The sequence below is a fragment of the Nuphar pumila genome, chromosome 5 (genome assembly GCF_984573655.1).
Source record: "Nuphar pumila chromosome 5, dmNupPumi1.hap1.1, whole genome shotgun sequence".
Classification (NCBI taxonomy): Eukaryota; Viridiplantae; Streptophyta; class Magnoliopsida; order Nymphaeales; family Nymphaeaceae; genus Nuphar; species Nuphar pumila.
The window spans coordinates 43,956,222-44,028,310 of NC_143253.1; the positions used below are offsets into that span (position 1 = coordinate 43,956,222).

At 37.6% G+C, this 72,089-nt stretch overlaps 1 protein-coding gene across 1 annotated transcript; it reads right to left on the bottom strand.

The window, feature by feature from the left end:
- Positions 1-8,877: 8,877 nt before the first annotated feature.
- On the bottom strand, positions 8,878-10,554 carry LOC149837472 (UDP-glycosyltransferase 82A1-like). The gene is made up of 2 exons (XM_090007389.1): positions 10,064-10,554; positions 8,878-9,800 (listed from the first exon to the last, which is right to left on the bottom strand). The coding sequence occupies exons 1-2, from the start codon at positions 10,545-10,547 to the stop codon at positions 8,884-8,886; spliced, it is 1,401 nt and encodes a 466-aa protein (XP_089863515.1). The 5' UTR covers positions 10,548-10,554; the 3' UTR covers positions 8,878-8,883.
- Positions 10,555-72,089: the final 61,535 nt, after the last annotated feature.

Genomic DNA, 72,089 nt, shown 5'->3' on the forward strand with positions numbered 1-72,089 from the left:
TTGATATTAAGCATTTTGAGGGACCTCGATTCTGTTTAAACTAACCATTGGTCATAGATTTTGCTCACGGGTGAATGCTTGTATACAGATCATATGATATAATGTATTTTCTTCAACTTGGACTTTACTTATCATCCATAAACTTTCAGATTCTTACACATTCATCATACCCTTAGACTGATGCAGAAGCTTCAAGATGTTTTATGTGGATTTCCATTGACCCAGCTTCTTTATGTTTTTCTGTTAGCCTATTTTGATCTATTTGAAATAGTTGTTCCTGAACTCTCCTGTTAAATCTGAGCCAACATAAAACAATTTATTTTCACAGTCTATTTGATAACTTGATATATGATGCTATTTGGCTTAAATGTGAATTTCCATAAAAGGCTGTTTATTACCCATCAGGAATTAAAGCTCAGATGATCTTGTCAATGCAACCTGATGTAGATTTATGTTCCAGAAGGTCCTAAGGAGCATATGATCATTGTCGGTTTCTCTTCGTAATACTTATGCACGATTATAGCAAGTCTTTGTTGTACACATTGATTATCTCATGACTGATGGTATTCAATGTCTTATATCCGAAGTATTTTAACCTTCTCTGACCTCTTTTATACCTTGAGTATGACCGTCTTTTTGTCTTTGTTAGAAGCTATGGATTAGGGAGATTTAAACACCATCGTTTTGGTCTCCAAAGGATAAACATATGACTTTGGGGGGCAATTGCTTCACACCTGAATGTGATAGCCCTCTTGATACCTTATTGGAGCTTTGTAACTAGCAGTCGGTGAAGCCTTTTTCCAGTGACCCCTAAACCACAAGCGGAATGAGCAAACTTAAAGACTCAAAGCAGCCACTTGAAGGAAGAAACCAGCAACAAGGCAAATATACTGCCTTGAAAGGGTTTCACCCTAGCCTAGTCAAGCCTCTGTCAGAGACGAGGCACCAGATCCTATTCCACAACAAAAACAAAATCCTACCTTGAAAAGGATTTTTTGGTGCTTAGGAATGAGACAGTGAAGCCTGGATCACTGTGGATGCTTATGCTTATGGAGGATCTACCTTGAAACGTTAAATTAGTGATCCCCTACCGCTCACTTCTTGAGGTGCTTTCCCTGCCAACTCTTCTTTGAGTATTGTGGAGACCTTGCCTAACATTAAACAGACTCTTGAAGAAACAGCAAAAGAGTGTATCAGAGATTGGGCCTTAAAGGGATTAACCAAAAAAATTTGAGAGATTGGAAGAAGTTAGTGCCTCAACTGCTTGCTGAAAACCTCAAAACTGGCCTTACTGCATCTGCGTCTTACTGTAGTAGATGCACATATATGTGCACTCCAAGTACACCTGCAGTAGATACAAGTGCTCAAATATGTATCTGAGCAGACATATCAGGAAACTGGTTTGCTATTTCTATGAAAAAAGCAAGAAAATATTGTATTTCCTTTTCTGCCATCAATATGGCTCAATGTTGCCCTTGAATTGGTCAAAATTCAATCATAGGATTGGCAACGTAGCAGCAAGGTTTGTAGAGTTATCACTTAGAGTTGTTCTTCATGGTTGCAATCTAATCCTTAGATTGGTATGTAGTCCTTGTTGATTAGATCTGTACTCTCTGACTTAATAGCCCATAACATTCAGATAATTTATGCATTTGTAATAAGTTTTAGATGAGCTCCGCCTGCGTATAACTGTTTAGTTATACACTGCCGGTCCCAAGCCCGGATAAAGGAGGAGGGTTGCGGTAGGCCAGTGATAGCCAGCATAAAAACTTAGTCACACCCTATGAATATGAACCAATATGAGAATTTCGTTGGGGCGTTCCCTACTGAGCGACGCGCTGTACTCTATAAGCCCGGAGGCAGTGATAAATGGGCAAGGATTGCTAGGTCGTCGACCAGAAGCGACGCGTCACACCTGCGCTCGGGTGTGGTGTCAAATAGGCAAGGGTTCCCTCACTTTGTTGGATGGGTGGGGGTAAAAAAGATAGTTCAAGACCACAAAATTAGGTTAGCCACTTGAAACATAGGGTGTAACGCCCCAAAATTTCAAACTTGCAAACCTTTCAAAAAAACAGACAAGAGACTAAAAAACAATCTCTTCATCTCAGAGATGGTTTACGAAATCAGCGGAAGACTATACTTTTGTTAATTTCAGAAAGGCAAGCTGACAACTTTGGGCGCGTTAGCTAAAGGAACCAAAACGCACAACCCATGCTACTTGCAAACACTTGAAAAAAAAACACTTTCATTTAAGAAGTTCTCCAAATAGTACAAAATTCGGATATCCCAAGGAAAATCCGTTACAAAACCCCAAACAACAGGACGCGAGCTAAGAGCAGGAAGAAGGACGTCTTGGAGCCATCTTGCCATCACGCCATCGCTTGTGGTGTACCTAATCATCACCTGTACCCATAGAATGGGTTAGTTTCGCGAAAAACTAGTAGGTGCACAAGAGAGACTACAAGGAACTGAATTATGTAAATTTAATTCAGTAGGTTACGCAGTTTAAAGCAGATATGCAGTTAAACAGGTAAGCAATGCACACAGATAACTAGTGCAATCAAACAAGTAGTGCAAGCAAACAAGTAGTGCAAGCGAATAAGTAGTGCAAGCGAGTCAATAGTGCAAACGAGTCAGTAGTGCAAACGAGTCAGTAGTGCAAGCAAATCAATAGTGCAAGCAAATCAATAGTGCAAGCGGAGAGTGTTAGAATATATATATATATATATATATATATATATATATATATATATATATAATCTCTTTTGTATTAGTTTGCCTGATAGGGGCATTTTTATCTTTTCACATATAATTATAGTTGTTTTCTAGAAACATCTATATTCTATTTTGTTCTATTTTTTTTAGTTTATTTTCTTTTTTTATCTTTCTTTTCTTTGCCATTAGGGTGTTAGGAAAACCATGAGCAAGAAACAACCAAAAGGAAACAAAAAACAAGAACGATCAAAACAAAACACAAGAAGAACACAGATTTACGTGGAAAAACCTCTCCTCAAATCCGAGAGAGAGTAAAAAACCACATCCGCCCAGAGAGAAATCTTATTACTCTTTTTCAACAGTTACAAGATGGAGAAAGAAAAGCAAGAATATAAACAAGGCAAGGGTGACAACCCTAACCCTAACCAAATCGGGTCTGATCCACTGGAAACCGGGTCCCAAACATAAGTCCAAAAAAATTTCTTGGGGGCGGGGGGGGGGGGGGGGCACCCCCCTATAACCCCCCGCTAGGGGCGGCCCCCCCTAGACCCCTGCCGCCGGGGGGAGGTCTCGGACCCCCTTCCTGCAAGGGCAAAAACAATGAATCAGGCTCCACAACTCATCATAGGGGTCCCACTCATAAAGTCGTTGGGGGCCCCAACAGTCATAAATATCACCATTGGGAGCTCCCCAACGTCTCTGCGAGGGGAGCTCCCAATGGCCTCTCCTCTCTTATGATGTATATAAATAGGGGTGCGTTCCCCCTATTTCTTTCATTGCTTTCCAAGCACCTTTTTAATAATATTTTTATTCTTTTACTTGTTGGTGTTGCCCTTTGAAGGCTTTTTGTATTGTCCCATCCTGGACTTCTTGTTTATGCACTTTTGTGCCTATTGTGCCTTTGTAATTGTCTACTATTGAACTTGTTTGGTGCTTTTGCACCTTATCCTTATAATTCTGCATAATTCATTACAGAAACAACATGAACATGTAGACATACCTTATGTTCGAACTCACAAGAAATTCATTCATCATGCTTGAACACTGCACAGATCACAGCCCTCATATTGGATAAGAACACATGGATGAATGCAATGAGATGCAGTTTTCATGCATATCTATGTAGCCCAATGCCTTCATGATGGAAGAGTTGGGAATTGCATTGAAGCGCTCACATCTGCCACTGTAGCCCATGTACTTGCATATGGATCTGTAGTCCATGCTATAAAGTATAGATGAAGCCCAGATCATTGGCGTTTCATCCATAAGTAACAAATGCATTATTTAATTCACAAGGGCAAGAGTGCATGCACGTGAACTTCTAATGAAATCACCACATCCACGTTTTCTGCATAAGAAAAAGGAAAAACTTCTTGTAGTGTTGCCAGTACTGGTAATAGTCTTGTTGGAATAAAGTAAAGATATATGCAGCAACACTATAAAATATTAACTTAACAATGGAGTAAAATATTGAAAATCTTTAACACAAAGTAAAAACAAAAGGAGAGAGATTACACATCTCGTACAACCTCCAAGACCTCTATTTATAGCTAAAAAGGTAAACCTATAACTGTCACCTCCTCATTAATAGCCACTACTCATGACCCATTTATAACTTATGAATTACATAACTTACTCCTTAAGTTTAAGAACCACAACACAATCGTGGATTCTAAAACGTCTCTAACGCATACCCACTAACCCATGACTTATGGTTACCCATTCACGTAACCCCCTTTTGCATCATATTCTATCACTCCCCCTTGATGCAAAACTTGATACACCTAAAATGGATCTGAATTTCACAAACTTTGAATAGCTAAGTGCTTTTGTAAATCCATCTGCAATTTGGTCATTTGTAGAGCAATATTTCATTGCTACAGCTCCATCTGCAACAGCTTCTCTGATAAAATGATGACGTAACTCAATATGCTTGGTTCGTCCATGGAACACAGGATTCTTTGTCATGGCAATGGTTGCTTGATTGTCACAATAGAGTTCTGTTGCATTCGCTTGTTCTTGATGCAAGTCCGCCAAAATTCTTCTTATCCAAATAGCTTGACATACAGTTGCATTTGCAGCAACATACTCTGCTTCTGAAGATGAAAGTGCCACTGTTGCTTGCTTCTTTGACATCCATGACACGGCTCCTGATCTAAGATTAAAGATGAATCCACTTGTGCTTTTCTTGTCATCTACAAAACCAGCCCAATCACTGTCAGTAAAGCCAATTAATTTAAACTCAGGATTTGATTTGTACCAAATCCCATAATTAGTGGTAGCTCGAATATAACGAAGGATCCGTTTTGCTGCTCCAAGTTGATGTATCGTTGGACACTGCATAAACCTTGAAATTAGGCCAACAGGAAATATGATATCTGGACGAGTCTGTGTAAGATACATTAGCCTTCCAACCAAACTTCTATACAACCGTTCATCAGCCTTCATAGTACTATCATGTACTGATAATTTCTCATTAGTATTCATGGGAGTGGAACACGGCTTGCATGACACCATGTTAAACTTCTCAAGTAAGTCTAAAGCATATTTTTCTTGAGAAATAAAAATACCATCAACACTTTGTTGAACTTGAAGTCCAAGAAAATAGTGTAACAACCCTAAATCTGACATTTCAAATTCATGCATCATGTCCTCTTTAAATTCTTCAAAAAGTGTACTTGACGAGCCTGTATAAATTATGTCATCTACATAAACGCAGACAATAAGAAAGTCAGTACCTGATCCTTTTACATATAAAGTGTGCTCACTCTCACTTCTGTGAAATCCTCTTTGCATTAGATATGAGTCCAATCTCCCATACCAGGCTCGTGGTGCCTGTTTAAGGCCATAAAGCGCCTTTTTCAACCTGTACACCTTCTCTTCCTTCTCTTTAACAATAAATCCTTGAGGCTGGCAAACATATACCTCTTCTTCCAAGAACCCATTCAAAAATGCTGATTTTACATCAAATTGAAAAACTGATCATTTCATATGAGCTGCTAATGCCAAAATAATTCTAACAGTTTCAAAACGTGCAACAGGAGAAAAAGTTTCTGAAAAATCTACTCCAAATTCTTGAGCATACCCCTTAACGACTAACCTTGCTTTATATTTTTGCACGCTCCTATCTGCATTATATTTAACCTTGTAAACCCATTTCACACCAATAGCATTTTGACCTGTGGGTAAATCTACAAGTTCCCAGGTATCATTTTTCTGAATGGCTACCATTTCTTCTTCCATGGATTTTACCCATTCTTGTTTCTCACTAGCATCCTCGTAGCACATAGGTTCTTCAACCAACAAGGCAAAAGTACACGATTCATAAATCTCTTTTATGGATCTTACCTTTTTAGGTGGTGAGTCTATGTCCTCATTATCACCATTGTTTTGAGACATACTTGTTGAAGCTTCCAATGTCTTATCAGATGCAAGGGAAATGACCTCCATTTTTGACTTATCTGCATCTTGATTCCAAGTCCAAGAGCTTAATTCATCAAAAATAACATCACGACGAATGATTAAACTCTTAGATGTTGGATTATATAATCGATACCCTTTTGTTGTGTCACTATAACCAACAAAAATGCATTTTTCACTTTTCTTATCCATCTTGCTACGATCACTATAATCGATCAAGGAATAAGCAACACAACCAAAAATTCTTAAATTACTTATATTTGGCTTCCGCTGCCACCACGCCTCATATGGAGTCATGTTACGCACAACTTTTGTTGGAGATATATTGAGTAAGTATACTGCTGTGTTCACGACTTCAGCCCAAAATTCATTCGGGAGTTGTTTTTCAGTACAGTTTTTCCGCTCAGCTACACCGTTTTGTTCTGGTGTTTTTCTTACTGTTAGCTGCATGCGAATTCCATTTCTTTTGCAAAACTCTTCAAAATCATTAGACAAAAATTCTCCCCCTCTATCTGTGCGTAGACACTTTATGACATGCTCACTATCCTTTTCTGCAAAAGACTTGAACTCTTGAAATTTTTTAAATGCTTCTGATTTTTGAGAGAGAAAAAACACCCAACTCATGCGAGTAAAGTCATCAGTAAGCAATAAAAAATATCTACTATTATTTAAGGATGGAGTATTCATGGGACCACAAAGATCTGCATGAACTAACTCAAGAGGCTTTCTAGCTCTCCATGTCTTTCCGATGGGAAATGATAAACGATGTTGCTTCCCATATATGCACCCTTCACAAATTCCATCATTACACGTTATACTAGGCAATCCCAAAACCATGTTTTTGGTTCTTAGTATTTTTAGCCCATTATAATGTAAATGGCCATATCGTAAATGCCAAAGATGTGATGGCTCATCCTCTTTACCAATTAAGGCAACATCATTCACGTGTGTAAATTCAAGAGGGAACATTCTATTAGGTGCCATCTTGACTCTTATAAGAGGTTCAGTGTCCATTCTCCTTTTTCTCATTTCACATATTCCATCATAAAAGTTAAGTGCATACCCATTCTCAATTAATTGTCCAACACTCAATAAATTGTATGATAAACCAGGTATATAATAAACATCATGAATCATTCTTTTATTACCTGATTTAACATCAACTTCAATAGTTTCCTTGCCTTCACTTTGTACCTCTTTGTTGTTTCCAAGACGAACATCATTCTCATGGACTCATCAATATTGTGAAAAAGTCTTTTTTCACCTGTCATGTGGTTACTACACCCACTATCTAGAAACCACATATTATTAACCTTGGTTTCAAATTGTGCAAGGAAAAGATTACCTTGTTCTTGTTCTTCAGCAACATTAACCTGTTTTTTTTATTTCTCCCAACACCTTGCTTCCACGTGCCCATACTTCTTGCAATAATGACATTGTTTGTCTTTATAATTTGGCCTTTGATTGCTTCCATTGTGCCGACCCATTTCAAATCTTCCACGACCACGACCACGGTCACGATATCCTCCTCTACCTCTTCCTTTTCCTGGATATTTATTCTCTAAGGTACCTTCGCCACTTGTTTGCTTGTTGGAAATTTCTACCTTGGCCTGAAATGCATGTACAATGCTTTTTTCGGTTGACCTGTTCAATCTAGCTTCATGTGCCAAAAGAGAACCCATTAATTCGTTAATCGAATAATTATTCATGTCCTTAGATTCCTCTATAGCTGTGACGACATGATCAAACTTTGGTGGCATGCTTCGTAGGATTTTTTCTACTACCTTTTTATCATCAATTATTTCTCCGAATGTTCTCATTTGATTTACAGTAGTAGACATTCTAGAAAAGAAATCTTGCACAGGCTCATTTTCTTTCATTAGCAGGGTCTCAAAATCTCTACGAAGTGTTTGGAGTTTTACAATAGTTACCTTACTATCTCCATGATAGGCTTCCTTCAAAATAGTCCATGCTTCATTCGACTTGGTGGCTGTCGCAATTCGAGGAAAAATACTTTCAGTCACGGCTTGCTGCAAAACGAGAAGAGCCTTGGCATCTCTCTTACGCAACTCCTTTACTTCACTTGCTGCCTTTTCTGTTGCTTTTGAGCTTCGTGTCTCTACAAAACTATTTTCAACTAGATCCCAAAGATCTTGAGAAATGAAAAACGTCTTCATCTTAATACTCCAAAATTCATAATTTTCTCCATTAAAAATGGGTACCAAGGCATGTGAGAGATTTATAGAGTTCAGATTTGTACCGTTAGACATCGTGAATTACACTACGTAATTACCAACCAACTTGAAGATCCAGCTTCGGCAATGATCTTCGCAATGCTCAAACACACCCAGCTTAATCGAACCTGGGGCTCTGATACCAAACTTGTTGGAATAAAGTAAAGATATATGCAGCAACACTATAAAATATTAACTTAACAATGGAGTAAAATATTGAAAATCTTTAACACAAAGTAAAAACAAAAGGAGAGAGATTACACATCTCGTACAACCTCCAAGACCTCTATTTATAGCTAAAAAGGTAAACCTATAACTGTCACCTCCTCATTAATAGCCACTACTCATGACCCATTTATAACTTATGAATTACATAACTTACTCCTTAAGTTTAAGAACCACAACACAATCGTGGATTCTAAAACGTCTCTAACGCATACCCACTAACCCATGACTTATGGTTACCCATTCACGTAATCCCCTTTTGCATCATATTCTATCAAGTCTGACATTCTCATTGTGTTTTGAATCTTTCTTCCATTAGGCTTTTCCCATTCATCACTGCTTGTGTGAAGGAAATAAGATTTTTCATTGCTGTCAGCTCACCATCAGTTCCAGTCACCCGCTCCCTCAGTGCCGACATATTCTTCTTGAGCTCTTGCCACTGTGACGTCTTCATCATTATCCCTTTTTGTATATCTTCCCTTCCCTCTCCTTCCAATTTGAATCCTACTTTCCAGACTCTTAAAATGAACTCGCAGTTCATGAACTGGTCACCTGATACTGGCCAGCACAGCAGTGGTTTTCCTGCAATTATGGCCTCCACAGTTGAATTCCACCCACAATGTGTTAGGAAGCAACCAACTGCTTCACTTTCTAGAACCTCCCTCTGTGGAGCCCAGTCCACCACCTTTCCCCTGCATCCAACCCTTTCTAAGAACCCAGTTGGCAGCATTGCTTGCCATGTAATTCGTAACACCCAGAGGAATGGCCTAGCTAAGGTTTCCAATGCCATCGCTAACTCAAATACATGTTGTTGGGCTGACAGGCTAACCCAGCTTCCAAATGAGATATAAACCACTGAACCAGTGCTCTGCTTGGCCAACCAACCAATGCAACTATCATCTTCTTCCCACAAACTAGGATTATGCTCAATGTGCCTCGTCAATGGTCCCACAAGGAATAGACGTGGATCTGGGGAAAGCATAGGGCCCACAAGAGAGATTGAGGGTCGTTCTTGTGCTTGATTTTCTTCTGGAAATGAGTTGATTAGGATCCACTGTAGGGAAGTTGAACGTTGCAGTGTAGCTAACCAAAATTTGAACCTGAAAAGGCTGGAAGAAGTATTTCCAACCAACCATGGTAAGTGGGCTGACTTTAGCTTTGGTAGAGAGGGTAAGAAGCTTGCCATCTCTTCTACCAATGGAGCACCTGCATGAAGAAAAAAAGTCAAGTTGGTCTTCAACCTTCAACTTTCTTAGATCAATACAAATTGCACAAATTTCATAATTTCAGCTGTGTTATTAGGTGTTGCATATAACATCTTCAACTTCATGAACTGAAATGTTTATAAATGTTTCATTTTTGGACTTGATCAGGTTATGGATCATGCACAGTAGAAACATTGAAGTTCCTGAACTTGGTCATCATGTTCCATGCAATACAAGACATTCTATACCAGGTTTGAATCATACCGTCAATGGCAGAAATAACGCCCTTGTGGATAAACTCTGGGATAGCCTTGACAATGCTATAGGTGGCACACATGGCTGGCCAAAATCCAGCAACCGGAATTTGGCAACGGTCTGCGACACTGATTGCCCAAGATGCCAGCAAGTCAACAATCACACAGGTGATGCCGCCTTCTCCATGGCCAAAGCTTTGAAGAAGTTGCTCAAGATGCGGAGGCATGACGTTCTCCATGAAATGCGAGATAGTGAAAAAATCACGAGGTTGGTCATCATCCAAGCCATCAGGGATAGACATGAACACAACTCCGTTATCATCATCATCACTAATGTCAGTGCATGATAACTGAGAATGCATGAACTGGGGATTGATGAGAATCGGTTGGAAGCCTAGAAGGTTCAAGGCTGATGCAAGTTGAACCATGGGGGAGACATGGCCTTGTGCGGGGTAAGGTACCAACGCCACCTTTGGCCTTGGTTGAGTCCTCATTGTGCAGACTCCTGTCGATAAGCTTAGCCTTGGTTTCCTTTATATACGACTCACAGCCATGACAGCGTGAAGCTTGGCCTCTCTTCCCACAGCTAAATTCAACACATGGGATATTGCATTTTGGCACGTTTTGTCACATAGCGAACTTGTTACTTTTCAAATACACATGAATATTCCTCAACAGGATAAAGCCAATTTAGAACCCCACTTTGCATCCACTAAAGTAATAACTTTGACCTTGCCTGGATATGTGTTTGGATGACACCAAAAATAAAGGCTTTTGCTGTTTTAGGAAATTCCTGAAAATAGCCGTTTGCTGCTTTATGAAATTCCTGAAAATCTGGGAATTTCCAGATTTCCACTGGAGGCTGTCACATAAACATGGACAAAGAACATACATGCTATTCTTTTTGTGATTTCCTATTATAAATAGCATATATAATGAGATATGGCACACAAGTAACTTGAAGTGTACAATTGGAGAGTACATTTGATCCCAACCCCCCTGAAATGTGTAGTTTTCCTCATTTTAGAGTTCCTACTAGCACTAGAAAATCCTGTATCCATAACTAGATTTTGAATGTCATTGGAACATAATCTGAAAAATCTGAAAATGAGGGTTTGCCTGAGGATACTTAAGTATAACCGTGTCATTAAATGTGTGAAAAGAAAATATTTTTTTTTGGTAATCTGGTCGTTATATTAATTCTGTGAGTCTTCTAGTGAAGCATGTCTGGTACAAAGTTGGCCTATATTAATCTAAATAGCTACAAGACTTGCACTTCTTTTGTTCTCTTTTTCTTTATCCTTTTTTCATCTCTCTCCAACTTGCATGCGTTGGCCAAAGACAGGCGTGTTGCATGTGCATAAAGACCGCAGCTTTTTTGACTTTAAGAGATTTATCTTTTCTTTCTCTTTTGTATTTTGAAATCTTTGTGGAGCCCTTTTCTACTCTTTAAGCTAACTGGACAGAAAAAAGTGCAACCCACTTCGAGATTCCACTGGAGAAAACCGTGGTCCATATATAGGAAGTTGATCTCTGAGTCACAATTGGGGGGACCATATGCATACTTCTTAGAGGCTGCATTTTGTTGTTCAGAATTTCCTGGATAATGGTGCTTTTCTAAATCTATCATCTCCACGTTTCTAGCCAAGTGGGCTAGTTTTTTGAGGCTTTCCTCTACTTTGTCAGGATGGCAGTCTCTCTCTCTCTCTCTCTAACATGTCAAAACAAAATCTGCAATTTCAGGTTTTATAAAGAGTTAAGAGTACCCGCCCAATAGGTCGGGCATAATTTTATCTTTTTTTGGTATTATTATAAATAAATAAATAAGAAAAACTAATAAATGTTAAGCAAAATTGAAAGAGAGATACCTAATTGGCAGGCTTAGGAGAATAATGAATAATGCTTGAGGATGAGAACCGACACTGTAAAATTGAACATTTTGGCTTTTTATAGCTTTTGGAACGCTAATGAGAGAGTTTGGAGTTTTTTTTATTAGGCCAATGGAAAACCCCTCATCACTAACAGCACATTCATAGGCATATAAGGCATCGATTGGTAAAATGCTTGAGGTCTCCCTCACCCACCAGGGAGTATACTCAGCTTTGACTTTGCGGCAAGGGGTGGCCATCGTGGGTTTCAAACGTGTGATGTCCTGTCAACTTGGTGATATTTACAAGTCACCCATACGGGATCAGTGGAACCCTTGGGAGTTGGAGACATTTTGGTTATGAAGAGAGAGAGAGAGAGAGAGAGAGAGAGAGAGAGAGAGAGAGAGAGAGAGGCAAAATGGAGCTCTCCATCTTCGTAAAAAAGCTACAAAATTACCATTTAACAGAACCCACAGAGTTGCAAATTTCCACATTTATAATTAGGAAAACATATGGTGGTTCTGTACTTAACCATACAGATGTGTTTATCAATATTTAATTACTATGTCAAAAGGTTTTATCATATTTGATACATCATGAGATTCTATCTTTGACAATTCATGTAGATAATGGTGGTTTAAAAATGACATAAAACATCACGCTTGAATAAACTTAACACAGATGATAAACAAAACATGCTAAACATGATTCAAAGATTATATTTTGCTTTTGGAGGTTAAATCTATGTAAATCAAGTGTATACCACTATAAGTTATAGGGCGTGTATGAATGCATGTCCCACGTATCGCATGGGATGCTGCTGATGCGCGTTCCTTGACCACAATCAAACTGCTGATGTGCGTCCGCAGGATGCGGTGGACGCCTTTTTTGTGTGCTGACCCCAACCCCACCCCTGCCATTTGCATTTGAATCCCTTTTTTCTGTACTGACGCCTTTTTTCTGCATTTTAATCCAGGAATTTGATTGAAATGCAGGAAAGGCATGATGCCTGATAGTAGGGGTGGGACTGTGAGAGAGCAAATAAACATCCATCCTGTCTTAAACTTCTTAATAGAACTGATTAGTTTCAGTAAGAAGGTATACTGACAAAAGGTGCATGGAGACTGCCCTTATGATGCACTTGTGAGGAATTGAAAGGACACCCATGTGTACACTACATTCCCATGTTGAAGAGTACCCCATTCCCCTTTCAATTGCCTCATGTACCAAGTCTCCAGATTCAAATGGCGAGCAAGAAAACGGTCTCCTTTCTCCATATATAAATTACACTGCCTTCATTTTCAGTCCGATTTATTAATTTAATGATGTTTGGCTCATTGTTGTAAGAATCATTGCCAATAAGGAGATTCGTACTGAATCGGCTCAAAATCTATTTTACAAAGGGCCAATTCGGTTTCTTATATTTTTAGGGGGTCTTAAAATTTTTTTTATCATTTTTTAAAATTTTTAATGAGATATCATCTTTGATTCCGATCAATTTAGTTTTATTTTAAATCGGCATATTCTCTGCATCATTTTCAAAATCAATTCAGACCCCAAACCGATTCTAACAACATTGATTTGGCTTCTAACGGTAAAAGTCAATTCTAAATTCAGCTAGAATTGGTGATCCAAGTAGATCCAGGGGTAGTGTTGCATACCAGCCGAGCTTAGGCTCCTTCCAAAAAATAGCAGTTCAAGCTGGAGGACGGTGGGTTTCAAACTACCCACCTCCTCAATAAACGGATAACTGTAACCCTTCTAAGCAAGGATGTGCTTACTTTATCAACATAAATTATTTATATACAAATACTAGGTGCCATATATAACTACGTAAACCGATCTTATTCGGGCTAATCGTGCTCAACCGAGCTTGATTGCATGATCAAGCTCGGATCATTTATGTGTACCGAGTTTGAGCCCGTGGTCAAGCTCGGCTCATTTATCTACGCAAGCATGTTCGAGCCGAGCTTAAATGAGTCAAGCTTGATCTGAGTTCAAGCTAGCTCAGCTCGTTGTGCACCCCTATCCAGGGACCTGACTGAATGAATTGGATCAACATTTGGGTTTATTAGAAAATTCAGTAAATACGACGCATCCAATTTGGAACTCGTGCAATTTTGTACGTGACCGACTTAATTAGGTAAGTATTCCTCTTTTTAATTAGTAGTTAGATCCTATCCTATTAGGAATGAAAATATAATTTAATCAGGAAACACGGTTCGTATTTAGAATAAATTCGAGAGAGAGAGATGCCTAAAACAAGATGTTCCCTAAATAATTTACTATTTTAGTGAGGGCCACGGAGGGACCCTATTATGTGCGACGACGGATCAGGTGCAATCACATTGCACAGTTTAGCGTTCCGTGATCCGCCTTCCATCTTCTATTGGGCCCCACGACTGACAGGCTGTATCCCATCCCAGAGATGCAGGAAGGTCAGGTGAAGTGGCACACTCAAAGTGTGATCTGCCAGCTTATGTGACCGTATTTGATGGTATCATCAAGTGAAGAATCGGGTGTAGACTTTCTAGAAATTGAATGTTTATCATGTCATGAAAGAAGATTAAAGAGGGTAGACACTTAGTGAAAAGTATGTCGCCTGTATTATCCAATGAATCAGTGGTACAGCTGCGCGTGACATCCGTCATCATATTCAGGAAAGAGAGGTGGCGTGTTGAAAGGGATCCAACTATTTTAATCAAACGTGCTATGGCTCTTGCCTAACCTTTAAACAAACCACGATACGATCACATGGAGAAAAACAACATTAAAAATTATAAGCATCATTCAAATTATTGAAGCATGTTTAGGTATCAAAGCACCATCTCCAAGTAGTGGTCCCACAGCAGAACGAACTTGCCAAATTTGTCATTTCTAAGGACCCGTGGGGTCTGCTCATGTGGTTAGCAGGTGAGGGTGGAGGGCGGTGCATACCCCGCATCCCGAGTACGAATCGCAGCATGGATGCCCCCATGTGCAATAAAAAAGCTTGGTGTACCTCTTGGGGTTGGTGAGGCCCTTAGGGATTTTACCACTGCTCTCATGACGGTTCACGACTTGGTTTTCCTTTGACTTAGCTTAAAGGAAAAATACACATTTCTATAACGAAACTACTGTGACATATATTGCAGTAATTTGGAAATATAAAAAAGAACACTGATTTTTCTCATGTTTAAAAAAATAATTTTGTTCGTAAAGATCAAAAGCACACACTGCACACCAAATTTACGTAACACTGCACACCAAATTTACGTAGTGGTTCTCTCTCTCTCTCTCTCTCTCCTACTTATTCAGAGAGAAGTTGAAGCCTTTATATAAATCAACTTGGTACAGGCCTTTCCCAATCCTTGTTTTAGAAGAATTCTTCTAAGGAATTACAACTAGCTTTCTTTACATGTGAGACTCTCTTTATATATGGTTTGCTTGAGAACAGCCTTCTCAATGTTTTCTCTTTGACTCCTTGGTCACGAGATGACGTGCATATGAGCTTTAGATGTGGATCCATACTTCTAAAAATCCCCCTCAAGCTCATCTCTCTATCCATGAGATTGAGCTTGTCTATGATAGAATTGAATTGAGGTCCTGAAAGAGGCTTTGTCAAAATATCTGCAAGTTGATCTTTAGATAATATAAATTTCACTTTCAATTGCTTGTTTTTTACTTTCTCGAACAAAATAAAAATCTATTTCTATATGCTTGGTTTGGGTGTGAAACACCAAAATTGCAACAAGGTAAGTGGCTCAAAGATTATCGCACCATACAAGGAAGTTTAAATTGATTCACATGCAACTCCTTCAACAATGTTAACCAGGTTAGTTCATAGACTACTGCAAAAGTTTTATAATTTGGTTCTTGACTTGGAAACTATATGTCAACTTTGAGGACTTTTAGGAAATCAAGTTTGAGCCAAGGAAAGTAAGATATCCATTCATTGACTGCCTATCATCTTGACAACTAGCCAATTCGCATCTTGAAACCCCAACAACTGAAAACCTTTAAACCTTTAAACATACAACTCATACATGTAAACTAGTGTAAACTGAGATTTTCAAAGGGTTTTTGTAAATCTAACACTGAAAAGGCATTTAGTGTGGTCCATTTGCTTGGAATCAACTATTGGATCATCGTAATTGGATCCAAAATGTAACTTTGTATGCTTCAATATTTACAAAAAATCTAAGCCTTTTGATTTTTGAGTCTTAAAAGATCCTTCTTATACATCATAATCAAATGATCTAAGGGTTTGTTTTCATAAAACTACGCATCTAGATTGCATCCGTACAGTAAAATTTTAGAAAAAAATACAAAAATCTCGGTGCATATCAGTTTATATATTTGTCTGGTTTATTACATATCCAAGTTACCTTACCTTGATGTACCTTAGAATAAGTTTGACATGACTCTGAAGAACTTGAGATGGTGCATAAATGAATTGACACGCATTATTTACAAAATAAGTTATATCTAATCATGTGAAGGTAATATCCTGCAAGGTACTGTCAATGCTTCGATAATGTGTAGCATTTTCGAATGATTCTCCTTCAAACTTAGACAAATGAACATTCACAACTACTTGAGATAAGATCAACCGTCTAGAAGAAGGTACAAATTTAATTCCCAAAAGGAAACATGGTCCCAAGTCCTCGATTGAGAGTTCCCAAGCAAAATCTTAAATCAACTTTTTTATCTCAAACCTTGAACTACTAGTAATTATAATATCATCAACATAAATAATAACACGTGATTCTTTGGCAAAGAGTGAACTAGTTGGTCTCCATAAAGTCCAATTGAATTAAGTATACATTTAGGTGTTCAAACCAAGATCTTGGAGCCTACTTCAATCCATACACAACACAATCTAATTCGCAAACACAATTTGAATTTTTTTTTTTTTACTTTGAAATGCATCAGATGAATCTTAAATACTTTTTCAATAAGAAATCCATGTAGAAGAGCATTGTTTATGTCTAATTGATGTAGCACCCGTTCACAAGACCCTTTACATGCAGGTATCAAAATAGTAAAAACCTTTCTGTTGACTGTACCCTTTTCATCACAAGCTGAGCTATTAAACCATCAACATGTCTCTTGATTCCCAACTAAGTTTGAGAGGCACAAGGGTCTAAGTGTCATTATGAATAAGTGTGGAATATTCAGCCATCATAGCCATCTGCCACTTACTTTCTTGACAAGAATGCACAAAATCTATTGGTTCTACTTCTTGTGTCAATTCACTGATTAAGGCTACACTTGTAGGATATTTGGCAGTGAGAAAAGTTTTAGGTTTCAGTAGTGTGTCATCTTGAGAACATGTAATCAAGTGGTAAGTTCTCAAAGGTGAGTGTGGTCGGTTATCAACAAATGGTATTATGTCAACAACCAAACGTAATAGGAGGAAGACACAAACTCAGCACTAGGCTCCGACACCTCATCACGAACATCACCACTTATACCAGACTATTGTGACTCATCAACCTGATTGGGAACCTGACTTGTTTCTGATTGTATTTCGGCATAAGGGACCACTTCTATTATAGTGAGATCGCTAGGAATTGGCAAACTAATAGTGATAGGTAGCCTTGACCAGTTTTCACTTGAACTCCCTTTCCACCCAATGTTTTTACGCCATTTTGATACTTCTATACTATTGACAGGTGAACGTGTTCTAGCATATAAAAAATTTCATTTCATCAAACACATGCCTGGATACAAAGACTTTTTTTGCAACTGGATTAAAACAAAAAAATCCCTCAGAGTTAACACGATACCTCAGAAAGACAGTAGTATGTGCAGCCAAATATTTTCATATATTCATAGTTAGGATTCTTTCCGAGAAGAAGCTTATAAGGAGTTTTGAATCCAAGATTGGGAGTTAGCTGCCTGTTAATAAGATCTCAATAGTAGGAAAAGTATCAACCCAAAATCTCAATAGAAAAGAAACACGCATCAACATACTAACCCCAGTCTCAACCCTGTTCTTGTGCTTCTTCTCGGCCACCCCATTTTGTTGGAGAGTGCGAGGGCACAACACCCACCGTTTGATCCCAAAGTCAGTGAGAGATTTTGAAAATGTACCACTCATGAATTCACCACTACCATTTTTATGAAATATCTTAATAGCACGCACAAAGTTGCTTTTCAATATTTTTTTTTTTAATTTTTAAAGCAATTAAAAGTGTCATGTTTTCTGACTAAAGGAAATATCCAAGCAAAGCAGGAGAAATCATCAATTATTAACAAATAATAATGATATCTTGGAAAAGGTCCCCACAAATATGCATGAACAATCTCTAATGGTGATGAAAAATGAATACCCGTCTTTTTTAAACACAATTTATGTGTCTTTCCAAACACACAACAAGAGCATAAACTAGGCAAAACCATATCACTAGAAAATAAAGATTTGTTTTTATGCAAAAATAATAAAATTATCTGATTAGGATGTCCTAATCTACAGTTCTCTATTTTTGTGTCATGCAAGATTAGCTTCCATTGCTCGACTCACACATCCCACTGGCCACATGTGGAGTCCACCCTTACTGCACCCCTCTTAAGAGTATAGTTCCCTTCTTCAAATCCTTTACACAAAAGCTAGAAGGGTGAAATCCTTTACACAAGACAAGACTTAAGATCATACCAAGGTTGCCATACCAAGAAGTGAAAGTGAGGAATAGTAAAAAAGCAAAAGCAATAAGCGAGGCCATTTAAAATTTATAATAAAAAGTGAAGAATTAATTTGAAAGTAAAATAGGAATTGAAAAGGAGGTAATATGAGAATTGAAGGGAAAGCAAATAAAAACTAAAACAAAAATCATTATTTTTGAATTTCATATTTTTTTAGTGTAAGAACTAATGTTTAGTCAAAATAAAAAAATGAGAGTTATTGATGAAACAAGGGGTGAAAGAGAGATAACAATGGAGAGATAGGATGAGAGGGAGAGAGAGAGAGAGGAGAAGAGAAAGCGATTTATGTGGTTCGGCCTAGAGGACTTACGTCCATGGAAGGCATGCAGTCAATCTCCATTCCAAACTGATACAGAGTACATGGGATTACACATATAAAAAGGGAGAGAGTCTAAGGCGATATGGATTGGATGTCTCTATCGCATCTCCAACAAACTCTCCAGAAAGGCAAACACTCATCCAAATGCAACAACGTGAGTCCTTATCATTAGAATGCATGAAACCTCTGTGAAACTTGCAGAATAGATCTCCCACAAATGTAGGAGAATTGTCTTCATGGGTAGAAGTGTCCAATGCCTTATCCAACACTCCCTCTCAAGTTAGAGAGAAGATAGCCATCAAGCCCAGCTTGTCTAGGGCACTCAACATTAGGCCTTGGTGGTGAACTTGGTGAAGATGTCGATGAGCTGTTCTGAACTTTGGGTATATGGCGTGCAGATCTCTACGAATTGGACTTTTTCCCTAATAAAGTGACAATGGAGCTCAATGTGTTTCATACTCTCGTGAAAAACTGAGCTGGCGGCAATGTGTATGGAAGCTTGGTTGTCACAGTACATCTTAATTGGAGTGTCCACCTTGAATCTCATTTCATTGAGTAGGGACTTGACCCATGTGAGTTTATAAGCGATAGATGCCATGGCTCTATTCTTGGCCTTAGAGCTGGATTGGAAAATGATTCTCTACTTCTTGCTTTTCCAAGATATTAAATTTTTCCCCTACCAAGATGCAATATCCTATGGTGGATTTTCTGTTGATTTTGCTTTTTGCCCAATCGATGTCGGAGTACCCCACTATATTGTGACGTCTGTTCCTTTTTAGCCAAATGCCTTGTCTGGGAGTTTTATTGATATACCTTAGAATACGATTCTACAACTAGCATATGTTGTTGTTTTGGGGCATGCATGAATTGACTGACTAGGCTTATTGTGTATGTGATGTTAGACCTGGTGACAATGACATAAATAAGCTTCTCCACTAACCTATGGTAGTTTTTGATATCCTTGATGGCTTCTCCTTCATCACTGCACTTATGGTTCTGTTCGATGAGGGTGTCGACATGTTTGACGCTTGACTTTCTGGTATCTTTTAGGAGATCTAGAGAGTATTTTCTTTGTGAGAGAAAAATGCCTTTTTTGGAGTGAACAACTTCTATCCCAAAAAAGTATTTGAGCTTTCCTAGAGCTTTTATGCCGAAGACCTTACTCAGGTAGTCTTTGAGATTTTGGATTCTCGTTTTATCATTCCCAGTAATTACGATATCATCCACATATACTAATAGGAAAACTTTCATATTCCCAAAGATTTTATAAAACATGGTGTTGCCTACTAAGGAGCATTTGTATCCCTTTCTTAGGAGAGTTGTATGAAGTTTTGAGTACTAAGCTCAAGGAGATTATTTTAATCTGTAGATTGATTCGCTAAGCCTGCATGCCAGATTCAGGTTTCTCTCTTGAGGATGTCTTAGAGGTAAGTGCATATAGACCTCCTGCTTGAGGTCTCTTTGTAGGAACACATTTTTGACATCAAGTTGGTAGATATGCCAGTTATAGTTTGTATCTATGGAAAGAAGAATTTTGATGGAGCACATCTTTACAACTGAGGTAAACATTTCAGAGTAGTGGATGCCTTGGATTTGGGTGTACCCCTTAACTACAAGCCTAGCTTTGTGTCTTTCTATGGACCCATTATTGTTAAATTTTATTTTAAAGGTCTATCTGCACCCAATGGGTTTTTTCCCTCTTGGAAGAGAGACAATGTCCTAGGTTGCAGTTTTTTGTCGAGAGATCTCAGCTCCTTATTCATGGGTTTTTTCATACAATGGATTCATTGGCCTCTTTAAAGTTGGTTGGTTCTTGATGGGTGGATAAACAACTAAGAAATACCACATATTGGCTAGGGAGTTGGTCATATGAGATCCATTCTTCTATGGGTTATCTGCATGCTTTGTAAGTTACAAAATCATTAAGACATTGAGGAGGCCGAGACATTCTCTCAAAATGTTAAGGAGGAATTAGAAGGGTTTGGGTGACCTCTATTTAGAGTTCTCATGATCTATCACTCTCTTAGTGGTTGGTCTGAATAAGAGATTGAGTGGATGGTGACTCTTCCAGATTGTTCAAATTGGAATAGACGGAGGTGACACAGGTTCTCCCCTTGACTGGTGCTATTGGTGGTCTTGAGAGACGGAAAGAAAGATGCTTTCTTGTCAAAGCGATATCCTGAGAGATAATCATTTTTTCATTTTTGACATCGTAGCACTTGGATCTCTTTTTGTTGGCTAAGTATCTAAAAACACACATTTGACTACCTTTTTTTTTTTTGTGGTAGAACGAAAGTGTATACAACACATCTAAACGTTCTGCTTCTTGAGTTTCCTTTTGGGCAGCCGCTTGATTAAGTAGTAGGAAGCAGTGACTGCTTCACTCCAATAGTCAATAGTTAGAGAGGACATTAATTTGAAATAGAAGACCCCTAGCCACTTTCATGAGGTGCGATTTTTTTTCTGTCAGAGACCTTGTTGTGCTGTGGGTTTCCTATGCACATGGTTTGATGGGTGATGCCGAGACTTCACTCAAAGCTGTCAAAGAGGAGATTGAGATACTCAGTCTCATTATTACTTCTCAGGTTTCTAATTTTGGAGTTGAACGTTAACTAAGTCAACAAAGTGGCTTAGAACCTCGTCCTTGGATTTCATAAAGTAGACCCAAATGGTCTTGGAGTAGTCGTATGTAAAGGTGACATAGTACTTGAACCCTAAGTATAAGGTGACGGGAGCGGGGCGCACACATCCAAGTGGATGAGCTCAAAAGGCGAGTTTGAGACTATTTTCAAATATGAAAATGGCAGATGAGTCATTTTGGAATATTGACACTGTGAAGAACCGATGCAGATATTGGGAAAGAAAGCTTTCAAAGCATTATTGGATGGATGTCTAAAACACGTATGCCATTTATTTCACTCATCACACTTATTAGCTTATAAGATCAAGGCACATATGTCATAATCCAGAGTATAAAACCTGCAAACCTCTTTGCCTTCCCCAATCATCCTCTCCATCGTGCGGTCCTAAAAGGTCATATTATGAGAAGAAAAAACAACGTTGCAGTTATAAGACTTGATTTTACTAACAGAATAGTTATGGGACAGGAGGTAGGAGCATAGGAGTTCATTTCATTCCACATGGCTCTGAGAGTTCCCAAGTACTCGCTGAAGGGTTTAATCTTTTTGAACTTACTGATCTGTTGGGACAGTTGATACTGTTGGGCGAGGTTGTTCTGTTCCCTGTACAGTTCCTTGACGGAGGACCAGAAGGCTATAGCAGTGTTTAAAAAAATGAATCTTTCGGTGATGCAAGCCTCCATTGACTTGAGCAGCCAGAACATTATGAGGTGGTCGAACGATTCCCACTCAACGAACAATTAGACATGGCGGGGCACAACTTGCAGCCATTGACATGTCGAGCTTTCCTTTTTTTAGCTTAGGTACAGGGTAGCCTACTTGGACCAGGACAAGTAGTTGGTGTTGTTGAGAGGCACCGTGGTGATTTTGAGGGCCAGATTAGACTGTTTCTAGACGCCCACCTTGGGAGTGGTCGATTGAGACGGGTTTCCATCCGAAGCCATGAGGAGAAGGCAAAGTCAGGCTGCTAGAAAGCTCTGATCCAGAGAGGGAGAGCTCTCGATCGAAAGAGGACAGGCGATGCAGGACTGCAGTGGTTACATGATTGCGGTGACAAGTTCACCAAAGCAATAGAGACGACAACAAGAGGGATGACTCCTGCAGGGACGAACAGGAGAGGGCTGCATCGCTGATGTGGTGGCAACAACAGCCGTAGAGGTTAAGGGGGCAATGTGAGAGTGACTTTGGTGGCACGTCAGCTGCAGCGGCAGTAGCTTTGGTGGACTGTAGTGGCGGTATGCAGATTGATAGCAGAAGAGTACCTCTGCAGCAAAGGGGTATTAGAGGGTCAGGCAGTATCCTGCTCTAATACCATGACGAAGCAGGGGGTGGAGAGAGAGATAACAATGGGAGATAGTATTTGAGGGAAAGAAGAGAAGAGAAAGAGATTTATGTGGTTCGGCCAGAGGGCCTACCACATATGGTTCCACGGAAGGAGAGGGTGGTGTATGTTCCCCCCTATGATTATCTGAATCCCACGTCTGTGTTCGGGGCTTTGAATGAGCACCACGTATACAACCACATGGGGCTCGTACTCCCGTGTATGCTGACATAACTTTGCATCAGACTCTGGTGTTGTTGCAAAGACTTAAGTACCCTTTTTTGCTATTCTTCTCGTAAAGTGATGGTTTGAGAAAATGACAAAAATGCCTTTCATTCAAAAAAGAAAAAATAAACAGTTCAAAAAAAGGACAAACATGTCTTCCATCCAGAAAGTCGAAGATGATGTTGATTCTTCAAAGACTTCTTCTTCTTTCTCCGTAAAACACTGTAAAACCCTCTCTCTCTCTAGAGAAGAAATCAAAGAAGGATTCTTGAAAAGACTTAAGTGCCCCAAAGATGATTATTTAAGACCCAGTCTTTGCACTGCAGGATTATCCGAGAAAGAAATCTCCCCTGGAGGAGGCCATGAACATCAACCCTCTGACTCCCTTCTATTTCTGCTTCTGTGCACATCCAGCAGAAGATCATACATTGCTCCATCAAGCACCAACTGACCTGCACATTGACTCTTGTGGAACCTGATTCAGAGATTTTACCTTTACAGGAGGAGGGTTTGGGGGCTCCTCCCAGCGTGGGTATCATCATTCAACTAAATGAGTTGTAGATCCTGATTCAGAGTTTTTACCTTTACAAGAGAGGGGTAAAACCTCATCTCACTCTCTCTCCCTTCTCTCTCTACTTCTGTGCACATCCAACAAACGATCCAACATTTCTCCATCAAACACCGACTGACCTGCACACTAACTATAGCATCGTTCAACTTGATGAGTTGTGGAGCCTGATTTAGAGTTTTTGCCCTTACAGGAGGGGGGTTTGGGGGCTCCTCCCAGCGTGGGTAGCATCATTCAACTTGAAGAGTTGTGGAGTCTGATTCAAAGTTTTTACTCATTCATATTTTAAGGCATTAGATCTCATGTTTGAACATCCACGCATGTGCAGTTTGCTTTAATCATGTTCAGTTGCTTTCTGGATTGTACTTTGAATTCTGGTGTATTTTAGATCTATCGATTTGTATGTAACAAGAGTTCATTTTAATCTGAAGTTTTTACTGCAACTTCATGCATATGTGTTCATGCTCTTCATGAAAAATCAGATCATTCTAAGTTTGTTTGACCCACTTTAAAAATCGAGATTCAAAACCTGTTATTTTGCACAGTCAAGATTTTAGCATAATCAGGACCAACTTGCGGGAGTGATTTCTCCCTAACCAAAGATGATCTTTCAGAACCGTAAAAAGTGTTGTTTTCTAAATTGAATCTAGTTTGTTAATACCAAATTTCAGTGATTTCTATGGGGTTTTCATACCAGGTTTTGGTCAAAAACCATAACCCTGTCACCTTGTGTCATTTTAACAGCTTAGATTTTGATCCATTTTGTTTGAATTTTATTTCCCTAATGGGAGATCATTTTTCAATTCTGTAAAATGGGTTCTCTTTGTTTATGTGTCTAGTTCATCCCTGTAAACTTTTAGAATTTTTCATGGTCAATTATTATTTTATTTTGATTAAATACCAGAACCTTGTATCCAGATTTTATAAATGTTCTGATTTTGGCCCCCATATCATGACTGTTGTAGCACTTCTTCAACAAATCGTTATTTGATTGACAATATTCTTCAATAAATTATTGTTATGATTTTTTTGTGTCTCTAATGAGTCCATATTATGATTTGTAGTGTTTTTTGGTCTCCAACGAGCCTCACAATGATTTATAGTGTTGTTCGGTCTTTTAACTATGATTTATAGTGCTTTGGGGTCTCCAACGAGCCTCACAGCGATTTGTAGTGTTTTTCGGTCTTTTAACTATGATTTATAGTGTTTTCAGGTCTCTAACGAGACCCACAGCGATTTATAGTGTTGTTGGACCTCGCTATAGCGATTTGTAGTGTTTCTCGCTAAACACTACAGCGATTTGTGATACAAATCCCTATCCGAATCAGGATCAACTTGTCAGGGCCATATCTCCCTAACCATAGATCGGATTTCAAATCCGTAAAAAGTGGTGTCTTTGTTATGAAGTCTAGTTTAATCCTGTAAATGTTCAGCAATTTTTATGGTCATTTGATACCCTATTTGAATCTAAAACCAGACCCCTATCAGTCTGCCTTATTTGAGTGACATAGGTTTTTATTTCATTTTGTAAGAGTCATATCTCCCCAACGGAAAATCATTTTCCAAATCCGTAAAAAGGGTTTTCTTACCCTATGTGTCTAGTTTACATCTGGAAAGTTTTATAACTTTTTATGCTCATTTGATATTTCAAACTTGTTAAAAACCGAGACATGTTATTATTCTGTTTTAAGTGAGTGGATGGAAGTTAATTATAAGTCTTCTCGGTTTTTAACAAGTTTCAAATATCAAATGAGCATAAAAAGTTATAAAACTTTTCAGATGTAAACTAGACACATAGAGTAAAAAAACCCTTTTTACGGATTTGGAAAATGATCTTCCGTTGGGGAGATATGACTCTTACAAAATGAAATAAAAACCTATCTCATTCAAATAAGGCAGACTGATAGGGGTCTGGTTTTAGATTCAAATGGGGTATCAAATGACCATAGAAATCGCTGAAAATTTACAAGAATAAACTAGACTTCATAAAGAAGACACAACTTTTTACGGATTTGAAATCCGATCTTTGGTTAGGGAGATATGGTCCTGATTCGGATAACGATTTGTATCATAAATCGCTGTAGTGTTTAGCGAGAAACACTACAAATCGCTATAGCGAGGTCCAACAACACTATAAATCGCTGTGGGTCTCGTTAGAGACCCGAAAATACAATAAATCATAGTTAAAAGACCGAAAAACACTACAAATCGTTGTGGGGCTCGTTGGAGACCCCAAAGCACTATAAATCATAGTTAAAAGATCGAACAACACTATAAATCATTATGAGGCTCGTTGAAGACCCAAAAATACTACAAATCATACTAGGGACTTATTAGAGACCCAAAACAATCATAACAACAATTTGCTGAATAATATTGCCAATCAAATAACGATTTGTTGAAGAAGTGCTAGAACAGTCATGATATGGGGGCCAAAATCAGAACATTTATAAAATCTGGATACAAGGTTCTGATATTTAATCAAAATAAAATAGTAATTGACCATGAAAACTTCTGAAAATTTACAGGGATGAACTAGACACATAAACAAAGAGAACCCGTTTTACAGAATTGAAAAATAATCTCCCATTAGGGAAATAAAGTTCAAACAAAATGGATCAAAATCTGAGCCGTTAGAATGACACAGGGTGACAGGGTTATGGTTTTCGACCAAAAACAGGCATGAAAACCACATAGAAATCGCTGAAATTTGGTATGAACAAACTAGATTTAATTTAAAAAACAACCCTTTTTACGGATCAGAAAGATCATTTCTGGTTAGGGAGAAATCACTCCCGCAAGTTGGTCCTGATTCTGCTAAAATCCTGACAGTGCAAAATAATAGGTTTTAAATCTCGATTTTTAAAGTGGGCCAAACAAACTCAGAATGATTTGATTTTTGGTGGAGAGCATGAAGACATATGCATAAAGTTACAGTAAAAAATTCAGATTAAAATGAGCTCTAGTTACATACAAATTGATAGATCTAAAATGCACCAGAATTCAAAGTATAATCTAGAAAGCAACTGAACATGATTAAAGCAAACTGCACATGCATGAATGTTCAAACATGAGATCTAATGCCTTAAAATATGAATGGGTAAAAACTTTGAATCAGACTCCATAACTCTTCAAGTTGAATGATGCTACCCACGCTGGGAGGAGCCCCCAAACCCCCCTCCTGTAAGGGCAAAAACTCTAAATCAGGTTCCACAACTCATCAAGTTGAATGATGCTACAGTTAGTGTGCAGGTCAGTCGGTGTTTGATGGAGAAATGTTGGATCGTTTGTTGGATGTGCACAGAAGTAGAGAGAGAAGGGAGAGAGAGTGAGATGGTTGATGTTCATGGCCTTCTCTAGGGGGAACTCTTTGCCTCCCTTGATTTCTTCTCTAGAGAGAGAGAGAGGGTTTTACAGTGTTTTACGGAGAAGGAAGAAGAAGAAGATGATGATGAAAAGTTCAAACAGACATTTTTTATGGCTCAGGTTTGTTTCGTCGGATGACCATCGGGAGGAGCTTCCAAACCCTTCTCCTGTAAGGGCAAAAACTCTGAATCAGACTCCACAACAAATCAAGTTGAATGATGCTATCCACATTGGGAGGAGCCCCCAAACCCTCATCCTATAAGGGTAAAAACTGTGAATCAGACTCCACAACTCATCAAGTTGAATGATGCTACCCACGCTAGGAGGAGCCCTCAGACGCCCCTTTTCTGTAAGGGTAAAAACTTTGAATCAGACTCCACAACTCTTCAAGTTGAATGATGTTACCCACGTTGGGAGGAGCCCCCAGACCCCTCTCCTATAAGGGTAAAAACTCTGAATCAGGATCTACAACTCATTTAGTTGAATGATGCTACCCACGCTGGGATGAACCCCCAAACCCTCCTCCTGTAAGGGTAAAAACTCTAAATAAGGCTCCACAACAGTCAATGTGCAGGTCAGCCGGTGCTTGATGGAGCAATGTAAGATCTTCTATTGGATGTGCATAGAAGCAGAAATAGAAGGGAGAGAGAGTGTGAGAGGGTTGATGTTCATGGCCTCCTCCAGGGGAGATTTCTTTCTCAGATAATCCTGCAGTGCAGAGACTGGGTCTTAAATAATCATCTTCGGGGCACTTAAGTCTTTACAACCACTCCTTTTCAAGAATCGTCATTTTTTTTTGCACCAATGGAGGAGAGGGTACTTAAGTCTTTGCAATCGCATCAAACTCCAACGCTAATTAATGCTGACAAACATGGGGATACGAGACACACATGCTTACATACGTGGTGCTCTTTGAGACCCCCGAGCATGAGATGTAGCTAACTGCCCTGTTCGGGGGGGGGGGGACATATAACCTGTTTTGCAAAGCAGGTTATATGTCCCCCCCCCGAACAGGGCCGGTACTGAGATCTCATGTTCGGGGCTTCCAAATAGCGCCACGTATATGATCGAGACCGGCATGGTTCCCGATGACAGTCCGCATCATACTGCATCGTAATTTGGTGCCGCAACAAAGACTTAAGTACCCTTTACCGCCATTCGCTTCATCTTCCTCGAACGGACATAAATGCCCTCCTTCTAGAAAATTGAACCGTCGATTCGTGAAAAGGACAAAACTGCCCTCCATCGTTATCGCGCCAAAACATTCCGCAGAGTTTGCGTATGTAGCAAGCGTTATGTTGTAGGATTCAAATAGTTCAAAACAATCCATTCTCGCTCTAAGCACTCTACCAGAGATTCTTTGCTTTCATTTGGAGTCGTCGGAGCATCCTTTCCCTTTGTTCCAGAGCATCTGTTTCCGTCTTACCACTGCTTATTCTATAGTTGGAATATCCAAATTCCCATCGTTTCGATGAGTTTCGTGTAAGGTTTCTTTCTTCAATCTGAACTTTGCTTCTTATACAACGTTTTGTTTCTTATGAACCCAAATATTCCGACGATTTCTAATCATGATGATCGTGTAATGTGTTGTGCAGGTTAACAATGTCTGTGCCTCATCAGATTAGAGATACCATATCGTTCTATGGGTTGTCTATTAGAGAAGTGATCGCCAGTCTCATCTATCTAAGGTTTTTGAAAGATACCAAAATATACTTAAGATTGAGAACGATAAAAATAGGGAAAAAGCCTTGTAATCGTATTATGCAAAGGATTATCCATCAGATATCGAGGCTGCGGATCAAAGGAAGAACTCTGAATTACGAAAGATGCAGAACAAGGATGACGAAGAGAAGGCAAAGGCAAGAAATATTGCTGAGAATTTGAAAAGAAGGCTGAGGATTGACGCACGGGCGAGGGAAAAGATAAAGAAGAATGAGGAGCAGTATCAAAGTTATGTTAGTTATTTAGTGGATGAAAATGCGGCACAATGTAAGAGGAGAGACTTGGAGCGCAGTGCAATGTTTAACAAGACATGGCTACTGAAGAAGGAGGAGGAGAGGCGAAGGCAAATGAATAAGGTGAAGGAAAAGAAGGAACAAAATATTCCTCAGTATGAGGAAGAAAAGGTAAGGCGAATGAGGGAGAAGGAGTTTGAGGAAGCTAAGGAAATGCAAAGGCAGGAGAAGGAGAATGCGGAAAAGAAGGAAAGGCAACGGAAGGAGAAGGAGGTGGCAAAAGAAAAGGAAAGAGAAAGGAAAAAGTAGGAGGAAGAATTCCAGGAAAGAAGAAAACAAGAACTGGAAGAGAAAGAAAGGCGACGAAGGATAAGGAGGAGGAAGAAAAGGAAAGGGAAAGGAAGAAGCAGGAAGAGGAAGTGCAGAAAAGGTTAAGGAAGAAGCAGGAGGAAGAGGCGAAAAGTGAGAGAGAAATGAAGCGGAAGGATGAGGAAAAAAAGCAGAGAGAAAGGAAGGAGAAGGGGGAGGAGGCGAAAAAGGAGAGAGAAAGGATGCAGGAGGAGAAAAGGGAGAGAGAAAGGAAGCAGAGGAAGGAAGATGAGAAAAGGGAGAGAGAAAGGAACGATAAAAAGGAGGAGGAGAATAGGGAGAGAGAAAGGAAGCAGAAGGAGGAGGAGGAGAAAAGGGCAAGAGAAAGGAAGCAGAGGAAGAAAGAGTAGAAAAGGGAGAGAGAAAGTAAGGAGAAGAAGGAGGAGGAGAATAGGGAGAGAGAAAGGAAGCAGAAGAAGGAGGCGGAGAAAAGGGAGAAAGAAAGGAAGGAGAAGGAGGATGAGAAAAGAAAGGATAGAGAAAGGATGGAGAAGGAGGGCGAGAAAAGGAAGGCGAGAGAAAGGCATGCGATGGTGGAGCTGGTAAAGATGAAGATTGAAATGCAATTGGAGGCAGTGGACCCACCAGAAAGTCTCAGGTTGGATGGAAAACAGCAGAAAATAGGACGAAGGTAAATATATCCGTTCTGTCTGTGAAGATTTAATAACATGTTTAGCGATTTTGGTATAGCGATTACTGTGTTAGGTATTAATTTGTATAGCGATTACTGTGATAGTCTGTCTGCAACCAATATTATTTATAGCGGTTAGTAGAATAATATTTATAAGTACAAATGGAACTAAATTACAATTGGTAGGAATAATATGTTATTTTGTGTTATAGGGAGTTCACAGGAGAAGTAGAGCACTAGGTGAAAAGCTCGGAGGTCGGTGTCAATGGCCTGTAGTTCTGTCGTGGTATGGTCAGTTGAGTGCTTATCAGAACGACCAATTACGAAATATGCACTTCGGTGGCCTTTTGGACCAGCAATATTTTGAAACTTGCTGGAATACCATGACCCACCTGGTAAATAAATGGAATGATAAGACTAACACATTCGAGTTTGATTCTTTTGAGATCACCATGACTCTAGAAGATGTGGCGAGGATCACTGGCCTTAAGTGCGATGGCAGTGCTGTCCTGTTACGGCATTCAAACTATAACGCAAGGGAGAAATGCACGGCCCTGTTAGGAATGTCGATGGACGAATGGAGTCAATGTATTTCTGGTGGAATAAATTCCACATCAATGAAGGTCTCATTTTTTCGTAATAAATGGGAAGGCCACTCCGCTACTTCTGCATCTGAAATAGCTGACCAAGAGTTGCACGACTTCCTTCTATATTTTTTTGGTCTTACATTAATTTTCGATTGTTCTGGTTCGAGAATAAGTTCCATGTGGCTGCAGTACCTGGCAGACTTAGACGAAGTAGACAACTATGCCTGGGGTGCCGCTTTGCTCGCACACTTGTACAGTCAACTCCATCGTGCGAGTAACGGTACGAAAACAGTTGGTGGATTTTGGTCATTTGTTCAGGTATTTGTTGATTACATACTTAGTAATTGTAGAACAATCTCATTGCAGGTTGTGGTGTTACTAATAATATTGTTTTTGTTAAGCCTGGGCGTTGGAACATATTATCACATTGCGTCCTCGTTGTGACCCTCCGATTTGTGGTTTTCCAAAGATCGGTCGTTGGGCTAGAATAAACATTGCAGTTTATAATGCTAAGTCCATTTTAGATGGGCTGCAACTAAACGAGGTAAATGTTCTAAAATTGTTTACAATTGCGACAACATTTACCATTGAGTATTATAAATCGTTGTAATGTTCAGCATTCTTAAGTATCCATCGCTGCAGGATTGTCTTCCGTAGTACATATCGTTGTTGCCATATCATGCGTAAATAAATGTTAATATATTTGTCATTCGTTATTAAAAAGAATTACCAATGTACAGGTTTTGTGGAGACCTTATGGAGATGGGGAGGACGATGATGAAGACGTTGTTGCGGTGGCTGCTAGATTGTCTTACCGCGATTTGTGGCTATTCTGCAATTTTGAAGCCGAGTTGCAGCAAGGTAGTCGAGTTCTTCTACAATCTGGCTTGGGGCAGTCTATCCCAAATAAGCCTTTGGAAGTGAGAAGGAAGATGAATAGTGGTGGGGGGCAGGAACGTTAATTGGCCCGATCGCTACAGGGACGAATTATTAAATTGGAACTCAGGTGGTTTGATTTGATCCCTTCTATTTCGAAAGGTATTGGGAACTAATGCGGCGAAATCGGAAGATTAAAAAAATTGTGAACCCATGCCTCCCAACTGCCCCTTCTCATGTTGCAGCCCAGCCTCTACAACCAAAACGTCGTCTCTCTCCGGTTACTACGACTGGTCCCTCAGTAACAAAGCGCGAGGAAGAGCGAACACTTGCACTAAAAAAGAACATTGTCTCTGCCACAAGGTTCGAAGTTATGAAGAGGGAGAATAAGAAATTAAGGGCAGAAGTAAGCACTATGGGGATTCAATTGAACTCAGTGGTAGAGATGATGACCAGTTTTCTTAATAAAGGTCTCGCAACGAAGATGCCACGCAGGATAGACAGTGCACAAATAAAAAGTGAGAGACAAGTCTATGATATTTCATCTGATTCGTCAAGTGCCTCGGAATAAATCGTAGTTTTTCATTTTTATCACGCTAGGTTTTTATTGTAATTGTATAATGAGTTGTAGTAACGTGACATTCTTTTATTGTTTAATTCTTTTTTATTACATCTTTTCGTCTGTGGATCTCGGTAATAAATAAACTTTAATCGAAAATAGATGTTTGTTCAAAAATCGTGGCATTGCCTAACCTCTCTAGCATCGCTAAGATATATCATTTCTGTTTAGCAATCGTTGTATTTGTCTCCGCCTCGAAAGAATATCGCAATAAGGATTGGCGATGTAAGCCGTGAACAATAATTTAACGAGTTCTAACGGCGTAAATGATAACAGTCAATAGCGATAAGAAAAGGGTTTGTCGTTGCATGAATATATCGATGTATCCATATACGATAATCAATAGAATAATCGTGAAAGATTATTCATACCTAAAAGCTTGTTATAATGCGATCGACAAACGACGGGGTTTTTATTATTTAAAAGTGAATAATTAAATTTCGGGGGTGTTTCCGAAAAAGTCTGGCATGTGAGACGACGTATTTTTAATTATTTCTATCGAAAAAAGGGCGGTTAGTGGAAAGACGTATTTTTAAATTTTTCGAAAGCAATCATTTAATTTGGCGGCGGCTATCGAAAATAGGGTGGCATGCGAAAAGACATATTTTTATTTATTTAAAACACAATCATTTAATTAGCGGGTTGTTTTCCGAAAATGTCCGGCATGTGAGACAACGTATTTTTAATTTTTTCTATCGAAAAAAGGGCGGTTTGTGGAAAGACATATTTTTAAATACTTTGAAAGCAATCATTTAATTTGGCAGCGGCTATCGGAAAAAAGGGCGGCATGCGAAATGACGTATTTTTATTTATTTAAAACGTAATCATTTAATTAGCAGGCTGTTTTCGAAAAAGGGTGGGACGTTAAAGGACTTTACCTTTGTATTTGACTGAGGACGGCGTTTCAGTATCTGCATTACAAAGGTGCCATCGATATCTCCGTCCAGGCATGGCGCCAAAGAAGGGGACAATCGGAGCAGTACGACCAGCCATGGCGTCCAAGAAGATGACTACGGGGCCAATAGGACCCGGCACTGCGCCAAAGACGATGGGAACACTACGACCGGGCACGAGGGCAACAGAGAGGATGGTGGGAGCAAAACGACCAGGCACGACACCAACGGAGAGGACGATGGGAGCAAAATGACCAGGCACAGCGGCAACAGAGAGGACGATGGGAGCAAAACGGCCAGACACGGCGCCGAAGAAGAACACAACCACATCCACAGTACCAGCATTAGCGCTTAAGACGTATATTTTTTGAAACGCCTGAGCGGTTTAGTCAACATTTGCCTTTTCATGTCGTATTTGGACTATTGTTGTTTACTGTAGACAATAATTTCAATGTCGAATCCTGAATACCACGCTCATGGTGCACACAGTTCAACATCCACAGGCAAGGTTGGGCCGCAACGCCCTGACGAGTGCGTAGATGACATCGAGCAGATGCAAGATGAATTTGCATTTGGGAACACTATCAGTAATTTTGTAAGTATTTAACCACTATCAATTTCTAGGTCGTTCCGGTTTGTATGTTTTGAAGTTCGTAAATTTGTGCAACCAGACAATGTGTGATTTTGTCAATTACATCCAGAGCAAGCCAACGAGCAATACAGTACGCATCATCACCCCTTATTTCATGGTATGGCTGTTCCGCTGTTGTTTTGTTTGTTTTTATTACGTACTAAAGTTTCTTGATGGTTAAATCTTACTATTTCGTGCAACAGATGTACGTCCGGCGAAAGCCATACAGCATTGAATTCAAAGATGCAGTACCTTGTTGGAACAACGATGATGAGTGCCTAGACATTTCAAAATTTGGAAAGGTAAGTGAACAAACCTCTTCTCAAAGGTTTAGTCGTAACATCCTCATCACGATATGTCTCTGGAATGAGAATTTATTTTTTTGATTCGCAGATTTTACTTCCTACATTCTGGCAAAATCCCGACCATTGGGTCCTATACGAGATGAATTTTCTGGAAAAACAACTATGGTGCTACAACTCATTGGACTGCCACAGTGGCGTAGAACGCGACACTATGATTTGGTAAGATTGTGGCCATAGGTGAATCGTAGCTATTCGAGGTGGACCAGAGTGTAATATATTATCCCTTTATCACAGGCGGGATTCCTTAACGAGGCTATGGGTGTCGACATTGCCGAGTGGATGTTGCTCTGTGCTGACGATGCTCCTTTACAAAGTAATGGGGTCGATTGTGGCATATTCGTAATGAAGCATATTGAAGCAATATACAATGGAATAGATGTTACTTTCCACGTTGTATGAGCTTTGTATCTGATGTTATTGTTTATTCCTGTTATATATTTGTTTCATATTACATGTTTTGTTGCAGGATATTATGCCGGAAATACGCGACGAAATATGCGAACAATTGATTGAGTTTAAAAAGAACGGCAGACAAAATATGTGAAGTGAAACATATCGATTGTTCTGTCTGTACAACCTAAGGAGCTCTGCCATCACCGTTCTCGCCCTCCTCCTCGACAACAACCCAGTCGGTGCAGTCGCGCTGAGGATGGCCAGCAGAAGCTCCACCACGTTGTCTTCCTCTCCCTAGAGAGGAGGTCTCAGCACAACCGTCGTTCCTAAGGCGATTTCTTGGGATGCGTGTGGACGTACTTTTGGATTTATTTGAGATCGAAAAATTCGGTCTAATTGCATTGATTAATATTTGGAATAGCCCCCACATTGTTCAATTAAATTAATGTGGAGTGCATTTTTACTGAAGATTTGCTTTTGGTGTTTGTTTTCAGAAATCGTTGTATTGCTGAACCTACGGTAAGGTACACCTAAGGCGATTTCTTGGGACGCGTCTGGACGTACTTTTGGATTTATTTGAGATCGAAAAATTCGGTCCAATTGCATTGATTAATATTTGGAATAGCCCCCACATTATTCAATTTCATTAATGCGGAGTGCATTTTTACTGAAGATTTGCTTTTGGTTTAATGAAACTGACGTATATATTTGAAAACTGACGGATGGTGATAGGACGTTTCATTAATATTTGATTGACACAACACACACTTCCACTTTGCTTCGCGAATAAGGAACCGACAAATCGATAATTCACACCGACAAATCGATAATTCCTGTGTATAGGTGGCTTTGACGTAGTTATCGTATCCATTTATACTTTTTTCATATGTCTGCAAGATCATAATTGAAGGAAACGTCATATGTCTACAAGTTTTCATGGTGGTAGCAGTGTAGTTGACGGTAGACCACTAAGCGTATCGCTTTGTACTATTCGTAAAATACGAAAGCTACATTAATGGCCGTTATTCACCACTTTTTTCATATGCCAGCAATAAAGCGATGTTTAAGCATACAACATTTCATAGCGATGTTGAATATTATCATTTCGAACATTAGAAGTCCTTGTTCATTAAAATAGATCGCAGTCTCACTCAGCGACTGTCAACCACGCCGGTTAAGCGCACATCTTTTATCAATTGCAAGCCTTTTAGATGCTCGCGAGGCCTCCTTCACTTTCTCCTCCGCAATTAGAAAGGACGTCAATTTTTTGCAGAGTTCTTCGCGGAATCCTGGTATATCAACCTGCAAAAACAGATTATAAAGTAGAAGCAATAGACATGCACTTAATTCCCAATAACAGAGGCGAAGAAATGGCATACAACGTCGAAAAAGGGTTCTGCACCATTGTATATTGCTTCAATGTACTTCATTACAAATACCCCGCAATCAACGCCATTATCTTGTAAAGGAGCATTGTATGCCGTGCGATAGATCCACTCGCTAGCATCGACTTCCAAAATGGCTTTGAGGAAACCGATCTGAGAATAATGTGACCGACAGTAAATTCATGACCCCAGTACACGACTTGTTCCTCACATAGATATTGAAACTTATGAGATGAGAAATGTCTAGCCGTAAACCACTGTCAACTTCCAACGAATTGTAACACCATAGTTGTTTTTCGCGTAAATCCATCACGTATAAGACCCAATGCTTTTCAGATTGCCATAGTGTAGGAATCAATATTTGCAAATAGATCAAAAAATTGATGTTAGCACTTGTTATGCTGTAATATTGCACTCTAGGTTTGTTTGCTTACCTTTTCACTTGACAAAAGGTCTCTGCAGTGATTACCGTTAACCCAATAAGGTATGCCGTCTTGAAATCCACTAGAGTATGACAAACGACGTAAGATAGTCTGCAAACGCAAACATTGCTAACACTAACGATAACATACGAATCAATTGGAATAAATCAATAACGGAAAACAACATAAAATAAAACCGATATACCATGAAATGCGGGCTTACGACACATACAGTCTGGCTTGGTGCGCTGCTTTTAATATAACTGACGAAATCGGATATAATCTGTTTGCAGCAAATATGTTGTTGTTAACGGACGTACACATGGCTTACGTATATAGACAACTGCTACTAGTTTCATACTAACAAAATTACTGATCATGTTGTATTGTGCGAATTCACTCTGCATTCTGTTGATGTCCTCCATGAGTGATTGACTAAGTTTTCGCCCAACTTCGTCGGTGGATGTTCGACTGAAATGAATGTGAACATTGCAACGAACGATATTGAAATTACATTATACAGTACACAAAACACAAATCACAAAAAACGGCATGAAACAGACGGATTTTGATGAAAATGTAGACGATGTGTAGACAATATACCCATGATTCGCCATTGTTGATCGTGTAGCTATCTTCGTCTGTGTAAGTTTGTATGTATGAAGGAACCGTCTGTTTGATTGTTGCTGGTTCACGAAGTAGAAGACAAACACAACTTCTAGTACTCGTGCGACTATTTATGACCTAAAAGATGTACTGCTCAACCAACATGATCAATGAATATTGTACAACAAATCAAACATTTATTGTTATCCGTTGTAACTGAGTAATTCGACTTCATATTCGCTGCATGGCGATTTGTGGTTATCGTTGAATAGCGATTTGTGCAGCAATACTCGGCCTTTGTAAAGAGTGTTAGTCAACGCCGATTTGCGGTGTTAAACGATACTAGTATAAATTGATAGTGAACGTTTGTTCATAATAACCCCACGGATCTAAAAAAAACCCACGGGTTGAACCACATATCGATTGTGAGAAATTGTGATGTACCACTCACACTTGCACTTCGACTGTTAAAGTGAACAATGTTCCCCCTGTACCAGATGAAGAGGTTGACTTACCTCTTAAGAAATGAAGTGAGGAAGAGAAAATACACATTGAGTAGCCTTTTATTTATAATATATGGATACAACATTTCACAGGATAACAATAATGATTTCAAAAGGCAATTGGAGGTGTCACAGGAATCTTGTGTAGGCAATTAATTTAGTTGTCATGTCTCTTTGCATGCCCTGATCTCCACAATGCCGGATTTGTTTTTGCGTTTATAGTCATTTGTCACTGACGACTTGCAGTCCGTGGTTGGATTTGCTTAAATCGATAGATAGCGATTTTTTGCTTCTGCATGAAGTCGATCGATGACATCACTGTATGGCGATTTGTGGTTATCGTTGATTAGCGATATGTGGCATCGCAGCATAGCAATTTGAGGGTATTGTTCGACTGTCGATCTAAGCGCGATGACAATGGTTGTTCAAGTAAGCTTTTTTGGGGCATTGACCAAGGTTGCGCTTCATTTTATGATCCAAGTAGGCTTTCAATCGCGCAGGTGATAGCATACTTAGATCATAAAATGGAACGCAACCTTGCTCATTGGCCGAAAAAAGCTTACTTGAACAACCTTTGTCATCCCGCTTTGATCGACATTCGAACAATACACTCAAATCACTTCGCTGCGATGCCACATATCGCTAATCAACGATAATCACAAATCGCCATACAGTGATGTCATCGATCGACTTTCTGCAGAAGCAAAAAATCGCTATCTATCAATTTAAGCAAATCCAACCACGGACCGCAAGTCGTCAGTGACAAGTGACTATAAACTAAAAAATAAATCCGACATTGTGGAGATCGGGGCATGCAAAGAGGCATAACAACTAAATTAATGGCCCACATGAGATTCCTATGTCCCATACCTATCTGTCGAATGCATCAGAGCCTGTCATGAAAGAGAAAATATTAGACACTGAATTAAGTTTTACAAGAAATGCATACCTCCTCGCAACATTGATTACATACCAAAAGACTTGTAAAACTGTAGCGATCGTTGCCGGAAATCTGGTCGGGAGGAATGTAGGTTTGAACGTTTGGTGGTACTTCGGCATGGTATTGCTGCATGATGGACATTACACGAGTTAGCTATTTGACAAGCTTCTCGCAATGGGAAGCAATATAATGTTTTACATACCTGTTCATTACAAGGGCCTTGTTGTTTTTTATTACAGGTAGGTTGTTTCTTAATCCTCTTCTTGCCAACCAATTCTACTGCACCCTTTGCCCTCCGACGACTGCGATCAGAGGCAGGTTTTCTTTTGATACCCTTCGCTTCATGAATATGTCCATCATAATCAACAACGTTCACTACTGACTTGTTGAAGATAATGTTTACGCTTCGGTGCAACTTCTCAGGAGTGTCAAGCGAAACATGATTTTGACCTACGGTTTTCGATCCCATTATCTTCGTCTGGTATTCATTCGTTGCAACGGACTTAATGTGAATTAACTCCACGTTTTCAAGTAACTCTGTTGCAGCTTTTCTCACACATGCATAGCCTTCTTCACTTCTCGATGCCAAATCAGCAACATGCATGAATGACCTACACAGTTGTTGGTAACGGGAGGCTATGTGGCACTTCTCGTCAACACCAGATTTACTCGCATTGTCCATAACGAGCATTTCAATCTTCGCGCGTCTGGTCCATCTTCGCATTACGTAAGACTCAGGTATTTCTTGTATCTTATCTTTATTGAGTGCCTTTAATGCATGACAGCATAGAATGCCTTTGAATTCATACATTTTGCACGAACATTCTACCCTTCTGTTGTCAACATTGTACGTGACATGTGCTTCTTGCCTTTCCTGATGCTTTTCGCCCTGACAAAAAATATGGTATTTGTGCATATTCTCGGCTTGCACGAGTCCTTCTATTTTGCAATTCATGACATGCAACACCTCTTTCTTGATCCATTCAAATACAGTTAGTGTATACAGAGCTGCAGGTCGCATCAATATTTCCATGCCAAAAGTTTGAGGTCGTGTATTGAAGCATTTCACGTCATTTTCAAGCTCATTTTGTCTTAGACCGTCTACAAATAATTCATATTGTTCCATGAAATGAAACATTGTTAAACATGAATACAGAGTTTTCTTCAGGGTGACATGCATAGATTCGGCTCTTTGTGTGATTATCATACCTGCACAAAAGTATTGTCTTCCATATGCCAATGCCCATTTCTCTTTTTCTGCATATAAATTTTGTAACCACAGACAGTCAGTAAGGTCGTATGTCTTAATCATTTTGTCCCAATCTGACTTAAAAGTGACCTCGTCTACGCTATGAAGTACACACCTTGTAAACGTTTTGTCAAACCCTGTATTCTGATTAAATATGTGTCCTATGTTCTTTGCTGCATTTTGAAAGATATGCCACAAACATAGGCGATGATGTGCATCTGGCCACACATGAAGCACTGCAGCCGCAATTGCGTGATCACCATCTGTAAGTACAGTTTCAGGATGCTTCCCGTTCATTGCCTGTGTAAATACTCTGAACAACCACTCAAAGCTTTCCTTGGTCTGGTCATACACAAAAGCACCGCCTAATATACAACTCTGTGCGTGATGGTTCACTCCCACAAACTGCGCAAATGGCCACTGTTCAGTATTAATCTTTACTGTAGTATCAAACACAAGCACATCATTGAAGCATTCATAATCTACTCTAGACTTTGAATCTGCCCAAAACATATTCACAGCATATCCATCTTCGTCCACTTGAATTGCACTAAAGAAACCATGTTCATTGCTTGATTTATTCTGTAAGTAGCAAACCAAACAACATATTTCTCCGTTCTTCATGTTATCTGTTCTCTTCCTTCTTAAGTGGTTTATTAGATCCAAAGGAGTGAATGGCACATTTTCGCGACCACCATATATGCGGGTAAACAAATTGTATGTCTTTCTTGGTGCAATGTCGGCGCTATTGGCTATTTCAGCCATTGCAGCATGCGCTACAGTTACTTTACGATGTGACTTTAGCATAGCAGTCATAAATGATGCAGATAAATCATGATTATGATCACTGATTAAAGTACGCACGACAAATTTCTCATTCAGATGTCTTCTCAAAACCAATCTCGCCTGACATGCACATCTTGATTCTGGCATGCTCCTTGTTGGATTTCCCATTGATTTCTTCCAACCTTGCTTGGAACAGACATGTCTTTCTAACCAAGACACCCTGTGCATTTTTTGACCAAGAAAACCTTCTCACACTGAAGCCAACTTTTAAGGCATAATCATTGTAAAATTTATATGCATCTTCCTCGTTATTAAACTGCATTCCTTCTACAGGAACATAGTCGCGTGTAATTCCATGTACATTCCCAGTTCCTACGGTATCAAAATCTACCTCATTATTTAATTGCATTTCTTCTCCTGAAACATTCAAGTCAAGTGTACTTCCGTGTACATTCCCGGGGCCTACACTTTTATTATGTGCATTGTCATCGAAATCTACCTCATTATTGAATTGCATTTCTTCTCCTGGAATATTCAAGTCAAGTGTACTTCCGTGTACATTCCCGGGGCCTACACTTTTATTATGTGCACTGTCATCGAAATCTACCTCATTATTGAATTGCATTTCTTCTCCTGGAACATTCAAGTCAAGTGTACTTCCGTGTACATTCCCGGGGCCTACACTTTTATTATGTGCACTGTCATGGTAGTCTAACTCATCATTGAATTGCATTTCTTCCGCTGGAACATTCAAGTCAAGAGTGGGTCTAATGCCTGCACCCTTATTTTCATGTGCATTGTTAGTGAAGATGTTCAATACTTCAGTTGCGTCATAAGTATAGATATTCAATTCTCTAGATCTTTCGATGGATTCAACTACATCGTCTTTATTACAATCTGATGATAAGCTCAACAATGTTTTAAGCAATATATCAATTTGTGTTTTGCAGCAAAATAGCAAACAAATTCATATTAACTAACAAAACAGGAGTCTGTTACTAATACAGCGGTTTGAGATACAATGCATACGATGAATGAATGTAGGATACCTGATGGGGTAGAGGCCCTTCCTAGCATCTGCAAACAAGCATTCTTGTCAATAGGTCCCAGCGTCTTACAAATATCGATAAGTTTCCAACCTTCGTAAGAACAAGATCTACCTGCAATAACCAAACAATGCCTTAATGGCACATAAGACGACATGCCTTCTTCATCGATCGCATGATGAGATGAAAAGCTACTCACGCTGCCTTAATGGCACTGGAAGGAATGTTTGTGAATCATTGCTTTCTACCATGATGCCTAACGACAACAAAAATGAAGAGAAGACACTGAAATGTTTTGTAACGCAAGGCAGGCACGAGAAGGTGACAGTGTGTTGTACAATAAGATAAAAAACAAGGCGGAAAGCTAGACTGGAAACGAAGGCAAAGTTTTGGTTGATAATGAGAGCAACTGTTACAGCAGATGGCGCAGAAGTTTAATGAATAGGGAACGTCTCCACTTTAAATGGTTAACATCAAACTTTCTGGATGGAGGACTTTTTTGTCTTTTTATCGACCCGTCGTTTCACAACTTTTGAATGGAGGATATTTTTGTCATTTCCTCGAACCGTCATTTCAGGGCAGGAAAAGCAAGTAAGGGTGATTAAGTCTTTGCAACAGCACCAGAGTCCGATGCAAAGTTATATCAACATACATGGGAATACGAGCCCCATGTGCATGAATACGTGGCGCTCATTCGATCCCCCGAACACAGACGTGGGATTCAGTGAATCATCGGGGGCGAACATACACCACCCTCTCCCTGCTTTGCCACGGAAGGCATGCAGTCAATCTCCATTCAAAACTGATACAGAGTACATGGGGTTACATGTATAAAAAAAAGGAGGCGATAGGGATTGGGATGACCCTATCGCATCTCCACTCTAAAAAGGTAGACGCTCCTAAACAACGTGAGTCCTTATTTATGGAATCTGTGAAACCTCTGTGAAACTTCCAGAAGAGATCTCCCACAAATGTAGGAGACCGTCCTCATGGGTAGGAGTGACCTGTGCCTTATCCAACAATTATTAATTTAGAGAAAACATATGAGAAGTGAGTGGGAAGCGTGAGAGAAAACATCATGATCTTGTGCTTCCACATGATTCATTCGAATCTGCTGCATGGTGATCCTTATGCCAGCTATTCCTTCCTCATGTATTCTGATTCTAATTTTAGTCAGATTCTGATTTTATTTGGACTTGGACTCAGACTTGGGTGCAAAACTCAATACCAAGTGTGGATCCAATTATTAATCAGATCCAGCTTTGGGTACCACATCCAACTAAACCAATTCAGATTCTGTTAGATATCCAACCTGAATCCTAACCATTTACATCCCTATGCATGCACACATAGCACGTTTCTGTTGCTTATTTTTGTAGTTCAACGTGTGGTCAACCTCGTACAAGTATATGCAATGCAGGGATGTAAACCATTTCAATTCGTAACGGATACCTGACCAATTTGAATATGCATCAATTTGGTCTGATTCAGTAAACAAAGCCAGATCCGAATGATAATGGACTCAGATTCAGTTTTAGTAATTTTACATCCATATTTGAATCCAAATCAAACTCTGACTCAATGACCTGATTGCATGCAAATATACATCTAATAAGGGTGCCCTAATTGGATTCTGATCTGGTATATATATATATATATATATATATATATATATATGAAAGGCAAGCTGGGGTTAGGCAGACCCATACCAGTTATACAACTATAAGGTTGGGTTTGAACTTGCAATGTCCCAACACAAGGTGATGTGCACTAGCTGCTCCTACCAGACAAGCGGAGCCCCCCGTTGGTCGAGAGGGCCTACATATGCGAGTATAATTTAGACTCCGAATATGTTTATGTCGCATGACTGTATTTGATCAGAGTGAGACCCATTGACATCTTTAACCAAATGCATTCACACACAAACACACACATATGCATGCACATACACGCTTTCTTTGTAGAGGACACAGCAGTTCATTGAGAGATGGAAAGATAGGATCCAATGGTCTCATATCTCATAGATATAGGTCCTTGTGATCAATTACATGACTTTATTGAATGAACCACAAGGCCCATGATTTCATGAAATTTTTTATGAGAAATCGTTGAGTTGTCTTCCCTTTCCCACCATCAGTGAAACCTACATCAAATGGAAAAGTGTAATGCTGATACAGACTGACTCCAGTTTTTCCCATCACTTAGCACTTTTTATGTGCAAATTTTTATGTGCAAATCTTCCATACCTCCCTCCCATATGAAAGTTTCTCATGGCAGGATTTTGTAGAAATCCTTGCCCTAACCATGAAAGGCCCTTCCCTTCCATGCCAATGAAAAATACAGGGATTTGCCTGCATTGACAAAACCTTGTGATAACAGACGAATATAAAATTCCACGAGTACTTCCTCTGCTCCCCGAGATTTTTTTTGTTGTTGTTTAACTTGGGCACCAATATCAAACTCTCAACGTCCTTCAACTGCCTATGTGGACCCATCTAACAGGTGTGCAGGAGTCCTTATAGGCAACAACCTTGTTAACTTGTTTACAACTGATCATACTTTTGATGTCATTTTATAGCCAAAAAATCACGGAAAAAACCCTTTTTTTGCTTGCTTTTGATTATACTATTTGGACGGGGATGACTTGTATCCCAGATTAGAAATACTATTGCAGTAGTATGGAATTGTGTGCAAAATAAGACGATTGGATCAAATTTGTGATACTACCCATTACAGATACTTCAAAATTCAATTGCAGAAAAATAAAAAGAAACCAGCTAATTATCAAAGAGCTAAAACTCAATCAAATGACTGAAGAAATTTATTTGCAAAACAGGGCATTTTTGGAGCACTAATTAACAGTAAGTCCACTGCAATTATGTCCACAGTAACACTAATAGTCACCAAAACCTTAATAGAAGCACCATGTTTTTTTTTCTTTACTAGCATGGAGGTACAACCCCTGTGATCTGGACATCCTTTTACAGGCCGAGAGGTGTCACATTGACCATGAATTTTGCAGGGTAAAACTCCATGACTACTCCCGATAACGCACCGGGGATAGTTTCCCATTTGGCTTGGACCTTACAGTAAAGGATGCACATCCTGGGTATTGAACTCTTGACCTCCTTCAACTTGAAAGCCTTAAGCCGACCAGCCTAGCCAGGTACACAGAGCCCTTGTGGGCAGATATACCACACCAAACAAATGGAAATAATGTTTAAACTACCTAAGATACAAGGAAGAAGAGCAAAAGATAGAAGCCAAAATAGCTCTAAGGTTGGGTTTTTGCGCTCTTTTGGTGTTCAATGTTTCTAGCCATCAGATTTGAAGGGCTCTGATGAAGTCCCCCTTCTGTGTGGCTCCTATTGGTAGCTGGGGCCTGGGGGACCTCAGATGGTAAGGCACTAGTGGAGCCGTTGACATGACCAAGGATAGCAAACGTGCTGAACAAACCAAACATGAGGTGCTTAAGCTCCGGTCATTTTTAAGGTGAGTCGAGCCAAGTTCAAGCTCATGACAAACTAAGTTAAATGAGCCCTTTACAAAACAGATACATCGTTTCAAAGCTGAAAGTAATAGGTTTTGAAGTCTAAACTTATTGATCCCAAGCTCAACCGGACTTGCTTACACAAAAACACATTGTTTTAAAGTTGGAAGCACCAGGATTTCAACACTAAACCTATTGCTTGCAAGCTGAGCACTTTATGTGTTTATTTAACTTAATAATATGTGATATAAAATATTTTTAAAATATATTTATTACTATTTAACAAGCCTGTATGAGCTGAGGAGAGCCAAACACTTGTTCACGTTCCATCTATTTAAGGACTAAGCACTGCTGAACTATAAACTGAGAGCAGACCAGGTCATACTGTATGTAACCAAACATTGGTTGTAATTAATCTCCACACTACATCAATAGGGAACTGTGAGGGTGAGACCTACTTGAATCTCCATCAAGTGAGATGTGCGGTGGAGATTGAATATAATCAACAAAGTGGTTATATATAATGTGATCTGATCAACATTCAATGACCCACCAGCTGGATGCAGGCCTCACTCAAAAGTGATTTGTTGATATCATTGGATTTTGTCTCACGCGCTCATAATTGGATGTTTTTTGGGGCCATTCAGAGCTCTCTCTCTCTCTCTCTCTCTCTCTCTCTCTCTATATATATATATATATATATATATATATATATATATATATATATACACACACAAGAGTGTATTGCCGGACGCCTCTGGCATCGGACATGCAGCCAAGGCCACACGTCAAAAAAAAGGTTTGAGTGGCGGTTTTTTATCACCACTAAAAACCGTAAAAGGTAATTTTTTTGCACCACTAAGTGATCAACTCCGAAAGTGTCTGTTGTGCATAGGACGAGATGGGTGTTTGATGATACAACCATCTCTCTCTCTCTCTCTCTTTCTCTCTCTCTCTCTCTCTCTCTCTCTCTCTCTATATATATATATATATATATATATATAGAGAGAGAGAGAGAGAGAGAGAGTGGTAGCTGCTTAACACCGGCATACTGTCAATGGATGCATACTGAGCATCCATCCTGTCTGCGATCGAAGCAGGTTATATGTTCCCCCCTAAAAACGCATTGTAGCAAACGTTCCGTGTTTGGGAGTCCAAATGAGTGCCACGTATATAAGCATGTGTGGCTTGTATCCCCATGTGTGTCGGCATCAGTTAGCATCAGAGTTTGGTGTGGTTGCAAAGACTTAAGTACCCTTTCTCGCCATTCTTGTCATGAAACGATGATTCTAGAAAAGGACAAAAATGTTCTCCATCCAGAAAAGAGAGGATGGTCTTAACTCTTTAAAGTCCAAATGTTTTGTTTTTGCCCTAAGCAGTAAACTCCTCTTTCGTAATAGGAGCTCCTCACAATATTTCACTCTAAATGTTTTGGATCACCTTTTGACAATGCATCATCTGTTATAACAGGAGCTCCTTTTGACGATGCACTCTTTATCATCGTCTGTTGTCGTCGAAGCACCCTTTGCCGTCGTCTGCTACCGTCCGAGCACCCTTTGTCATCGTCTATTGCCGTCAGAGCACCCTTTGTCGTCGTCTGCTCATGAGAAATAGTTAAAATATCAGAGAAATCAACATTCTATCTATTGTTCATCATGATATCAGGGTGCAAGCATCAAACTTAGTAGACAAAAAATAGTGATTTACATCAGAGATAATTGTGGCAGCGTCGAACTGAGTAGACAAAGAGTAGCGATTTACAATAGAGATCAGATTAGAGAGTAGCGATTTACAGTAGAAATCAAATTAGAGAGTCGCGATTTACAATAGAAATCAGATCAGAGAGCAAACAATTTATAATAAAAAGCAGATCCGAAAGTAGTGATTTACAGTAGAAATCATACCAGAGAGTAACAATTTATAGTAGAAATCATATCAGAGAGTAACGATTTACAATAGAAATCATATCAGAGTGTAGCGATTTACAATATAAACCAGATCAGAGAGTAGCAATTTACAGTATAAATCAGATAAGAGAGTAGCAATTTACAGTAGAGATCAGATCAAAAAGTAGCAATTTACAATAAAAATCAGATCAAAGAGTAACAATTTACAGTAGAAATCAGATCAGAGAGCAGCGATTTACAACAGATATCAGATCATAGAGTAACGATTTACAATAAAAATCATATTAGAGAGTAGACATTTACAACAAAGATCAGATCTTATTTCTATTATAAATCACTATTCTTTGATCTAATTTCTACTGTAAATTGTTACTCTCTAATCTGATCTCTACTGTAAATCGCTACTCTCTAATATAATTTTTACTGTAAATCGTTACTCTCTGATCTGATATCTATTGTAAATCGTTACTCTCTTATATGATTTCTATTGTAAATCACTACTCTCTGATCTAATCTCTACTGCAAATTGCTACTCTCTGATCTAATTTTTACTATAAATTGTTACTCTCTGATCTAATCTCTGTTGTAAATCGTTGCTTTCTGTCTACTCAGTTTGACGCTACCACCATTATCTCTTCTGTAAATCGTTATTGTTTGTCTATTAAGTTCAACGCTTGTACCCTAATATCATGATGAACAATAGACAAAATATTGACTCCTCTGGTAGTTCAATTATTTCTCATGAGCAGACGACGACAAAGGGTGCTATGGCAGTAATAGACAACGACAAAGGGTGCTTCGATGGCAGGAGACGATGACAAATGGTGCTCCGACGACAGAAGATGACGAAAAAGGGTGCTCCAATGATAGCAAATGACGACAAAGAGTGTGTCGTCAAAGGGAGCTCATGTTACAGCAAATGGTGAGTTCTCAAAGGGTGATTCGTTGGCAGCATAAGAGTTTATTGCTTAAAGCAAAAATAAAACGTTTAAACTTTTTGAAGAGTTAAGATCGTCCTCTCTTTTTTGGATGGAGGACATTTTTGTCTTTTTCTTGAACCATCGTTTCATGGCGAGAATGGCGAGAAAGGGTACTTAAGTCTTTGCAATCACACTGGACTCCGATGCTAAGTGATGTTGATGCACACGGGGATACAAGCCCCACGTGCTTATATACAAGGCACTCATTTGGAACCCCTCGAACATGCACTGTAGCAAACCCTGTGTCATTGGGGGAGAAGACACAACACCCTCCCGTCTGCGATTGGTAAAAGAGCTTTTACAATAGCGTCGATAAAGGCCAAAAGATTTTTTAGTACTTCTGAAGTGCTACTAAAGGTCTTTAACGATGCTTTGAACATGCCACTAAAAGCCTTGCATTTTTAAGTGCGTGCATCTAGTGGTGGTTAGCTTGAAAGTTGTAGGCAACTACACTTTATATATATATATATATATATATATATATATATATATATATATATATATATATATATATATATATAGAGAGAGAGAGAGAGAGAGAGAGAGAGAGAGAGAGAGAGAGGAAACTGAATTACGTTTACCAACTAAATATGTTTGCTGGTATGAAAAAGATTTTCATAGTTTTTTTTGCAAATCTAACCTTGCAAATGCATTTGGAGTGATCCATTTGCCAGGAATCAACTGTTGGAACATCATAATCGGATCAAGAAATGTGATTTTTATGCTTGAATATTTATGAAAATTCTAAGCCATTGATTTTCAACCCTTAAAAGATCCTTCTTATACATCATAATTGGATGATCCAAGAGACTGTATTTATAAATCTAAGCATCTAAATCACATCCGTACAGGCAAATTTCAAAAAAATAAAATAAAAACCTATGAAAATCTTGGTTCATAGCAGTAAACATATTTGGTTGGTAAACATATTTTAATTACCCATATATAGAGAACTGAACATATTAGGCCCCATTTTCTCATTTAAGCCCCCTTTTGCCCCATAGTTTGAAGTGATTTATGATAGATCTGAACCATTAGATGTGTTTAATATGCTTGATTTAGTGGGAATCAACTCTTGGATCATATTTTTTTGACGAAAAAAATATATTTTATAATCCAGAAAAAATTGATACCTTCATAGCCATTGATTTTAGATCACCAAAAAAACTTGTATACAGGTTAGATTCCGGTGATCCAAAAGTCGGTTCCTACTAAACAAAACCTATAGATCACATCTATGGTATTAGATGTGAGAAAAAATGCCAAAAAACTACAATTTTGAAGGGGCAAAGCGAGAAAGTGGGTAGAACCAGTGCATTATATATATATATATATATATATATATATATATATATATATATATACAAAAACCCGTATAAGTGAGTGATATGCTCTAGGCAAAAAACAGCCTTTCGCAGTAATCATGATTGTCGCTAAAGACTGTTTTCTGCCTTAATGCGTACCTGCCACTTATCTTGCGTGTGATCATTGGTGGGCGCATGTTCGATCCAACAGTGGACGATTTGCCCATCAACTGTTATGGGTTACTCTCTCTCTCTCTCTCTCTCTATATATATATATATATATATGTATATATATATATATATATATATATGTATATATATATATATATATATATATGTGTGTGTGTGTTCTAGTCATGTCTCATTTTTGTTAGGTCCCGGCAAAAAATTTAATTTTCTGTGTTTTATGTCGAATTGGAACCTATAGATGTGTTTGTGATTGTTTATTTACTAAGAACATGTTTTGGATATAATCAATTTACCAAAAAAATTAAAATCTCCTATCATCAAATTTTAGCACAATATGAACCATTGATTTTTCAGCTCTCTAAAAAAACACATATATTCTTGAAAATGCCTAATTGGATGCATGTTAACTACTAAATAAAGTATGATAAACACGTCTATTAGTTTAGATCAAGCTGCATTTTTTTAGGGACCTAACCTGGGGCCTAGTATATGGGTTAGTTTCTGGTGCTAATGGAGGCACAAAACTATTGATCATAAATCACCTTCTTTTTACAAATTTGGGTTTTTTTAGTTCAGACGTATGAAGATGATTTACAAGGTTTGTTTAGTGAATAATGTGATTGCGACATATAAGTAGGTTTTAAGGGCTTCAAGAATCAATGCTCCACAATGATCTAAAATTTACATGATCCAAGGTTTGATCCTTGTAAAACAAACCATGTTGAACACATGATAAGAATGAGTAGGTAAACCTTGAGCCTATGATTGCTGCTCATTTTTATTCCTTTAATAGCAACAAATATATATATATATATATATATATATATATATATATATATATATATATATATATATATAAAGCAAGTATCATAGGATGTGAAGTGTGTCAGCCGCCCTGAGCGTCAGGTAGTTTTCAATGCATCCATTTGGCTTTTTAACTTTAGGGGCAGTCACGACCCCTGCTAAAGGTTTGGGCAAAAATGCATTATTTAGCAACATGACTGCCACTAAATCCCCCTTCTACAGAAAATAACATTAGCGACTTGTGCGATCAGCGGCAGAAACGCATCAGTGTTTGATGACACACCCGTCTATTTCTCCTTTTATATATATAGTGATGCAAATATGATAAATGGGTTTTTCATGTTTTTCCTAATTCTATTTTTAAATTCTGATGATACATATGTGACGTACATACTTGATTTGATAGGGATCAACTCTTAGAATATTAGATGTAAGTTTTTATAAGTTCGAAAATCAACCGTCAAAAATCTTTGTAAATTTATAGGGCTCTAAATATTGTTTTTTAATTGAAAACACTTATGACTTCAGATTTCTAGTAAATCAACCATTCAGAACACATCTATGAAGTTAGGAATCATGAAAAAAAAATACAATTTGGTATGTTTCATTTTGGCATATTTTTTTTTAACATGTTTGCATCTCTCTCCATTTTACATATATATATATATATATATATATATATATATATATATAGAGAGAGAGAGAGAGAGAGAGAGATATGTTCCTACCCCTTTTTCATTAGGTCCAGTTAGAACCCTCCAAAAATTGCACTTTAAGTTTTTTTTTGCTTGACCTTAGATGTGTTTATTATTGATTATCAATAGAGAACATGTATTTGATTAATATTTTTTATGCTCAAATATATGTTTTGAAGAGGTAAAAAAAATCAATGGTTGATTTTATATTAAAATTTGATGTTAAAAATATTTATATTTTTATATCAAATCAATTTGAAAGAAAACTTGTTTCTTAGTAAATAAGCAATGATAAATACATCCAGATCGAGCAAAAAATACTTGAAAGTACAAAGAGGATCCTAACCGGACCTAACAAAAAAAGTGTATAACATATATATTCCTTTGACAGGGGTTCATCTTAAATGGGTTCTATAGAATTTTATTTCACCATTCACTATCTGTTGTTCTCCAAAGGCGTCACTTAATGGGTGCTGCATCTCTGCATGCATCTACCTGAAAATTAAAACATTGTTGAAATACACGTTCATTTATTTCTAGTTTTCTTAGGTACATTAGGTATTTAGCAGAGCATATATATTCGTAAATCAATGAATTAAACCTCTTCTCTGTAGCTGTCCCTTGGCATACTCTAATTTAACTCTTAACAGACATAACAACTCCCTCAGGCATCCCCATAAGCCAGACTCTCGGCAGGCCCAAACCAAAGCAAAGCCATACTCGAGTCACAAATACGCTAGGCATCTATTAAACTCAATAGGAAGTCATTTTTAGTGGGAAAATACTGCTTGGCTCTCACCACCCATTAATGCATGGTGTTCTTCGACTCATTGTTACTCTAGATGGCGAAGATGTTATTGGCTGTAAAGGCTGAGGGGGTTCAGGTCTTGTTTTTTTTTTCGCTACAGCGTGAGATGGAGATGAAGTAGTAGAGCCAGTTGCATTGTAAGTAAGAGCATCAATATCTTTTTTCATTTCTAGTTTTTTTTCGTCGATCATGCATGGATCACTCCTAAAGGATGATATACTAGCCATCCATAAAAGAATGTTTGCCCCGAATCTCTCAGCCAGCGCAGGTTGCTTGCTTGCAGGAAGGACCCACAACGAAGAGGTTTTATAATCACCCAAGCAAGATGTGTGCTTTGTTACTCAGACATGGCTCGAGCGGTCATTAGGTTCGGGGAGAACAGTTGCGATGAGGCGGAGAGATAGCCGTTTGGAGGACTTAACCATGTCCGGATATCTTTTGTTCATCGAAGACCAGCCTCAGTGCCTCTAACTGCAAAATTAAGGGGATGTTACTAAAGTCAAGTGTCATGACAACAAGCTGCAGATAGGGGCAAAGCTTGTGTAAAAAATGCATGCCATGCTCATACTGCTCTTACTTGCTATCTGTGAAAAGCCGTAAAACCTCGAGGCCTGACCCCTCTCTTCATTTTTGGACTGCAAGGAGGGGTAATATGATGAATTGCACGGGTCAATCCCTGTAAAAAGTAGGCAATAGTTGTTACATCTCTAATTCACCAACCAAGATCACAAAAAATACATTGTGCGATTGGGTCAGCTAGCAAGGGACCAAAAAGAAAGCATCACACAGCCCTGCCCTACTAAAGGCGCCTGGCCATCGACAACAAGCTACTAATCCAGGATAGGCTAAGGAAGATTGGCCACTCACTAGTTGGTAAGTCACTTTCTTTTGTTGCTCGGTAGCTTTGCTCCCTTAAACCCCCTTTCCTGCCTGTCTTGACTGGCAGCTGCTGCGCTTGCCTACCTATCGACCGCCCCTAGAACCGATGCCTCTAGGCGTTGACCCCGTATTACAAATTCCATCGTTATGCTGGGCTCTAACAGCATCCGAGTCCACGTAGGGGCGAGGGCACTGCTCCCTCTATCTCACCAACTTTGTAAAATGCTTTGTGCATCAATGGAAGACTTTATTGGTACCGAGGGCAGTAAAATTCGAGCCACTGAGGGCCAAAACCTTTAGCTAGCTCTACACCTACCTACTATGGGGTCACAAGTATGGGTGCATGACTAGTTTGATCAGTCGATGATTGATCTCATGGGCAACCATTGTGGATTCCTATTTTAGAAAGATTTAAGAAAAATAGATTTTAAAACAGCATAGTTGAAAATGGATTCGGATTTCAAACTTCTAAGATACAAGGGTTTTGTTCTTCAAGAATATAGGTCATTCCTCATCTAGTGAGCAGGGATCTACCAATTTATGAGTGTAACTTTTCATTATATGGTTTGATGATACCCAAAAAAAAATTGGGTTCCCTATACCAACTTCGATCATTGGTCCCTTGACATCATGCAACATGACTCATCAAAAATCCAGATGCATTTGTTCACATTCCTCAAGATTTAGAGTGTGAACCTTTTATACCTTACTATTCATCAAGAATACAAAGAAATTTTTGGAAAATCAAGAAATTATTTTAGTCTCCAAATCATCACCAATATGCACTCACATATTTTCAAAAGGGTATTTCAAAGATCCCATTTGATAAAATGCATTTCAAGATATATTTTCAAAGGTTTTTGGTGTTCTCTGGTCTTTATTTTAAGAAAATTTATTTTTTACTGAACTTTGACCCATAAAATAACATCTTCAGCCATATTTAACCAAAAGTAAAGGATTCTAGCTTTTCTATGAACTAAAAATCACTTCTATCCAACATTAGAGTGAAAAGTTGTAGCCAAAACATGTTTTTGGTTTAAAAAATAACTTCTTTGGAATCTGAGGTTCATTTTGAGGGCATTTTTGCCATTTCAACTGATTGAATTTGGTTTCGAGCCATAAATCTAGTATGGACCTTGGATTAGATCCAAACTTGACCCATTTTAGCTTGATCTGCGCTAGATGACCACATTGGGACATATCTTGATCTACGCCAAACAACTCATTTGGTGCAAGTCCAAATCAGTGCCGGACAACCTTATGATACAGAACTTGCATGGGTTTTTGGGTGGAAACACTATAAATACCCCCATTTTCCACTTTTTGAAACATCTTGTTCTTGGGTGAGCTCCTCTACTTGAGTGTTTGGGTCTTGGTGGAGAATTATAAGCATCTACCTATCTCCTTCCTTTCCTTCGCTTTAGGAAGTGACCCCGAGGTAAATTTTCTATTTTTCTTCCTAGGCTAGGTTGCTCTCTAGGTAGCTTTCCTAGCTAGTTTTTCGTAGGTTCTAAGCTAGATTCTCACATGGTAGGCCACTAAGTTTGGGAATAGGAAAGAGTGTTTGGCACTCTTTTTACCTAAGAATAGCTTGCTTTTTTTCTCTTCTTGGCTAGGATTTTCTCACATTGTATCATGGGAAAATGCTAAACATACTATTATACCTTAGGAATTAGTTTTGCTAGCTTAGGAGAGTGGTTTGTCCTATTGGGAATGCCCTTTCCCACGTAGGATATTTGGTTAGAGGCACGAAGTTTTGCCAGATTTTTTGCTTGCAGTGGAGCATAGAGGTTCTTCCAATTCAACAAGCGAGGGCTAGGGCTCGCTAGAAGCCTAAGTAAGTATTCTCTCCTCTCTTTATTGTATTTTTCCTATAAATTTCTTTTATTACTCAGTTCACTAACTTGCACACACTATCTTTGCTTGTTTGAGCATATGGTGGATCCACCACTCTAGGCTCATTGCACATGTACTCAAAGGAGGCTTTAGAAGATCAATTTTCTCAAGAAATCTCAGCCTTGATTGGATTATCCCTCACCACTTGGGGAGGAATAGTCCTATCCTTGTACTAGCGAGGATCCTACAATTGTTTTAAAGAAGTTAGTTTATAAAGAAAAATCTTTCCGAATAAAAAACTTTGTTTTCATATGTCCTACAATTCTTTTATCCAGCTAAGGTGGGACTTGCTATTCTTTAGTTTAGATTTCTTAAGAATTGTCATCCGTGAGTTCTTCCATTGAGAATCTACATACTGCTAGGGAATTGCATGACACGTATATCGTAGGTACATACTTTCCAACTCCTAGCAAGTTTTCAAAAATTTTGATTGTAAATGTGTGCTCTGTGTTTGCTTATCTCTTTATCCTATTTCTTCTAGGTTTAGAGCCACTTTATTTTTGTGTGCTCTTGTTTTCCAACTCCCCTATCTCATCTATTTGGATTGAAAGATCCCTCTCCTCATACTAGGAGCATTAGCTTGAGTATATTGGCAGGCAACTAAGGAGCTAGAATTTATTCCACATGCACTAGAAGCATTAGCTTTGGTATATAGTGGACTGCCGGAAGGAAGTCCTTTTCCTAGAGAACCTCAAATTTGGCCCGTGTGAGAAATTATTTTTCTAGAAAACTTGATTTTTGAAATTTCTTGCAAGGTGAATTAATTGCATACTTGTTTGTCGTCCTAAACCAATGGGTAGATCTAGGAAGGGGACTATTACAGAGACAATGAGTTACGTTGATCTCCAATCCAAGGATTTTAGGAATAGGGAAAATAACCTATATCTAAATTCTTCAAGGGTGATCACAAAGGCACAAAGGGCCCTGATTATGGGGTCTAAGATCCAACAAAAGGTCCCATACAAAGGTAAAGACCAAGAAGTTCATGATGGAAGTGAGGAAAAGGATGAAAAAGAAGTGGAAAGTAAAAAAAAGTGAGGGAGAAGATATTCTCAAAAAAAGAACATCCCAAGAAACCTATAAGGCAAGAAGCCTAGAAGGGAAAGAGATTTAGGAAAATAGGTTGACCCCGAGGATAAGGGACTCCTCAATTGAGAAAGAAGAATGGATTCCTAAGAAAGTAAAATCCCATAAGAAAAATAAGTCGGATATCCTCACAAGGATTTATAAAGCGTTAGGGGATTCAAGTGAGAATGAGGAAGATATCTTGAAGAAAATCAAAGCCCTTGAGAAAATCAAATCTCTCAAAAGGGCATTGAGGGATGTGAAAATGAAAATGAAGGAAAAAGAGGTAAGAAAAATCTACAATTATGATAATGAGGAAATTAAACATGTTCCTAAGAAAGTCAAGCAGAGGAATGACTTTGAAAAAGAAAAGAAAGTTAGAAAGAAAATAAGGGAAGTCAAGAAAGTTTATGGTTATGACATTGAGGAAAAACTTGCCAGAAAAATAAGTTCCTACTTGAAATCTCAGAAGAAAAGGGAGGAAGAACCTAAAAGAAAGAAAAAGATAATTTCAGTGCTTGATAAAGAATCAAGCACTCATATTAAGAATATGTCCCTAAGAAGGTGAAGTCCTCAAGAAAAGTTTATGAAAACAGTTATATTATAGACAAGAAAGAAAAGAATATGAAAGCAAGAAAAATATGAGGAATACTCATTCAAAGAAGAAGAAAAGGTTCATATTCTAAGAAAGATAAGTCTTATGTATCATGATCCCTTAGAATCAAAGAGAATGTTGAAGAAGAAGTTCCTAAGTTCAAAAAGATTCAAATAGAGACATGGGATAAGAAAAATCTAAAGGAAAGCAAGCAATCAAATATGAGGATAGTTCAGACTTGAATAAAAAAAAGAAAAGTGCATTCCCAAGTGAGAGGTCCATCAAGAGTTAAGAGACGAAAGGGAAGAAAGTCTAAGGAGAATTCCAGAAAAAGAAGGATAATCTCAAACAACAAAAAGGACCTCAAAATGGAAGAAATGAGAGATTCTCTAAGATAATTAAAGTTATAAATGAACAATTATGATTACAAGAATAAATACAATGTGATTGACTTCTTGTTGGAGGGAAGCACTTAGTGAGTTGACAATGGACCTAGAAAATTCAATGATACAAGGAATCTGAATACCCACATGACAACCCCAAGTGACCATGATATATATGGGTGTTAATCATATATCTATCTTTTTTAGAGAAATGACATCTCACTGGTCCTCATCCCTCAGGAGGTAGGGGACCTAAACTACTAATGTGTCTTAGGTGGTAGATCTTATGCCTACTACAGTAGTTATTGGATGAATCCCAATATTTACTCCTTTATGGAGTTTCTTTCCTGTCATGGACCGCCTGCTTTAACTGGGGTGAGCATTTAGACCTTCAGAGAATCTAAATAATATAGCATAATAAACACATATAGTGTTATCATCTACGTCACTGATGTCCACGTGTACTTGTCGACAAAGTAACAAGAGAAACAAAGACCTTAGTTGACACAATTATGATGAAAATATTCCACAATTATTCAAACACTTAAGCATGAGCATGTTTTGATTAACATTATATAATTGCTTATGTATGGAATGTGGTAGCATGCCTATCATGTGAGCATGATGTATAAAGCATGATATTACATATTGGTAAGTTTATGTGATGCAAAGCACGTCTTATGTGATTTAATGCATGATTTTATATGTTTGCAAATGTATGGATCATGTTCATTTAGTGATATAATTTAAATGATTATACATTATTGTATGATTTAATTCTTTGCAAACATATGAGATAATTGTACTCTTACCATACTCTATAAATCTGACCCCCTATTTAACAATTTTGCAAAAGAGTAGTAGTTGTAATGGCGAAGTGCGAGGATAGAAGACTGATGAACCAAGCTCTTTATCAAGGGCCCATATGAGTTTAGGATTTTAGATTTGTATACTTTAACCATTTGATGGATATAAAACCTTACTTGATTTACTTAATATTGAATGGTTTGACTTATGGCATGTCACTTACGTTAATTATTATGTTTTGAATTTGGGTTTCTAGCATTGGAAGCAAATTATGTGTTGGATGTGGATCCAAGCTCAAGAGACGAAGATCCATACCCATGCATGTTTATATTGCTTGTGACTCGCCCAAGATTTGTAACCCATTTCTAAAAGACAAGATTCTTCGTTGTTTTATGCTAATGTATTTGGCTAAGGTAGTTATTCACGTGGACTATGTTCTATAGGGTTCCTCTTGGCTAAAAAAAGCATTTGTGCGCAAACTGACTCCCTAGAACTTAGTCTAGTAGAACAATAACTTTTGGATTTATCTTTAGTGGTCTTATCTTCAGTTTTGTTCTAAGGGGCTATTAAACGTTGGTGCTTGCGCAGAGTGACTCCTTAGACCTTGATTCGGTTAGGACAATACCTTAGACGAAACCTCACATTAAATGGTGCATTAAAAAATCATCTAAAAATTAGGTTAAAATTTTAGGGTGTTACATAGATAGAAAGTGATGGCCAAAACAAATCGATCTATCAATGACGACAAGTCACTTGTCATTAGGGTAGGGTGAGTTGCTATTAGAATCGACCTCAAGGTACACTTGTTATCGAAAGTAAACCTCAAGGTACACTTGTCATCAAAAGTGAATGTCAGGGTACACTTGGTATTATCATGGCATGACTTGTCGTTAGTATAACTTGTTGTTAGCATGACTTGTTATCAGCATGGTTTTTTCGCCATTTGGTCTACATTTATGCAAAGAATTCAAATAAACCTACAAAAACCTTATCTTCATATCTTGGAAATTCGTCTCCCTTTTCCATTGAAACTAGACTAATCCTAGAATCATATAAAACCTATCATGTTTATTTGTTTATCTCAAAGCCTTAGCTTCTAAGATAGGAATCTCTGACGAATAGAAAAGTGACTTCCTAGAAATCACCCAATCAGATCTTGCCATATCGTTTGTGGGTAGATCTAGATCTTCGGATCTCAAACCAATGAGATTTAGATTTGTATCAACTAGAAAATCTACAAATAGGGGCCTGTTTTCCCTAACCAAACATGTGAAACCTAAGCATCTTAAATCTAAGCCTTGGCATCTAAAATTTAGATCCTAGCGACACTAATACCCTGTTGAGATCACTACTCAATCTAATATCCTAGCACCTAGTGCCCTAACGTTTCTTAAGTTGTTTGAGTCTAGCTAAACCCACTTAGCATAGTATTAGCTTTAGATCTCTTATCTCACTTAGAACTATCTATTTCTAGTTCAACAGGATGACTCCAAAACAATTATTTATGTTTTCTTCTCATCAGTGTGTAGAAAAATGTTTTATGTATTCTCTCCTATTTTCCATACGCCTTGGAATTGGAGACAGAGGATAATAAGGTATTGTCGGTGTGCATTTCAGTGAATCTAGAGGAGAGTCAAATGAAGTTGAACTACAATCAAGAAATGTCAGTGTGTAGATCGGTGAATATGGAGGGTAGGCGGATGGATTGGGCCAATCCAAATTGTAGAACGGTGAAGCTGGAGTATAGACAGACGAATGCCATGACATTACACCTACTGGTTCTGATGAGTCTGAAGAAATTTCTATCATCTCCAGTGGGTGATAGGGATCCTTGATGTGTGATGCCTTGTTGATGAGGTCTTGATTTACATAGTGTTAATCCCTAGTGTATGAGGTTTTATCAGAGAGGTCATGATCAACTTGTTGTCTACGGTCATGGCAATGCTTGACTTGACATTCTTCGATAGTATGCTCCAATTCTCCACAGAACTTGCAGTCATCAAAATCCATAGGACAAAGTTGTGATATGTGCACCAGGTGGCACCTATGACATTTGTCAAACCAAGGATTAGTGTTCATATGAACCAACTTCTGAACTTGTTGTCTCATGTGGTGCATGTCCATTCATTGTTGTTCGACTGCCTCAATCAAGGTGTTGATAGCCTTAATTATGTCGTTATAAGACATCTATTCAAAACATGTATTTTTAGTAGTACATAGCCTACTGGTATTATATATATATTTTAAATAAAACTTCAGCGTTATACTTGTTAAGACAAGGAAGTTGTACGCAATAATTCAAGTACGATATTTTGATGATGAACAACTGGAACAACTAGATTTCAGCTATGGCAATAAAGAAAAAAGAAAAGAATTAAAGAAGTTTACAAGTTTTACATTAAAGAATTGATTGAAGATTTCGTGCAAGTGTAAATCTCTTTAAATTCTTAGATTCTTGTAAGAGCCTTACTTTGATTACATATCTCACTTGCATTACACCTAAAAATACTTAGGAAAACTTTTCTAAAAAGAACTCTTTGCAAAAATAATTTTAGAAATCCCTTTACCTATTTTTTTAGTTTTATCAGTCAACCAATAGTTTTATCAGTCAACCAATTTTCTCGCACCTTTTTTAAAGCCAAATGTCTATTTTCTGACCAGTCAACTAATCTACTTTTAGTCGACCGACCCGAATGTCCAATTTCTGAAAAATTTAATAGAAGTTGACTGAAAGTGTTTTCAGTCTACTGATGATTTTCATCAGTCGACTAATTTTTTTTAGTCGACTAATTTGCAAAATCCCGAATTCAAATCTTTTTGGCTAGACACAGTAGTTGACTAATTTAACAATCAGTCTACCAATATTTGATTTCACTCGACTGATAACTTTTTTAGTCGACTAATATAGTCATTTTTCTAAACTTTTCAAAAGTTGTGTTCTTTCATTTTTCAAACGTGTTGATCATTCAAAACTGTCAGTTTGATACCCCTTCGTACCACCAACGTCGAAAATTCTTTAGCTATAAATAAGAGTGAGATCTACAGTCAAAATAAATGAATTGAAACATCGAATTTTATGTTTTTCACTAATATTCTTTCAAGCATTCATTTTCTCACTCACTAAGTCTTTCACTGCAATTCCTTTTGTGAGTCAGTGAAATCACGAGTTGAGTATTTCTGAAGCCTTAGAGGCCTCTACAAACCTATTTCACTTCTTTTGTATTCATAAGAAAGGCTCATAGGCTGATTGTAAATTGTGTATCTTAATTTTTCTATAAAAGCACAGAGTCTCCTTGGTTTAAAGGAGAAGTTTGCTTTCAACAAGGTTGTTGCTGAAAGTGAGATCGGTTATGGTCTGTTTGATCTTGTGGTGACATAAGTTTGATAGTGAAAATCTCAAGCGGGTTTTGCTTTGGCACTGGATGTAGGTCTGGAGGACCGAATCAGGATAAAATCTTTGTGTTCTTTGTGTGTGATTGCTTTGCAGAATTCAAAATCTTTCAAATTCTAAAGATGAAGTTTAAAAGCACTATTCACCCCCCCACCCCACCCCTCTAGTGTTGGTTGCATCGATCCTACAGTACTTTCATTTGGTATTAGAGCAATGTTTGTTATCTTTTGATTTTACCATCATCTAGCATGACAACAACATCGTCTTCTCAGCACAAAGAAGGATGCTCCTTAATCCATCCTCCTCTCTTTGATAGAACAAACTATGGATACTGGAAAGTAAGAATGACAATATTCCTATAATCCATAGATCTTAAAATTTGGAGGGTCATTTCTGAAAAGTATCAAGCACCATCAACAGATTTCAGCGTATGGTTCAATGAAGCAAAGAAAATCACTTCACTCAATGCCAAGGCTATAAATGCTCTATATTGTGTCATTGACAATGTAGAGTTCAATCATCTCAATGTTCCTCTGCAAATGAAATTTGACACACTCTTCTTGTAACTCGTTAAGGTACGTCAAAGATCAATAAATCTAAAATTGCTTCTTTAGTTTACAAATTTGAATTATTTAAAATGAAGCAAAATGAGTCAATTTCTGAAATGATAACAAGAATGGTCGACATTACAAATACACTCAAATCCCTTAAGAAAGATTATTCACAAGTGAATTTGGTTAGAAAAGTCTTGAGGTGTTTAACTCCAGAATGGGAGAAAAAGACCACATCAATAGAAGAAGCCAATGATTTAAACACCCTTTCTCTTGAAGACTTGGTTGGTAATTTGATGGCATATGAAGTTCAACTTCAAGATAGACAAGAAGAACCAAAGAAGAAATCTCTTGCATTCAAGGTCATTTCAGATTCTGAAGATTTAGATGAGGATAAATATATTGCCCTTATCACTGGGCAATTCAAAACATTCATCAAAAGAGGGAGATTTCAAAGAAAGTTGAAGAAAATTGAACCATCAAATTCTGATGAAGTTAAGTGTTTCAACTACAAAAAGGCTGGACATATCAAAAGAGATTGTTCTCTTATCAAAGTCAAGCCTAAGGACCAATTCAAGAAGAAAAAGGCATTTCAAGCAAATTGGGATTAAAGTGACTCTTCTTACGACGAAGAATCAAATGAAGAAGTCACCAACATATGCTTTGTAGCACAAGAAGAATCGGTAAGTCAATTTGATTATGATGAGTTATTAGAAGCTTTTAATGAATTATATGCTAAATTTAAGAGTCTAAGTTCTAAAAATAAAGAGTTGAAAACAGAAAATTTGACTCTTGACTCTAAGAACAAAGTGTTACTTCAAGAGATGAAAGATCTCAAAAAGGAAAATCTTTCTCAAGCATCTAAGATAAAAAAAAATTGGCATTAAAACCAATGTTTTACAAGAAGAGATATCTAGTTTGAAAGAAAAATCAAATGATTTTCTATCTATAGTGACTAAGTTCACTAATGGTCAAGAAAATCTAGAAAAAAATTTTGGTTCTCAAAGATGCTCGGTTAACAAAACTGGTTTGGGATATAGTTTCTTTGATACTCAAAATAGACCAAACTATGTGGTAAAGAATCAACAAAGTCAAAACTCAAAATCATTGGTTCAAAGAACTCAGTTTTTTAGTCATGAATATCATGCTAGAAACATACCTCATCATGGTACTTCCAATGCATATAAGCCTAGACATGTTTATCCATCTTATCATGCTTCTTTCTAGAATTCTAAAAATGCTAAAATATTTTATGACAGAAAGAGTGATTATTTTTAAGGGAAACCAATATCCAAATGAATTTGGGTTCCTAAGACTCACTCTCATGGACCCGAAAATGAAAAGGGGACAAATGTTTTGTCTTTCAATTTTGTTGTAGGTACACAAAATAAGGATCAAGTGGATCTTGGACAACGGTTGTTCCAAACATATGACTGGAAGGCCGGAGTTATTTTTCACCCTTCAAAGTAAGGATGGAGGAACCGTCACCTTTGGTGATAGTAGTAAAGGAAAAGTAATCAGTATTGGTAATCCAAATTTTTCCTTGATAAAAAATGTTCTTTTAGTAGATGGATTAATGCATAATTTATTATCTATTAGTCAATTATGTGACAAAGGTTTTCTCGTTTCTTTTGGACATAATTTATGTTTGATTTCTGATCATTGTTCTAAAATGGTCATCTTTAAAGAAAAGAGAAGGAACAATGTGTATGAACTTTATCTTGATGAGTTACCCACCCTTAATGAAAAATATCTTAAAGCTTCAAATGAAATTCAATGGTTATGTCATAAGAGATTTGGACATGTTAACTTCAAATTAATTTCTAAGTTATCCAAGAATGATCTTGTTAGAGGTCTACCTAGAATATCATATAAAAAGAATTACTTATGTGATGCTTGCCAAATGGGTAAACAAATCAAGAGTTCTTTCAAAGTAAAAGATATAATTTCAATAAAGTGTCTTCTCAAACTCTTACATTTAGATCTTTTTGGACCGTCAAGAATTCAAAGTTTGAATGATAGTAAATATGCTTTTGTCATAGTAGATGATTATTCTCGTTTACTTGGGTGATTTTTCTGAAAAACAAAAATGATGTTTTTTTTTTAATTTTCTAAACTATGTAGAAGAATTATAAATGAAAAATTCACCTCTATTATTACTATTCGTAGTGATCATGGAGGAGAATTTGAAAATGATTTTTTTTTAAGTTTTGTGATTTACATGGAATATCTCACAACTTTGCTTTTCCTAGAGCGGATTCCCAAAATGGAGTTGTTGAAAGAAAGAATAGAACATTGCAAGAATGTACTAGAACTATGCTTCAAGATAAAAATTTACCAAAATACTTTTGGACTGAAGCAGTAAATACATGTTATATTTTAAATCGTATTCGTATTCGATCATTCTTACATAAAACCTGTTTTGAATTGTATTATGATCATATACCAAAGATCTCATATTTCAAAACTTTTGGTAGCAAATGCTTCTTGTTAAATACCAAAGATAATCTTGACAAATTTGATTCAAAATCAGACAAAGCAATATTTCTTGGATATTCTTCTAGAAGCAAAGCTTACCGTGTTTTTAATAAAAGAACTTCTTATATTGAAGAGTCTTTACATATTGTATTTGATGAGAATGGTGAGCAGGTTATACCTCTAAGCGAGGAAGAAAATGTCATACCTCAAGGAGAACCTTTAATAGAAAGCACTTTACAAGAAAACATTCTTCAAAATCTTTCACCGGTTTAGAAAGAACTTTGTAATCATCCACATTAATGTGTATTTTGTAAGTGCTTATTTTAAAACATTATTTCATCGTTGAAATGTTTTGGAAAATCACCCATCAAGTAATAATAAACCGACTTTCCACGAATGTGGCGAGTACGGGTCGAATCCACAGGGAATGGGATACATTCATAATTAAATCTAAAACTTCAATTTATTAATATCACAAATGTTTACAACTATGTTAACATTACAATTCTATCTAAACGACAATCTAAAAATGAAAATGAACTAAAACATGGTTGTTAAGTATTCTCTGGATCGCCAGGGGTAATTCGATCTTTTCACTACATGTGCATCTGCACTTCGCATTGTAAATACATATGTAGATCTGTTTCTAACTTATCAACCTAAAACAATGAAAATAAAGAGTCAGTAAATAATCACTAATTGATTCTAAGTTACATCTATAATTATTTCTGAACTAATTATTAAATTAAACTACAATTAAACAAACAAAGAAAACTAAAACTATAATTTCTAACTAAACTAACTCATTAAATACACTCTAACTAGTCTAACTACTGTTAATTCACTAACTACATGCTAGAAAATACTAAAAACTATGTAAAATCGAGCAACTAGCTAAATGACTGTTTTGTCCATAAATAGTGCAAAATCGAAGTCAAATAGGTTTTTGCAAATAGGAAGTTTGAAGGGGCAGATAAAGTCCGATTCTAAGTATTTTTCTTTTGTTCTCTTTCTGACAGATTCAAGAGTCTGTCGGACTTTACGAAATTGAAAAACTCATCCGAGAACTCCGGATACAAGTGTTTCAAGTTTGATCAAAATTATAGAACCGTTTGACCCGAAATCTAAAATCGTGAAAAACCTAATTTTGCAGAACGCTTAAAAGGCAAGCCAAATCAACTCTGAATGAGTTAATTTTTGGTTTACACACAGTTAACACACTAATGAATAGCGTAGAACAATAATATCAGAAGAACTCAGAAGATTATCACTTAACATTACGAGTGGAAATCAGTGTAACTTTCTGGTTCTAGATTCAATACACTATTCATTCAAACATCCCAGTTTTGCATTGTTTTCTTAGAATGCATGCGAGACCAGTCATTCATAGTCCTAATATTAACCAACTAGCAAAATATAAAATGGATTACACTAAGAGAAGAAAATCTATGTTAGCTACCTACATTATTTGTGAGAAATATACATTAATGCTAAAGCAAATGCTAGGTTAAACTAAGTTAAACTAACTAAAATGCAGTCATGGCTAATCTAATGTAATGACTTAACATAAACTAGCTAGTTAACATTGAAGCAACGAACTTAAAGATGGAACTAACTATCAATTCAAGCTACATATTAACCTAGTCCTAACTATTGCTAATGTACTAACCAAACTAATTTGTGAACTACATCCATCAAAGAAACTAAAATTGACATTGAATCCATTTATATATTAGCAAGTAAATAACTATTCTACTGCTGAACTGAAAACCTAAGCCAAATAACCTTAATTAATCGGCATTCCTAAAGTCGCCTATTGTAAATAAACCTAAAAGCAGTATTGACTCACGAGTAACCTAATACATGATTAAACATATACCACTACACCTAATTGATCACTAATCGACAGTTAAAGTAATACATAAATTGCAGTTAACACAGAAAATAAACAAACCTCTTCTACTTTACACAAAACACACAATACGAAAATCGGGTAAAATAACTCTACCCGATTTTAGGCATTGGCATGTACCTAAAAACAAAATGGAATTTAGACAACATCTCATTCTAATACCACATTAAAATGAATTAAATATGCACAGTAATTCAATTAAATTAAATTAACATATTGTCTAATATTCAAAAGAAACACAACCGGCTAGAATTTCTCTAGCCAGATTAGGCGCTAGAGAGAAAGATCAATTCAATGAAGAATAAAACTACAAAATCCAACAAAACACCACTTTCACAAACACCTGAACCATCTACAGTGCTGGTTTAAGCACTAATACATCTACCTATGGCTGGAAAAACAGGAAAAAAATGCAGACAAACCAAAATAAGGCCACACGCATAAGGGGTTTTACCTAGAAGAAGGGGGAAAAGAAGACATACCTAAATCAGGTCGTCTGACGAGTGGAGGGGTAGTGGGTGAGTGGACTCTGCCTTGAATCTGCGCCAAGAGAGGCCCTCGTTGGTGTTGTCCAACATCGCTTTGTTGCACGTTGCTGGGAGCTGCAGGTGGTGGTGCTCCAAAATGGTGAAACAGTGGAAATGGAGACATAGAGAGATGACAGGGGAAGGGTCGGCTAGCTGTTGAGGGGTAGACGGCACCCCTACATCAGCTGAAGCACTCCTTTGTTGTTGCTACCTGCAATCAAACAACAAGGGCCGTTAGTTTCAGCAAGGGGGTAAGCAGGGGAGATAACGGAAGAACAAGGGGTGGCGACTCCATGGATTTACAAGAAACTTCCAGCAAAATCGTGGAAGGAAGAGGGATGGGCGAAGGGGCGGTTGAGGAAGAGAAGAGGAAGGAGAGGAGTCGGGTTTTAGGGCACATAGCCCAAGGCAAAGATGCCCCCTTTGGGCATCTCTTCAGCTTTTAAACCAACGAGCCCTCTTTCTGGAATTTCCAAAAAGAGGATTAAAAAATAAATATTGGCTAGGCACCTTTTTCAGAGAAATTTTTTAGCAAATACGTTAAAAATCGTGAATGGGGTAGAGCTGGGTTGAAATGGGTACGTTTTGGCTCAGATCCAAGGCCCAAATGGCCCTTTTGGATCCATTTTGCCCAATTCTGCCCTGAGGTTTGACCCGTTTCGCTAAAAATGTGATCTCTCTCTCTCTCGTTTTAAGTCCAATTCGAACAAAATTTGAATCGTAGCTCAATGACGTCTATATGCATCTAAGTGTGGGTTCTAAACCTATAAATAATGCATTTATAAAATGAAAATATATTATGATTACGCGTATTTAATGCATCATCACACATGAAAAGATTATTGAAGAAATAAAGAGTGGTGTCCAAACTAGAATCCAGTTGAAAGAATATATTATAAATATTGCTTTCATATCAAAATTAGAACCAAAGAATATCAATGAAGCTTGTGATGATGAATTTTGGCTTTTGGCCATGTCTGAAGAATTTAACCAGTTCACTCAGAATGATGTATGGGATCTAGTTGATAGACTAAAGGATCATCCGATAATTTGAAAAATATGGGTCTTCCAAAATAAGCTAGACGAGAACGGCGAAGTCATTCAAAACAAAGCAAGGCTATAACTAAGAGGAAGGCATAGATTTTGATAAAACCTTTGCTCTTGTGGCTCGATTGGAGTCAATTCGAATGATGTTTGCTTTTGCTAACTACATAAATTTTAATTTATACCAAATTGATGTTAAGAGTGCATTTTTGAATGGATACATCAATGAAGAAGTTTATGTAGAACAACCACCAAGCTTTGAAGATGAGAAATATCTATAAAGAGTCTACAAATTAAAAAGAGCCTTGTACGGACTCAAACAAGCACCAAGAGCATGACATGAGAGACTACAAAGTTTTTTAGAACTATTTGGTTTTTTTATCGGTCGGGTAGACTCCACTCTATTTATTAAAAAATCTAAATTCAGATATTCATATTATGCAAATGTATGTGGATGATATAATATTTGATTCTACTAATGATTCTCTTTGCAAAGATTTTGCTAAAGCTATGCAGGACGAGTTTGAAATAAGCTTGATGGGCAAAATGAACTACTTCCTTAGACTTCAAATAAAGCAAAGTGAAGAAGAAATCTTCATCAATCAAGCCAAATATACAAAAGAACTTCTTAAAAGATTTGGCATGGATTCATCTAAATTAAGAAGAAATTCTATGAGCAGAATCACCTCTCTTGACAAAGATGAAAATGGTAAAACTGTAGATACTAAGCTCTACAGAGGTATGATCTGATCTCTATTATATTTAACTACTAGTTGACCTGATATAATGTTTAGTGTATGTATGTGTGCTAGATTTCAAGCTAATCTGAAGGAATCGCACTTAATTGTTGTAAAATAAATTCTTTGATACTTAAAAGATACTTCAGACTTTGGATTATTTTACCTAAAGTTATCTTCCTTCGATTTAGTTTCATATAGTGATGTAGATTTTGCTGGAAGCAAATCTGATCGCAAGAGTACTAGTAAAACTTGTCACTTCTTAGGACATTTCTTAGTTTCTTGGTTTAGTAAAAAATAAAATTCGGTATCACTCTCAACAATTGAAGCAGGATATATAACATCTACTTTAGCATGTACATAAGTACTATGGATGAAGTAAACCTTAAGAGATTTTGGTTTGAATTATTCCACAACTATTTATTGTGATAACACTAGTGCTATAAATCTTTTGAAAATCCTGTTCAGCACTCACGAACTAAGCATATTGAGGTGAGACATCATTTTTTACAAGATCATGTTTTAAAATGTGATATTTCTTTGAATTTTATACCCATAAATGCACAACATGCTGACATTTTTACTAAACCACTCAAAAATGAAGATTTTATGGGAATTAGAAGAGAACTTGGCATTTTCTCATTATTAGACTTATAATGTTTTTTTTTTAATTTTTGTTTTAAACTTGAAGCTTTGGAACTTCACCAACACACATTTCATGAGGATGTTAGTCAACAACTTTCATCTATTCAGTCTGATATAGCTGAACTCAAGAAGATGTTAAAGCAGAACTTTTCTTGAACTTTGATTGCTATGATAACATTTTTGGTTTGTAATATTTTTGAACTTGTATTTGCATGCATCTTTTTTATACTATGACTCCACCTACTTATTTTGATCATGACAAAGGGGGAGAAAATATGCAATAATATGCATGTGAACAATGTGTGATACATGGAGAATAATATGCTTGTGAAAAAATTGTGATATATGGAGAACAATATGCATGTGTGATATATGTTATTTGATATGCTAACTTCTTATGTTTTGACAACATATTGATAGGAAGAGTAAGTTATTCTATCTGTTTATCAATGTTCTATTTGTGACTAGTTTGTCATCATAAAAAATGGGGAGATTGTTAAGACAAAGAAGTTGTACACGATAATTCAAGTATGATATTTTGATGATGAACAACTAAAACAACTGGATTTTAGCTATAACAATAAAGAAAGAAGAAAAGAATTAAAGAAGTTTACAAGATCTACATTGAAGAATTGATTGAAAAATTTATGCAAATGTAAATCTCATTAAATTCTTAGATTCTTGTAAGAGCCTTACTTTAATTGCATATCTCACTTGCATTACACCTAAAAATACTTAGAAAAACTTTTTTAAAAAGAACTCTTTGCAAAAATCATTTTAGAAAGCCCTTTACCTATATTTTTAGTTTTATCAGTCGACCAATAGTCTTATTAGTCGACCAATTTTCTCACACCTTTTTCAAAGCTAAATGTCTATTTTCTAATCAGTCAACTAATCTACTATTAGTCGACCAACCTGAATATCCAATTTCTGAAAAATTTAACAGAAGTCAACTGAAAGCTTTTTTCAATCTACTGATGATTTTCATCAGTCGACTAATTTTTCTTTAGTCGACTATTTTTCAAAATATTGAATTCAAATCTTTTCGGCTAGACACAGTAGTCGACTGATTTAATAATCAGTCTGCTAATATTTGATTTCAGTCGACTGATAACTTTTTTAGTTGACTAATATAGTTATTTTTTTGAACTTTTCAGAAGTTGCGTTCTTTCATTTTTTAAATGTTTTGATTGTTCAAAACTGTCATTTTGACACCCCTTCGTACCACCAATGTCTAAAATTTTTTAGCTATAAATAAAAGTGAGATCTACACTCAAAATAAATGAATTGAAACATCAAATTTTGTGTTTTTCACTCCTATTCTTTCAAGCATTCATTTTTTCACTCACTAAGTCTTTTCACTCTAATTCTTTATGGGAGTCAGTGAAATCGTGAGTTGAGTATTTTTGAAGCCTCTGCAAACCTATTCCACTTCCTTTGCATTTATAAGAAAAGCTCATAGGTTGATTGTAAGTTGTTTATCTCAATTTTTCTGTAAAAGGACAGAGTCTCCTTGGTTTAAAGGAGAAGTTTGATTTTAGTAGGGTTGTTGCTGAAAGTGTGACCGATTTTGGTCTGTTTGATCTTGTGGTGACACAAGTTTGATAGTGGAAATCTCAAGCGGGTTTTGCTTGGAGACTGGATGTAGGTCTGGAGGACCGAACCAGGATAAAATCTTTGTGTTTTGTGTGTGTGATTGCTTTGCAGAATTCAAAATCTTTCAAATTTCAAATACGAAGTTTAAAATCACTATTAACCCCCCCCCCCCCCCTCCTCTAGTGCTGGTTGCATAGATCTTACAGTACTTTCAATACTGAAAGCAAGACGGATCTTGGACCAGACTTTTTAGATTAGGGCTTTGATATCAACTCTATCATACCCCAATTTGTAAAACCCAAAAATTTAACAAAAATTTTGATTTTCTTTTTCTTTTTTGAATACAAGCAATGAAAAACAAAGTTTTGTGGTTACTGTAGGGTTTCACAATTATGAGAGGATAATAGGGGTGAATAAACATTAAGCATATTAGAGTAAAAACCAAAATATTATTTACATAACCATTGTCAAAATGTAGTATTCATAATACAGAGCTTGGGAAAAATAAAATATTGTGAACAAACCCAAGTTGGGTCCTAGATCCTCTGAAAAGTGCTAGTACTAGACATTGTTCCTGCCCACTACATTCACTATCCTAAACCTGAACAAAACCCCATTAAAGGGTCAAACTTCTAACAATCTGGCAATTGTATATCGATTTCTAGGTAATTAAGAATGTTAAAACATATGCAAGTGCAAGAACTTAGTTGTACTTAAACAAGTAAGATGTCATAGTTCATCCAAAGTTGAGATTAGAGCTACAACATAAAAAAGAACATAACTATTTTGCATTATCAAGGCATATTTTCACCTCAAACCATGTTATTCAAGAGACCTTTGTTTTAATAATTAATCATCCACCCTAGTGTGTGGGGGATGACCATTGCAAACAGTCAAAATGGCCCCAAGGGTATATTATTCTCTGGTATTTTAAACCTGTGTGCTTGACTAAAGCATACCCAAAGCAGACGATTCATGGCTGGGAGAAGACTCTGCTAAGGCTGGGCTCACTTGTTAGCTCTTAAGGTTAGGTTAACCAATTCAGATGCATCCTGGACTACTGCAGTAGTGGAGGATTTGTAATCCCGACCTCCTAAACCTCTGAGTTATTGGAGACTACTCGGATGCCTTGCTCATAAAAATTGATTGTCACTCAAGGTTGTACCATCTACCTTTTTCAAGGTAGAGAATGCTTCTAAATGGGTCTGAAGGGTTAATCTTTATTACAAGGATATGCCTTATTTTCGTATATGAGCCTAAGTCTGTGAAGGTGGATTCTACTTTAGGTGCATGTGTAGGCATCTTTTATTTATCATCTAGTGCCCTTTTTGCACTTCATGGGTTCGAGTTATCTTGAGCTTGCATACGAGCCAACCCAGTACAGGTTTATGTTGTACACACACCATTGTACACCTATGGCATAATCGGTTCCTTGAACCTTGGTCCCTTTCGGGCCATAAGTGTTGTGTTTCCTGCTTGATAGTATTCTAGGGTGGAATGTCTCATCGCCCCTAGGGTTCCTAAAACCCTAAGCTCCACTGAGTAGTGCATGTGTATATGCATATTCTTTATGAGAAACTTAAGTACATGTACACATGACTTCAAAATCATATATATAAATAATTTGATAAACATTTATGTGAATCATGTTAGTAAAATGAGACATGTAGTGAAAGGTGAAGTCGGGGTTTCTTACAAAAAATGATGCATGTGAATACTATTTCTTTATGCATAGCGAAGCACATGCAAAAATAGGGTTTTCATGGAAAATGATGCATGTGAATATCTTTATGCATAGCAAAACATATATGAAAACAAAGTTTTCATGGAAAACAATGTGTGTGGATAACTATTTCTTTATTCATCACGAAACACATGTGAAAACATGGTTTTCATGAAAAATGATGCATGTGAATAGCTATTTCTTTGTGTGTAGTGAAACACATGCAAATATAGGGTTTTTTCCAAAAAAATAATGTATGTGAATAACTCGTGATATTACAATTTCAATCTTGTTCGTAATTCAATCTACATAATGAAAATACATGAAACATAAAAGAATCATATGCGAGTATAAGCACAATAGGAATTAATATCAAAACTA

Bases quoted from the DNA above. Each gene is read 5' to 3' on its own strand.
- LOC149837472 (XM_090007389.1), bottom strand. From the start codon at position 10,547: ATGAGGACTCAACCAAGGCCAAAGGTGGCGTTGGTACCTTACCCCGCA. The intron at 9,801-10,063 runs GTATGATTCAAA...TTCTTCATGCAG, and splicing joins CGTTATTTCTGCCATTGACG to GTGCTCCATTGGTAGAAGAG.